At 45.3% G+C, this 72,089-nt stretch overlaps 1 pseudogene; it reads left to right on the forward strand.

Annotated features, from left to right (window-relative positions):
• Nucleotides 1-8,493: 8,493 nt before the first annotated feature.
• Nucleotides 8,494-56,627, forward strand: LOC136481822 (disease resistance protein RGA5-like; annotated as a pseudogene).
• The last annotated feature ends 15,462 nt before the right edge of the window (nt 56,628-72,089 follow it).

A 72,089-nucleotide genomic window follows, 5' to 3' on the forward strand; every position in this document is an offset into this window, starting at 1 on the left:
AACACGACGGTGCCTAGGGTTTGGTCCTCTGAGAGGACCGGATGTTGTGCCTGTAGGACCGGACGCTGGAGGCTAGCGCATCCGATCAAAGACAGAGATGTTCCAAAGAGGGAAATTCTTAACCGGACATGTCCGGTCTATGTGGACCGCACCCTGGCAGAGTCCGATCACACTAGCCATTGCTTGTCAGCGCTGGCGTCACGTAGCAGTTAGCTACTGACCGGACACATCCGGTCACCACTGAAAATGCTGAGTTGGACCTCAACTAGTATGTTTGAAAGTGGGGGCTATATATACATCTACTCGTCCAACATACCTCTCTTGCTCATTTGTTCAGCTGAGGGAACCATTTGGAGTTCAAGTGAGAGTAAGTGCCTAGTGAGGTGATTGAGATATGATAATCCAAGATTAAGGACCTCATTAGTGTCTAGGGAGTAGCAAGTGTGCATCCACCTTCCTCCTTAGCCTTGTTTGGGTCAAGTTAGAGTTTGTGCTTGTTACTCTTGGTGATCGGCATCACCTAGATGGCTTGGTGGTGATTGGGAGCTTCGTGATCATCCGGCGAAGCTTGTGGATGACCCAACTCATCTTGTGAGCGATTGTGAGCGATTCACCGTGCTGGAGTGGTGAAGAATCAACCCGTAGAGAGCACTTGATCCTTGCACAGATCAAGGGGGAGCGATACCCTTGCGCGGGTGCTCTAACGAGGACTAGTGGGGAGTGCCGACTCTCCGATACCTCGACAAAACATCGTCGTGTTCCTTCCCTCTCTTTACCTTGAGTATTTACTTTGAGCAATTCAATTCTTGTCTTTACATTCCAAGAATTGCCATGCTAGAGTAGGATTGGAACCTAGGTTGCTAAACTCTTTGTGCGATAGAACAATGGGATACACAATTCAGAACTAGGGGTGAAGTGGGCTAAGTATAGGACTTAATTATTGCAAGAATTTTTAGAAAAGCCCAATTCACCCCTCCTCTTTTGGGGATCTTGATCCTTTCAATTGGTATCAGAGCCGAGTGCTCTTTGATTTAGGCTTAACCGCCTAGAGCAAGATATCTCATGGGGATGGACCCCCTCCCTACTTTGAGGGAGATGATTTTCCTTATTGGAAAATTCACATGGAGGTGTATCTAGAGGCTATAGATGTTAGAGTGCTTAGAGCCGCCACACAAGGCTTCCCCAAACCTAAGGATCCCACCAACCTTGTTGGTGATGCGGCTAACTATGAAAAGTGGAATTCAAAGGCCAAAAACACCCTCTTTAGAGGTCTTTGCAAAGATGTCTTCAACCGTGTCTGGAACCACAAAGACTCCCATGCACTATGGTCGGACATTTGTACGCTCCATGAGAGAACTAAGAGTGAGCATGAGGAACGCTATCATATTGTTATCAAAAAGCTTAACTCATTTCAAATGTTTCCTAATGAATGTGCTAATGAGATGTATTCACGCTTGAATGTGCTTGTAGAGGAAGTCAATGGGCTTGGACTTACACAATTGCAACCATCCGATGTTGTAAGAAAAATATTGAGTGTTCATCCCATTGACAAGTATGGGCATATTGTGACCATGCTACATTAAGGTGATCTTTCCACATCTACACCAACACAAATATTGGGGAAGATCAATGTGCATGAGATGTACATGCACATCACTCCACAATATGGCTCTTCCTCTTCCAACAAGAAGAAAGATTTGGCTTTCAAGGCAAGCCAAGAGAAGAAGGGCAAGGCAAAAGTGGCTCTTGAAAGCTCAAGTGAAGATGAAGATGACACCAACATTGCTCTCATGGTGGGGAAGACCACCAAGATACTCAAAAAGCTAAACAAGAATGGTGTCAAGTTTGATTCCAAGAAGAAGAAATTCTTCACTAGTAGCAAGAGGAAGTCCATCTCCGAAATGGATTGCTACAATTGTGGTGATCTTGGCCATCTAGCTCATCAATGTCCTAAGCCCAATAAAGACAAATACAAGAAGAAGTACAAAGACAACAAAGATGACTCAAGTGATGATGAGAAGAAGAAAGAAAATCCATACAAGAAGAGAGATGGCAAGAAGAATTAACACAGCAAGAAGAAGAATGGCAAAGCTTACATTGTTGGTGATTGGCTCATGGATATTGAATCATCAAGTGGCTCATCCGGTGAAGATAATGATGATGAGAAGGAGAAGGTGTCCGCTCTTGTGATTGGGACTTCACTACCTCCACCACCACCACCGCCATCATCCTCTACACACCTATGCCTTATGGCCAAGGGTGATCGAAAGGTACAAAGTGATGATGATAGTAGTGGCAATGAAAGTGGTAGTGATAGTGATGATGAATTCGAAGCACCTTCTTATGATGAACTAGTTGCCTTGCTTAACAAGTACTCTAAAATCATAAGAAAGAAAAAAGCTAAAAATGAAAAGCTAGAACTTGAGAATGAATCACACTTAGCAAAGTATGACATAGCCAAAAAAGCTAGTATTGAGCTTAGAGATGAAAATAAAGTTGTGTCGTCCACCGTCAAGGAGCTCAAAGCCAATCTAAAAGAGCTTAAAGAAAAACATGATAAACTTGAGGGGATACACAAGGAGCTCAACACTAAATATAGCTTGCTAAAAGAAGAATATTCCACTCTCAAGGTCAATCATGATAACCTTGTCATTTCAAATGAGCTCTTATCCAATGAAACACATGATGCTACTAACCATGTTGTTAAGATTGATATAGCTACATCATGTGATGATTTGATTGATGAGAACATTAAGCAAGGATCTAGTAGCAAAGGCAAGCAAGTGGTTGTGGCCGATCATTATGATGATTTTGTCAAGATCAAGAATGAGAATGAGAAGCTAAAGAAAGATCTTGAAAAGCAATCAACCAACAAAACAATTGTCATTGAGAAGCAAGGTGAAGATTATGATATGGCTCTTGACATTGAGATGCTTAGAGAGGAGAACAAGAGACTCAAAATTGAGAAGACTCATCTCACCATTGGCTTGTACAAGTTCACAAAAGGGCATAATCTTCAAAGTGGGCTACTTATGAACACCGTGATGAAGAATGACAAGTGTGGTATTGGTTTCAAGGCAAACAAAGAGAAGAAAGCCATAGCTCAATATCAATCTCAACATCAACATCTTGTGAGCGGTTGTGGATGATTCACCATGCCGAAGTGGCGAAGAATCAGCCCCTAGAGAGCACTTGATCCTTGCACGGATCAAGGGGAGCGATACCCTTGCGCGGGTGCTCCAACGAGGACTAGTGGAGAGTGCTGACTCTCCGATACCTCAGCAAAATGTCGCCATGTTACTTCCCTCTCTTTACTTTGAGCATTTACTTTGAGCAATTCAATTCTTGTCTTGTCTTTACATTCCTAGAATTGCCATGCTAGAGTAGGAGTGGAACCTAGGTTGCTAAACTCTCTGTGCGATAGAACAATAGGATACACAATTAGGCACTAGGGGTGAAGTGGGCAAAGTATAGAACTTAATTATTGCAAAAAAATTTAGAAAAGCCCAATTCACCCCCTCTCTTGGGTATCTTGATCCTTTCAGCAACCAAACATTGGCCCAGAAGCGCTGAATAACAAGTTCGGCGGTGTTTCGACAACGCTCGGCAACACGAAAGCAGCTCTGACGCAGTTGCCGTCCAAATGTCGGAGACGAACCGAAGCACCTTGCCAGCCCCGAAGTGTTGTGCAGCCATGAACACAAGGGCAACACCTATGGACGTGCAGATCTGGGCCCACCCCAAGCTAGGGCTGCCGGCCGCCACTGCCACAGGCAAGCACGCCACCCGCAACCACCGTAAGGAGGGGCTGGCGCTGGCCCGGCCACCACGGCCGTTGCTAGGCCCCGCCGGCGCTCGGGAGCGAGCACCCGACCACTGTCACATGGCTCGGGCCCGGCCACCCCAAGCCATTGCCGCACCTCGGGGCATAGATTCGGTCGCCCCCAAGCCACCGCGAAGGACGTGCAAGCGTGCAAGCCGGTCGCCATCGTAGACGCCCGACCGCCTGGCAGTGTGCGGGCACGAGCGAGCCAGTGTCACACACCAAAATTCCTATTTTAGGTTGTGAATAGGTTAAACTAAATAAATAATAATTTTAAAGTTTTTCTAGAATTTCTAAGATTTAAAACGGCTTTCAGCAGTTTAAAAAGTGCAAAAATGTGATTTTTAAATATCTTTTATAATTTAACTCGACAGGGCTTTGCATTCATGTCGGTTGCATTTGGTGTTTATGTGTGAAAATGATTCAAAATACGTTAGGACAACGATTTTCTCTCTTTGGGATTTTTTCCAACCTTTTCTAGAATTAAATTCCTTTTTCCTTGAGCTTAATCATTTTCTTGATCTTTCTAATAATCTTTTCATGAGCTTCAAACTCATTCTTTTAATCCATAATGGTCATATCTACCTCTGGGAATTTTCTCAGAATTTTCTCTAGTTTCGGTGATTTTTCGTGGCTTAAATATGATTTCTGATATTTCCTAGAATTATATTAAAACAGGAAATAAATCCTGAAATTAAGGAATTCTGAAACTTTTCTAAACCCAAGACATATATTTGTCGGTGTTCTCCTCGGCGCATGCTTTCCAGAAGTACAATCCTTTTCTCCAGCTATCACTCCTATTGTCCCAGGTCTAAAGCCAAAGTTCCGAAAAGCTAGGTTTCCGGTGAACTCTCTAGCGAGCTTTTCCGGCTAAACCCTCGCGTTCCGGCGTCAACCACCACCACAAGGTAGATTTCATCATTCTCTATGCCGTGGTATACTTGTTTTTGCAAATCTATCACCGTTTCATCACGTCCCTGTCCTTTCTTCTTCTCTGGTGAGTTTCCACCATGACCGGCTTTCTTGCTCCTTCGTTTTCCGACTAGGTTTGCCTAGGCCGGGCCCGCTTGGGCCTAGCGCCCGCAACCCCATGCCCGATACGTATTAGCACTTTGTTATCCTTTGGAAGCAGGGAACCAAGGAGACGTAACAACTCGTTGAAGCTAGCGTCAGACCATTCGAAATGAGCCTTCAACATCAGCATCTACAGATTGAAACGCAACACCGTCCATTCCTTCGGACAATCCTTATAGATCGGATCATTTGCCGCCTTCTTCATCTCTTTGAAGTTGTCTAGCCACCTGGGGTTCTCATGCAGCAGGTCATCACTGTCGAGGTGGTTAATGAAATCCTCAAAGAACTTCGCGTCCTCGGGGTCCTCCAAAACCGCCTCACCATTATCCTCCTCCTCATCATCATCACCCCCGTCATTGACCGTGTCTTGGACAAAATTATCCATCATGATAAAATCATCGTTGCCAACAACGCCGTGCCTCCCTGACGAGGCTCCTCCTCCATGGTATGCATGCTCTAACGATGATGTTCCTCCGGATGCACCACTAGCATCTCCTTCGCTGTGAAACTTCCAAACTGTGTATCCCTGGACGAGACCTCACCAGATCAAGTGAGATTTGACATCACCGCCATCTAGCATCCAGACACGCCCATTCTTGCAGTGAGAGCACCAGACATATGCTTCCCTGCCGATTCACACTCAAAGCATGCTTTCGAGCAGTGTCAACAAACTTTGTCACTTCTTGTATGAAAGGGTGTGATATCCTCGATATCTGGTACATCCATTCTGACCTTTCCATGATGGCAGTTAACCTTGTACATAGCAGAAAAATAATATATTAAGATGCATGAAAATGAGATGGTGCATGCATGTATATATATATCTTCTCTTTCAGGAAATAAACTGCATCCAAATGTATAGAGCTTCATCACAATCTTTGAATGCAGCCATCTATAATTAAAATTGCAGATTATACATACAACTAACATTAATTAAAATCTATAATTAACTTATGTACACTGGATTTCATCACATATTACATACAACTACCATTAATTAAAATCTATAATTAACACAAAAAAACACACTTGAAGACATAATTAACTTGCATTATGCATGTAAAGAGCTTGTCTTCTTTGTCACACACAAACATAAATATAGAAGCATTACAAACAAAACCATAAAAATAAAGAACAAAATCTAGTTTTTCTCTCCTCCACCATAGATCTAGACTAGATCACAAAAAGCTTGAAAAAGAGCGCAAAAAAGGATGTGAGAGCGCAAACCATCCTCCTACGGTCTCCTCCTTGAAGAATCCAAGAGCAAAACTCCCCCCTCCGCCTAAAAAGTGGTGTTTTTCAGAGTTCTAGAGCTCAAACCCCGTCCAAATTAATGAGAAGGCACATGGAGAAAGAAGATGGAGACGGATACGTTAACGCGACCGCCTCCGTTAATGGTCTGTTAATGGAAGCGGCTGTCTAACGACGTCCGTCTCGGTTAATAGATTAACAGAGGCAGTTGTCTTACAGTGTCCACCTCCGTTCATAGACCTTAACTGAGGCGGTTCGCTTAAGTCATCTGTCTCTGTTAAACATTATCGGAGGCGGTCGCTTATCCTTGGGTGGGCAAGCACTAATGGAGGCTGACACTCTAGTGTGTCCATCTCCGTTAATTCTTGGGCACTGTCTCACAAAAAAAATTATGCAGTAGTGATTGTTTTAACAAAAGCCATAGCACAATTGAGACCGGTCTGTAACTCTGTATTAGTACTTTGAATTCATATACGGTGTTTATCTTCATTCACGCTCTGGGCCAGTAAAAATAAAAACAATCGCGAAGGCTGGTAACCTCGGACAAGGGCACCGCGCGTGTGTTTGTAGTGCAACCAGAATTTCGCTTGCAAGTGGAGATGGCCGACAAAGAAAAATTGGTCTATCGAAAAAAGACGAGAATGAGACAGGGAAAGTGGACATCGTGTCTTTAGGAATAAATAAAGAAAAAATAAAGTGTAGGAGACTTCGTGGAAAAGGAATCCCACTATTTGCGCCACCATGAGCTACGAATTGATGCGACATTCCTCCCTCACGGTACTCAAACCAACAAATTCAGAGTGTTCGGCTGCTATTATAAGCCGATGCTGCTGGCTGTTGGCACAGCGCTTTTGTGAGAGCCCGAAGCAGCAGCAGCAGAAAGCACTGTTCAAAACCGGCAGTCGAATTTTACAGGACAGGTGTAGTGTACGTACAGTAACTTGTGCCTGGGTGGTCGGGCAGAGGCTATCATGTGCGTCCAGAGTCTCCGTTCTGTCTCAATCTCTCCTGGCGCAGGGCATGTGGGTCCACACCTTTGATCCCTCTCCGGCTCTCGCTAGGGATGAAAGCGGGAACGGGAAATTCCCGTACCGACCGACACCGAATACCGGAATTCCCGACCGGATATCATTTTCTCGGGAAAAAACGGATTCGGGAAGAAATCCGGGAAAATTCGACGAATCCGGTATCGAAATCGGTTAGAGTGATTTCCCGACCGAATTAGCGGATCCCGTATTTATCCGGGAAACCTCCCGCGGGAAATTCCCGTTTTTCCCTTGGAGCAGCAAGGTTTGGCCCAGGAAGCAAGGTTTGGCCCAGGAAGAGAGGAGGCAAGGAGCATGCGGCCCATCATTCCATGCTTGGCCTAGGAATTCACGCATGGAGCACAGGAGCAGCAAGGTTTGGCCCTTTGTTCATTTTTCTTTTCCATTTTCTTTTTATTTGACAGAGCCGTGCATATCCTCAGGATCTACAGCACCGGTCAGGGGTTTGCCTCATCCGTCATCAGAGGACCGAAAGCGAGCGTCGCAACACGCAGCGCAGTCTCAGTCTAGACGTTCAATAGATGTCAGCTCTTCGTTTTCTTCTCAGTGTTCTCACGTGTGGCCGGAGCCGTTCAGGCTCCTCTAGAGCTGACACCCTCCAGCGGGTCGAGATCAGCTTGAGCGCGCGAAGGGGTCAACCGCCGAGCCGCGAGATGGACAGGCAGAGAGACTGAGGGAGCAGCTCGTTCCACTCCGTCACGTCAGCGTCTCACCGGACACCTGTGCGAGCCATTACGCCGTTGACAGGATATTCTGACAAGCTCACTGTTTGCTATTGTTTGCATATAGATTATGCATGGTTGCTATTGTTGCATCGAGCTCACTGTTTCCAGTCGTTACATATATCGATGTTTCCGTTTTGTGTTACCGCTTCCCGATCGTAATTGACGCGTTCCCGTTCGAAATATTCCGTTCCCGATATCCCGTAATACTGGATTCGTTTTCCCGTCCGGCCTTCCCGTTCCCGTTCCCGTTCCCGTTCCCGGCCAAAAAATACCGGAGCAGGAATGGTTAAGACATTTTCCCGACCGTTTTCATCCATAGCTCTCGCCACCTCCACCGATGAAAGTGTCCCACGGGCAAGCACTGATCTCTTGCGCCGTTGCCTAGCTGTGCTCCCTGCTGCTGGATCTCGGCGGTCGACAATTATTTGGACGACAACGCGGGGACACCTTGACTTGACTTTGACTAGCTCATCTGTGTGAGAGTGAGGCACGGCCAACCCGCGTTGCTTGCATTTCACCACCACACCACCCCCACACAAGGTAGCTAGCATTTCACTGAGAGCGAGTGCTCAGCCTCTGCGAGTACAGATGGCCGAAGTGATGGCGAACGCTGCCACGAGTGTGATGGGCTCCGTCATCGGCAAGCTGGCCGCCATGCTCACCGAGAAGTACCAGCTCGCCAGAAACGTCAAGCGCGGGATCCGCTTCCTGAGAGACGAGCTGAGCACTATGGAAGCCGTGCTACTGAGGCTCGAAGTCAAGGACGACAACCAGATCGATCCACTCGCTAAAGACTGGAGGATCAAGGTACGTGAGCTGTCCTACGACATTGAGGACTGCATCGACCGTTTCATGCTCAACCACAGCCATGGAGGTTCCAAGGCCATGCAAAAGGTGAAGACGCTGTTCGAGGACGGTGGAATAGCAGAGGAGATCCGAGAGCTCAAGAGCCTTGTGAGCGAGCAGAGCGATCGGGGCAAACGCTACTACGACATCAATCAGTGTCTCCTCGCCTCTTCATCTCAGCCAGTGCTCTTGGATCCTCGAGCACCTGCACTCTTTCAGGAGGCCAGGGATCTTGTTGGAATCGATGGTCCTCGTGAGGAGATCAACAGCTTATTGAGATGTGAAGACAAGGAGCACAAGGTGGTGTCCATCTATGGGATAGGTGGACAGGGGAAGACCACTCTCGCCATGGAGGTGTACCACAAAATCACTGAAGCCGCTTTTGATAGCCGGGCTTTTGTGTCTGTATCACAAACTCCAGATATGAAGAAACTTCTTAGAGATATATTGTCTCAAATAAGCAAGAGCCATTTTGACCAGTCACAGATGTTAGAGACAGTTGAGCAGCTCATCCGCACAGTGAAAGAATGCTTAAAGGACAAGAGGTAATCAATATTATTTCTTTTTCTAACTGTTAACCAGTTCATCTAGCTAGAATAATGTCGTGCAATATTTGTTCATCAAATGAGCTCACCTAATTATTAGGCCATTCATGAAATTTTCTGGGAATTTTAAAAAATGATTCATTTTTTCCTGGCCTAATGAACTTGACAGCATAAAATTACCTCAGATACTTCAATGGCTCAGCATATCTATCAAATGTCATCATTAAAGATGTTGCAACAATGAACAAACTCAAGTCAACTGTGCATCATTTTTGTAAAAATTTTACTTTACACCATCTAATCCATACTCAGTAAAATTACTTCTTGGAAAATATGACCAGAATTCTAAATATCCATAAATATCTCATTTTGGAACTCAGCTTTTGAACTGAATGCGTCATGTCTTTTGAGTGGTCTCTAGGTGTTCTAATGCGGCACTTACCATTTTGGAGGTTATAACATATTTTTTAAATAATGGTAGTTTACAGAGTGTATTTCTCATGTGTAATAATTACTAATAAAAAAGTGTGCCACTGCAATCCATCTTACATTTCTCCGACATCTTTAACTTCACTGGAATACGCTTCATGGTTTGCCTTACATAATTAATAACATGATTCCACAACCAATGTATGCAGGTACTTCATCTTGATTGATGATATCTAGAGTGTATCAGCATGGGAGCTTGTACGATCTGCCTTACCTATCAATGACAATGGAAGCAGAATTATCACTACAACACGCATTGAAGCAGTAGCCAAATCTTGTTGTACTGGTATTGCTGCACAAATGTATCAAGCAAAGCCCCTTAGTCATGAGGACTCCCAAAGATTATTCTTTAAGAGGCTATTTTTGTCCGGTGATGATTGCCACCCAGATTTGAGGAAAGTATCCGATGATATTTTAAAGAAATGTTGCGGCTTACCACTAGCCATAATCAGTATAGCTGGTTTATTAGCAAACAGGAGCAAAGCAGTGGAAGTCTAGGTCAATGTATTGAGGTATATTGCTGCTGCAGTTGACAAAGATTCTCCCATTGATAAGCTGAAAAAAATTTTGCTGCTGAGTTACGTTGACCTTCCTCACCATCTAAAGAGCTGTTTGTTATATCTGAGTGCGTTTCCAGAGGATTATCCCATTGATTGCCGACAGTTGATATTGCTATGGGTAGCCGAAGGACTGATTCCTGGACAGGACAGGGAAAGTATGGAGCAGCTAGGGAGAAGTTACTTGAATGAGCTCATCAATAGAAGTTTGGTGCAGCCTACCAAGGTTGGGGGACACGGCGCAACAGTGAAACAGTGCAGAGTTCATGATGTCATACTTGAGTTCATTGTATCAAAGGCCGTGGAGGACAACTTTGTTACAATATGGAATGGTAATGGTTTTTCTAAAAATTATTCTTCGAACAAGATTCACCATCTATCCATCCAAAAAGACATTTCTTCCCGGGCAGAAGAGATTGCAAAGACAATAAAAAATGGAGCTAAGATCCGATCCATCAATATCTTTGGCTCAAATTCAGTTCTGGTTAATAAGCATGCCATAGAGTTCTTAAACAGCCAAGTCTTGCGAGTGCTGAATATTGAAGTTGTATTTTGTGAATGCCCTCTTGGACATGTCAAAAGTTTAGGTCAGTTGAAGTACTTGAGGTTACTCACCAAAATGTCGGCCAGCAAGCTTCGAGAAGATATAAAAAAGCTGCATCGTCTAGAGACACTAGACGTGAGAAGCTTGCTTCCACAAGATATAGAAAAGCTGCAACATCTTGAGATACTAGACGTGAGAAGGGCCAAGCTTGAAAACCTACCAACATGTATTATCCAGTTGCATAAGTTGGTGCGCTGTGGGGGTACGACCCCGGATACCCACGGCAAACCACATGGGCTGCACTCCCAGGGGCAGCCCAGCCCACAAGACGAAGCCTTGCGGGGTACGACTCTGCTCGGCGCCTCTCGCAAGACACCGGGAAGATATCCTGAAGATGCTACAAGATCTGTTAGGATACGTATGATCCCATGATTCCTGTAATCTGTTATTACTTTCTGGATATCATCATATCTAACCGACTTGTAACCCTGCCCCCCGGACTATATAAGACGGGCAGGGACCCCCTCCAAACTCACACAATATCATACGATAGCCAATACAAACCAACAGACCACAGGAGTAGGGTATTACGTCATACTGACGGCCTGAACCTATCTAACTCGTGTGTCTCTGTTGCCTTCTTGTTCTTGATTACACGCCTCTGTCGATCAATCTACCTTCGTGGGATACCCCTCGGAGGACTGTCGACGATATTTTGTCGACAGTTGGCGCGCCAGGTAGGGGTGTGCGTGCTGTTTCCTTATCGAACAAGATGGCTTTTTCCGCAGGCTCTTCGTCCCTTCCACAGCCTGGCCAGATCTTCACGGTCAGATTGATCTCCTAGATCATCAACGCTGACGGAGTCAGAGAGCTCATCGAACTGGTGCAAATCGATTTTGCGCCGATCACCCCAGCACTTGCGACTGCAGATCCGATCTCGGAACCGCCTCCGAGGTCGCCTTCATCAACAACTCGCCGCCCGCTTCCTCGCTACTAGGGGAGGCAAATCAACAATGATGATCTGATCGCATCTATTGATCAGGTTGGTTAGAAGCTCGCCAATTGCCTCTCTATTGCCGAACCGGCTCTGGACACTCTCGTTCAGCGCCGACCACCCTCCGATATAGATCTATCGGAGGCAGCTCAGGAAACTCTAGGGGTTACGGCCCTACCCTTCGGGTTCACCAACATCGCCGCCACCTACCGAGATGCCCTAAGGGGCAAATTCACCGACCAGGTTGGAGATGTCCATCCTCTCGCCGACCAGATCGCCAACCAGCTTTCGCCGACTATCAACATGCTGCACGTCGACTGACGCCCTAAAACATCCCTCCAAACCATCTTGGAGGAAAATCCGGACTCCGAGTCCCAGGGCTCTACGGAGACTCTCGCTGAAACCACCACTGAGCAACTTCCTCTCCCTCCTTTCCAGGGTGGCGCGATCTTCAATGTCAGCATCGACAGCCCCCCTTGGAACGGCAAAACTGAGAAGGAACGCACCGCTCGTGAGAACAGGAACGTCAACCGCACGTAGCGCCGAGCAAACAAGATTGCCCTTGCGATGGCCGAGTAGCAGCTTGACTCGCAAGGAAGGCCACTCCAGCACAACCTTGATGATGAGTTTGTCCATGTTGACAGCCACGGCATCTACAAGACTCCAAGCGCCAATCTGGCAGTGGCTGCCAACGAGCTTGCTTGGCTCCCGTAGACACCAGAGGTCACCAAGGTCGCCGTCATGCTTAAAGCGGTGCACTGTCAGGTCAACGAGATCCACCAGGATCAGAGACCTTCATACTCCACAACCTCGATTCGTCGATTAGCCGTGCAAAGATCCGATCGCCGCCCAAGTCATTTCACCGACCAGCACCACGACAAACAGGCAACCCCTCCAGGGCGGAGCTAGGGGCAACCGCATTGAACATCACCACCAGCATGACCAGGAAGTCGACCAGGACGTTCGGGTGCTCGCCGTCACTACGGAAGACGCCGCCGCCAACCCCAGCTATCGCCCATGGTCCGAGGTCCCCATCACCTTCAGCAGGGCCGACCAGTGGGCTGACATCCCCTACATAGGGTGTTTCCCCCTCATCCTCGATGCAACCTATAACAGAACCGACCAATTTATAAGAGCACAAGTACAAAAGCAATCACCGGAGTGATCAAACCGTCATACTTGAACCCATATAAACCCTGTAGTCAACTGAAACCACGAAGAATTTCAAACCAACTTGCATACAACCAAGATCGTAGTGATTCAACATAACAAGCCACATGTTACATCCATTTCACAAGTACCTCATACATCGGAGTTCACATAGTTATTACAACACGAGTTCATAAATAGCGAAAGCAAAGTAGTTTGAGACCATCACACACACTTAGTTCAAATACAAGCCAGTTCCATAGTCATATCCAGCAAAAGCAACATGATAAGATAGCATAGACGATCATGCCCCATGATCTAGTCTTCATCCCCCGTAGGGTGGAGACAATACTTGCAGTAGCCGTTATAGAGCACGTCATCGGCAACAAGGGGGAATAAACCCTGAGTACGAGAATGTACTTAGCAAGACTTACCCGTCATAAACCAAAAATAAATGACACCATGGAGTATGCAATGCTTTATCAGTGGATCTCGCTTGACAACCATTTTGCATAAAAGCTTTAATGATATGAGAGCATAATTCAAATTATTAGTAAGCAGCAAGTTATCCATATTAACCTATCAACTAGATTAGCACCTGTACTAGAGCAAGCAATTGATTAAACTCCAAACATTAGTAACCATATCCAGTATAGTGTTGTAACATCATCATCATTATAACCATCAAGTTCAATTAAGTTATTCTACGTTGCCGCTGCTCAGTCAAGTTCTCACTATCAGGGAGAGACGACGATTCGAATCGATTCGTATCCAGCTGGAGGGGTATTCCTAACACAAACCCTGCTTCCCACGTCAGGGTCGCAATCAAGTCACCTTTGATACAACTCAGGAGTCGCGGGTTTGGAAAGCGCCGCATCCTCAAGGGTGACACTCTGCCAGGAAGTGCAGGAATTTTAAGCACCTGACCCCTTGGACTCACACCAATGTCCCCAGCACATCCTTACTGCCTCCAGAATGCGCGCAACTCCTAGGTTTCTGGCCTGAATCGAGCTACTAGGCTTCGCGGTCGGAACAACTTATCTGGCCAGCTAAGTGTTAGGCTGCATTCAACATGACATGAGGACGTACAGCGAATCGGTCCTTAAACGACACAGATGGGGATAGATCCACACCCAAGACCTCCTTGCCTTGTTGCTTCTCTATCAACATCCCGCCCGGTCTCCATTCATTATTAACACATGGTTATTTCCACGATAGAAAATATAGCCAACCGTGACCAGACATCATCCTAACTTGCAGGTGATAGGAAATCACCCAATTTTTACCGGTCTAAGCAAGGCTAAGCTTTGATTTGCTCCTGGACCTAAATAGGATTCAGGGTACGTTTACTAGACAAGGAATAGATATATATGCAACAAGTGTTTGCATCCAATTCCTATCACTTAATGCATCAACAAATAAAGATACTCAAAGTAACCATTTTCAAAACATAGGAGACTTAAAATGCTCCGGGGCTTGCCTTTCAGGAAAGAGGATGGGCAGTGATCAGGGCACTCGGGCAACTCCTCCTCAGCGGCTGCTTCATCGGTTGCCTAAACCTCGGGCTCCTCCGGCTGCTCCTCCTCCTGGCTCGCTCCCTCGAACTCCAGAAGCATCACTCCCTCCGGCACACCTATTGCATGTATACACAAGATAAATATCATGGATGCACATGAACGAAGTTAGGGATGTTCGGGGAATGCACATGCTTACTGCAGTACACATATTCCAACTTAAGCTCTATTCAAATCACTTTAACTTAACAAGTTTAGACAACCTAATATACAATTGCTCATCTTTAGTTAAGGACCTAGCACCTGCACCTAAGCATTTTCTCAAGTTAGCCTATCACCTAAACAATCAACAAGAACAATGCTACAAAGCATTCACACAAGCATTCATATTTCAGCAAAACTAGGACTATACAGTAGCATAGTAAACTGACCATAACTGAAGATTTACAAATCCAAATGATATGCAACAAGACAATTTGGAAAGCTTATGAAATTGCCTAAAATTCATTTTCCGACCTCAAGGCATGATTCCAACTTTTACTATGTCGAAATCACTTAACAACAGAAATCTGTCTTCACAAGACAGAGAGCAGCCAAAACTAGACTCAAACTGAGAACAGCCATATCTCCTAAACTACTTGGCCAAACGCCACCAAATTTTAACACAAGCTAGTTTAGTAAGTTAACTACAACTTTGGTATTCACATAATTCCCAGCAAACGCCATTATCAAAGCCTAATTCACCAAGTGCTAGAAATTGTCCAGAATTATAAAAATGCTAAAATTAAATATTTACTTATGTACCAAACATCATTTCTGACCAAACCAAGTGCATCACAAGTTCACACATGATATAAGATCACCAGAAAGTATGGTGTTCACCACCAATTCATTTCTTTTAATGCCTTTCTTAATTTATTTAGTTATTTAAATGAAATAATGAACATATATGAAAACTACACAGTTTAATCTACAAAAATTACACTTCATACTACATGCTCCAAGTAGGCTACTATAAAAATTGCACCCAAAGTTACCAATAGAAACATCATACAGAAAAATAACAAGGCAGCAATGCTGATTTTGCCCTAAATTCGAAACCCTATTGAAAAGTGTCAAACAACAGATTATATATTTTTCCTAGCTTCATATTAGAGTCATACTACTGTACAAAAATTTGCATATCAATATGTTACATATTTTTATCCCTATAATTTTCCTTAAAAATGCCATTTATTACTACATAAATAGAAAGACCCTATTCCAAACAAGTTTACAGCAAGTTTATTATTTTTTCTAGCTAGAGCATGTCAATACAAAACCAACAAAATTGGAATCACAATTTTATGAGTTTTTGAGCTCAAGATATCTATTTTACAAGTTTACTTCCATTCAAAAAGTACTTATTTAAATACATTTTAATCACCTAGAAAAATACCAGAACATGTACATTTAATATTTTTATAAAAAACTAAACTTCATAAGGAACACAACAAAATTTGGTTCACCAAAATTAGACCTCTAGAACTCCACTTATAATTTTTTAAAGTTGCATACAAATCTGAAAATAAATGCACTACCTTTCTATTCTACAACCACTGACAGGCGGGACCTAGAGAGTCAACAGACCCCACCGGACAGAGACAGCAGAGCGGGGGACGCCGTTGACTGCGACGAATCTCGACGACGGTGAGGTCGCCGGCGATGAGGAGGGTACCACCGTGTCCGCCTCGACCTCCCACATCGAGTGACCTCCAAAACCTAAACTCTACCGGCCTCTAGGTGCGTCGGCCATGGCGCGGCGGTGCGCGGCCGTGTTCTGGCTCGGCCAGACCGGTATTGTCGGTAGCGTCTTCACCTGAGCATCCACACGTGATGGAGAAGATGAGACAAGAGCTAGGGAGGAAGGAGAGGTGCAGTGATGTGCTGGCCACGGCGGACCGTGAGCGCGGCGGCGCTCTGGTGAGATTTGGCCGGGGCGGAGTCGGCAATGTCGCTCACCTAGGGCTCGGCTGGCTCAGTGAGAACGTCGACAAGGTCCGTGAGGTGCTAGCGGAGCTGTGGGTGGGATGGTGTTGGCTGTAGTACAGCGGCGAGCTCGCGCAAGCTCGGCGGAGCAAATGGCGACGGCGATGGCTTTCTCAGCGGCTCAGGCGCGAGCGGGTGGAGCTAATGGAGCAGGGGCGTAGCCGGGGTGAGCGCGGCGTATACCTGAGGCTGGACAGTGAGCGTCTAGGTCAGATGGAGGCTAGCACATGGCGTCAACGCATCGAGCATGCCCTGACGCCGGTCGGCTCAAGTGAATCTGAATTTTTCAGATTTGAACTCCATCAGGGGGACTGACAGGGCGAGTTCATCGTTCATTATCTCCTATTCCGTGAAGCATTAGCGCAAACAATCTAAACCAAAGTTGTAGCTCTATATACCATCTTCAATTTCTATTAAAGGATCAAGTTCTAATTCACAATCAATACAGAGTAAAATCATCCCAAAGTTGAGCCAGCGAAACTGGAAATCTGAAAAGACTTAGAAAAATTCTAAGTGTGGAAAAACACTGATATATTGATTTTTGTGAGCTCAAAATGACTAAGCTATGCACTGAATTAGCTCATGACCCAAAAATAAAAGTTGTTGCTCTACTAGCGTACTACAACTTTGCTTAAACGTTCACTACCATGCAAAGCTTCTAAGTAGCACTTTTTAAAAGGTCAAACAAATTGGTTCTAGGGTTTCCAATTTGGTCAAACCTCACTTAGGGGCATAATTAGTCAATTTAGTTAACATGAACAGTGCTCCACTATGTACCCTAAGTGTAGTTAAGGTGTTTTAGGTGATAATTAACCACACTACACATTGATCACACCAAAATCAAGCATCACATGCATTGAAACAAGGAAAAACAAGTGAATTGCTACTTTTGTTTCAGAGCCATGTTTCATATGTTTCATGTGTTTGTTGCATAGTACTAACTAACCATGTTTCACTAAAGTATGTGACATGTTTCAAGAGTGAGTTACACATGTTGCACTTGAGTGTTGCACACTATCCATTTCATAAAACAAACACACATGGAATATAAACATATGTTGCAATGTTTCAAAAGCATGTTCCAAACAATCTAAGCTCATGAATGGATGAATGATGCTCATGTTTATGAAATGCAAGTGAAAATGTGGAAGCCAAACACCTGGGGTGTTACACAACCATCCAGAAAGTGCTTTTCAGAAAAGTGCTCGTCGACGGTGGAAGCGCTCTGAATCTCCTCCTCGTCTGAGCCCAAAAGGAGTTAGGACTCAAGATAATAGATCTCACACCCTCAGACTCCTCCTTCTAGGGTGTGGTACCTGGTAGGGCATCCAAACCGCTTGGAGATATCACCCTACCAGTACAGTTCGACACGGCAAGCAACTACCGCGTCGAGCACATCAACTTCTATGTTGTCGAGTAGCGTGAACCGTCGCTGAGCAGTTGTGAGTAGTTGCTGAGCAGAGTGAACCGTCGCCGAGCAGTTGTGAACCATCGTCGAGTAGCATGAGCCGTCGTGAGCAGTATGAACCATCACCGAGCGGTGTAACCCAAGTATGGCTTGCCATAAGGGTGTAAGGAGCTCAAGTTCAGAATCAAAAATTTCTTCACAGTGGACCAAGTGTGCCCACTTAGAGTCCGACCACGAGAAAGGGAGATAGTCTTCTTCAGCTTCAAGAGGCGTGGAGTCTTCTAGAATAAAGCAAGCACAATCACCGCAAGGTGAAGTGTGCCCACTTAATCCCTGAGCCTGATAGTAGATGACGTAGTCATGTGGTGCCAGGGTCCAAAGTAGAAGAATAGTAAAAGACCAGCCGAGCAGGTAGCCAGTCCCCGGACGTAGCCCCGAGGTGAGAAAAAGCACATTCACCGCAAGGTGAAGTGTGCCCACTTAGTCCCCGAGCCTGATAGTAGGTGATGTGGTCACGTGGTGCCAGGGTCAGAAATAGCAGTCAACTGAAGAATAATCCCCAATGCGGTGAGGAACCGAGACGTAATGTTGACGCAGTCCCCGGGCCATAAAAGGAAATCTTGGAGAAAACAAATCACAGAGAAAATATCGGAGTAATGGCTGTACAGTAATAATAACTGAGCCATAACGGTTGGCGGAGAAGTCGGCAAATATTCGGCGAGCCGCAACAAATTGTGGAGATAAATCAACGATACGGGCCACGGTTGCGCAAAAGCCTGGGTAACGGCCCACCTTGCTGTTGCAGAGAATTCGGAGAGGCGCGAATCATGGGAACGGTTTCCCAAAAACCCTCGAATGCGAAAAGGTGGGGGGAGTGCTTTATAACTGCGCCGCCGCACCCCACGCTCCCACCTTTGCCATTTCATCTTCCTCCTCAGCCCTCGCACTTCTAGATTCGCATCCACACACACTTCCGCCACCAGTCCCTATCTAGATCTAAGAGATGGCGCCAAAGAGGGGAGCTGTGAACCCAAAGAAGGTGAGCGCCGGAGCTAGCCACGACGAAGAGTGGGTGCCGTCATGCACGGGGGAGGCAGAGCTCAACAGATTGGTGAAGGCGGGCGCACTTCCCGACCGCGTCACTGTCAGATGTCGGCCGGCCCTCGGTGAGCCCTTCCCAATGCCTCATACCAATGAAGCTGTTGTATTTGAGGACTACTTTTGGCGTGGATTGGGATTTCCTGTTCATCCATTCTTGAGGGATTTGTTGGAGTTCTGAGAGTCAGTCTATGCAACCTCCACCCAAACACCATATTGCACATATCTATCTTCATCCATTTCTGTGAGGCATATCTCGGAATCCTTCCCCACTTCAACCCGCCACCTGTTCTGGCTGAAGAAGAGAGGCGACGGTCGTTCCAAGGTGGTCGGCGGAGTGTATCTTCAGCTGCACAATGGAATGGCGGGCGAGTACCTTACTGTGCCGCTAAGCACGTCGCTGAAGGGGTGGAACGCTAGGTGGTTCTACATGAAGTAGAGCCACCCTGTCGTCCGCTACGACACCGACCACATCCCAGAGAGCAAGACGAGCTGGTCGAAGATGCCAAGCAGCGCTGATATGGAGCAAGTGAGGGAGCTCCTTGGCTTAATAAGGGGCATGAAGACCAACGGTGGATTGGTGGCAGCGAGCTTTATAGTATGCCGCGTCCAGCCCTTCAAGGAGAGCGCTCACGCAGCCTTTGATTTCAAGGGGGAGACCAATGGTACCCAGGAGAGGATGGAGATGCTGTTGAGGGACATTGTGCAGGAGCGGGCTGCAGAGCTATTCGCCCCATTTGCCTCGTTCAACTTGCCAGGGCAGATGAGACCCTTCCATTGCACAAATCTGCCTCCTCAGGTAAATATCTCAATTGTGTGTTCCTAAAGCTTTTTATCTTTTGTTGTTGCCGAGCAGTGGACTGATTCACTCATGTGAAGATCCATTCACAGCAAAGAGCGGTGTACTTCTCGGGCATGCCGAGGGCGAATGGCCGTAGGGAGTAGATGCACGGCCACCGACACAGCCTGAGGAGGGAGCCGTCAGCATCTCGTCGGAGAGTCCATCCCCAGTGTCAAAGAAAGCCTGGGGGATGAGGGCAGCGGCAGACGAGCCGGCCCGAAAGAAGAGAAAGACAGTGAGTGCCACTCCCCTCAATCCGGGTGGCATTTTGCTTGGCGATGACCGAACCACTCAGACACGGAGCGCGGCAGTGTCCGAGTGGTCGAATGACGATGAAGTGCCAGTGGCTCCTCCACCGAGCACTAAGGCACCTCCGCGCAACACACGTGTGGAGGTACGATCGAAGATAGGGGAAGAAGTCCTCGAGCAGGCGGCGAACGGGGTCCTAGAGCTGTAGGTGATAGGAGTCCCCGAGCAGCAGGTGGTGGGAGTCCCCGAGCAGCAGGCGACGGGAGTCCCCGAGCGGCGGGCGAAGGAGAGGCCGACAGCGGAGACTACGGGGCCTCCACCCTAGGGTGCGCAAGTTGACCCCATGGCCGCGCTTAGGGGCTCGTGCCGGTAGCGCCGGTTTAGGAAATTGTATCGGCAGGACAAACTGTAAGTATCCTTGCCTTGGAGTTACTTCGTTGTCGTAACCTTAGCTTATTTGGCGCTTGATGAGCTGATCTAATGCAGTGCGAGGCTTGCGGAGGATCTGACTCTGCCTGCCTAGACTGTCGAGCAGCGGAGGCAATGCTGGCGGCTCCCGTTCCGGAGTCCCCGGGTGCTCGGTAGCCGGCGGAGGAGTCAAACGCCGCTGCTGGTGAACTTGGCGGTGGTGAACAGTTGGCGCCAACGGCGGACGGGTCGGTGACGATGCCCGGGGCAACTGCAGAAACTGTTGGGTCTTCAGTGGCAAATGCAGGAGATACCGGTGCCGCGCCTGAGTCTGGGGCTCCCGAGGAGCAAACGGCGCCCCTCGAGGCGTTGCAGGGTGTGGTTGAACCCACTGTCTGGCCATAGAGCCCCCCGGTAGTGCCTCCAGCCGTAGTGGATGAGGACCTGGTGGAAGAGATCAAACGTGAGGAGTCTCGACCCTAGGCTCTTTGAATCCTTCGGAGACGTGGCGACGAGGTGGTGATTGTCAAGGAGGAGGACACCACCTGGGAGATGAGGAGACTGAAGTCCACCCTTGCCAGAGTGATGAAACAAATCGAGGTCAGTACTGCATCTGGAGTGCTCGTCTTTGACGTTGGAGATCAGAGTTCTTCATTGTCATTGTGCGTTTTAGGGGATAACTCAGACTACCGAGCAGCGCCACCAGCTGATCAAGAGGATGGAGCCCCTCACCAAGGAGAATGAAAAACTCAAGGAGGCGATGAAGCTTATGGAGAAGAACATCCAGAGGGCCCAGCACGAGCAAGACCTTGCTGAGTCCAATGCGCGGGACCTGGAATACTAGAAGGGCGTCCTATCCGAGCAGCTGGTGGCCACGTCCGAGCAACTACGGGGCCAATTCGAGCAGCTGGCGAGTGCTTCCATGCAACTAGAGCAGAAGTCCGAGCAACTCAGAAGCATATCCGAGCAGAAAGCAGGTATGGCATATCGGTGAAAGTGCTTTGTATCGCTGAACAACCATATTTTGGTGATGACTGTCGTGCTTGTAGAGCAAGATGCGGAGCTCAGCCAGCTACGCCAAGCTATCGAGCAACTTTGAGAGGAGAAAACGAAGGAGTCAGGGCAAGCAGACAAACTGGCCGAGGAGCTGAAAGGTGAGTACTTCCTAGTCGGAGTTACTATTGAAGTAGTTTCCTTGCTTGATGGAACCTTGTAATGCTTGCAGACTACCGGTAGAGGGTCAAGGCATAGTTTGATGTGTTGGTACGGGAGGCCAGGACTCATAGGGACAAGTTCGATGCCATAGTCATCGGAGTTAAACCGGTGCTCGACTGCGTCGACCTGGAGGCGGCTCCTCAGCCCGACAGTAGGCTGCCGCGTTCGGTCACCATCATCCAGAGGTGCAAGGTGGTGTGGGAGAACTTCAAGGGCTTCAACCGCGACGCCATTGTTACCACCATTACTCACGCCCTTGCAGTGGTTCGGTCCCATTATCCAGCCGTTGACCTTCATGCGATAGGGGCCGGATTCGCCGAAGGGATGGGTGAGGCGGAGCACCAGCAATGGATGAAGTGGAGGACACAACGAAGAAATTGGCCGGCGACATCGACCTGTTCGACGAGACAGACAGCGATGGCGAAGCTCGGTGATCTGCTCGGAGAGTATGTTGTAATAACTGAATAAAGTAGTTAAAACGCACAGGGGCACAAACAGACATTTATGTGTATGTATAAATGTTGACATGTGCATGTTTATGCAGTTTGTAATGTTGTGGTGAAAAACTTGTTATAGTATTAACCCTAACGCAATTATACGTAGTATAAGTTGCATCCGAGCAGTTAGTTCGTTACTGAAATCTTTGGCCTTAGCTAGCCCATAGTCCATAACATCAAGCGTGGAGCCCGTGCACGTGTAGGAGGAATAGGCGTGATGAAGGAACCGTAGCCGACCACCCATAACGTAGAGCGCCGAGCCCGTAGCACGTGTAGGGAGAGATCGGAGACTGGGTCTTCTCCATAGAGAACAGAGTAGAACGTGTGCTGCTCGGTGGTTGGTGAAGTAACTTGGAGATAAATGTAGTATAAGTGGCATCCGAGCAGTTAGGTCTTCGCTGAGCTCTCAGCCTTGGCTAGCCCATAGTCCATAACGTCGAGTGCGGAACCCGTGCACATGTAGGAGGAACAAGTGTGACCAAGGAACCGCAGTCGACCACCCATAACGCAGAGCGCTGAGCTCGTAGCATGTTTAGCGAGAAATCGGAGACTGGGCCTTTTCCATAGAGCACAAAACAGAATGTGTGTTGTTTGGTGGTCGGCGAAACATTTCAGAGATATGGAGAAACATGGTCGGCGATTTGGAGAAACCTGTTCGGCAAAATACATTGGAGAATTGGAGAAATGCGCCGGAGTGTTTGGAGATCACGTATTGGAGTTCGTTAAGGAGTAGCTTAAAGCTGGCAACCGTAAGTGGAGATTAAACCGTAATGGAGAAATAATGGAGACAAATTATGGTGACCAAAACTTTATTCATCATGGAGTGAAGAATACATATCTGGAGCGTTTCAAGGATAGAAACATATAAGGTGCTCGATGTGCCATGAATTGGGGACATCGAGTCCGTCCAAGTCACATAGCCGGTAAGACCCTGGTCGAGTAACCACTTTAATGACGTATGGCCCTTCCCAAGGGGAGGAGAGCTTGTGCATCCCTTCGGTTTTCTGTTTTCTACGGAGAACGAGGTCGCCGACAGCAAATGAACGACCTTTGATGTTGCGATTGTAGTATCTTCGCAAGCCTTCTCGATATTAGGCTATGCGGACGTAGGTCATCAGGCGTTCCTCCTCAGCCATGTTGATGTCCTCTGTCTGAACAGCTACGGCTTGCTCTTCATCATAATTTTCCACCCTAGGTGCTCGGAAGGCAATGTCCGCTAGAAGTATGGCCTCAGAACCGTAGACCAAGAAATATGGAGACACACCGGTGCTGCGACTAGCTTGAGTGTGCAGTCCCCAGACCACAGCTGGGAACTCTTTGATTCATCTGCCCGGATGCTTTTCTTCTTTCTGGTATAGCCTCTTTTTGAGGGCATCAAGGATCATGCTATTCGCTCGTTCGACTTGGCCATTGGCTCTAGGATGGGGAACAGAGACGTATTTGACGGAGATGCATCGGTCTTCGCAGAAGTCCCAAAAATGATGGCCAGTAAACATAGTTCTAAGGTCGGTGATAATGTTGTTCAGGAGACCGAATCTATAGATGATATCTTCGAAGAGCTCGATTGCTTTCTTTGCAGTAGCCGAGATGAGCGGTTTATACTCGATCCACTTGGAGAACAGGTCAATGATGACGTAAATGTACCAGAAACCACCTGGCGCTGGCTTGAAAGGCCCAATCATGTCCAGTCCCCAGCATGCAAATTGCTAGGAAGCTGGAATGGTTTGCAGTTCTTGTGCCGGCACGTGTATTTGCTTGGCGAAAAATTGGCATCCTTCACAATGTCGGACGAGGTCTTCTGCATTGGAGATGGCCGTGGGCCAGTAAAAACTAGCTCGAAAAGCTTTGCCGACCAGGTTTCTCAAGGCCGCGTGGTTGCCGCAGGAACCAGAGTGAATTTTGAGAAGCAGCTTCACTCCCTCTTCTTGGGTGATGCATTTCTGCAGTATCCATTCCTTGGCACTTTTCCTCATCAAGTTGCAGTCCACCAGCATGTAATGCTTGCTTCGACGGATTAGGTGTTCAGTTTCAGTCTTGTCGGTAGGTACTTCAGTGCTGGTGAGGTACTTGATGAACTATTCCCTCCAATCAACGGCCGGCAAAGGTACTGTAAGTACCAGCTGCTCGGCGGAGGGAATTTCCTGAACTTCCTTATCTTCCTTAATGGATGGCCCAAAAGATCTTGAACGAAGACCCCTGGCGGAATCACGGTGCGAGAGGAGCCTAACTTGGATAGGTGGTCGGCGAGCTGATTTTGATCTCGTACCACGTGGTGGTACTCGATACCGTAGAATTTCCCTTCAAGCTTCCTGATTTCAATGCAATATGCATCCATCTTTTCACTAGAGCAGGACCAGTCTTTGTTGAGCTAGTTTATGACCAGCGTGGAGTCCCCGTATACCATGAGGCATTTGACGCCGAGCTCAATAGCTATACAGAGTCCGTGGAGACATGCTTCATATTTGGCGGCGTTGTTGGAGGCCAGAAAGTGTATCCGGAGAACGTATAGAAGCTTATCCTTGGTCGGCGTAATGAATAGAATGCCCACACTAGCACCGTTGATGTTGAGGGCACCGTCGAAGTACATCACCCAGTGCTTGGGGCAAGTAGCGGCGATAGGCTCTTGGATCTCGGTCCACTCAGCGACAAAATCAGCGAGCGCCTGAGACTTGATGGTAGGCCTGCTTCTGAATTTGATGGAGTAAGTGCCAAGCTCTACAGCCCACTTGATGATACGGCCGTTGGCCTCTTTGTTGCAGAGAATGTCCCCCAGAGGGAACTCGGTGAACACGGTGATCTTATAATATTCAAAGTAGTGGTGGAGCTTGCGCGACTGAAAGGTCCTTGTGTGGTTTTGGTAATTGAGTGACAACCTAGGTGGACTAATTGTGTTCATGTGAGATACACAGGTGATTAGTCCACAGGTACATGTGTGTGAGCAACATATGCCATGAAGGTGAAAATGGCTTGGAGATGTTGCAAAGCTCACACATGTGATGATGAAGGAGCTCATCGCAAATGAGACATGACATTGAGTCGTGTGATCAAGGTGGAGAAGATCAAGACAAGACTTGGCTTGATGGACCGGTTGCAAGCATGAAGGGCAAGTTGGAGGCTTTGGAGCGATGGACCACTGGCGGTGAAGCTTAAGTAAGACTTGGCGCCGATGGACGAAGGCAACGGTGAAAAGCAAGTGAGGTCAAGATCAATGAACCAACAAGATCACATGAAGATATGAAGTGGATCATATCATTGTTGATCGTGTTGGTGCATGTGTTGCATCAACATTGGAGGAGATGGAGTGGAATGCGCAAGGCAAAGGTATAACCTAGGGCATTTCATTTCACCGGTCATAGGTGTGTAGAGAAGTTGATGACCGGGATTAGGATAGATGGCCGTACTATCAAGAGGGGCAAACTTTTTGCATATCGGTCATCTAGTGCCACTCGAGTGATCTAACTTTGCATCGTCACTAGGATTGAGTGGCGTGCCAAGTTGAGTGGCTAATCCTTTGGAAAATGATTGTGAAAATGCTAACACACACACACATGGTGGTGTACATTTGGTGGTGTTGGCACATTTACAAAGGAGATGAAGTTGGAGTTGATGTGAATCAACTCGGCGATGAAACGGAGGCGAGAAGGGTTAGAAACTCCACCGGTGGACAGTCCGACGGTGCCACCGGCGCCCTATACAGAAAAGACAGGGTCTCATAGAGTGGACCGGACGCTGGTCATGTGGTGACCAGACGCTGGGGTCCTGTGTCCGGTCAGTGGTGGCAGAGAGCGTGCAGGCGTCGGTCTTTCGACCGGATGCTGGCAGGGTGCATCCGGTCAAGCTGACATAAGGTGATGTAGGCGACGCAGAGAAGGTGGAGAAGGACCGGATGCTGATGCTGCATCTGATCATGACTGACCGGAGGCGTCCGGTCGCGACTGGGACCTTACTGGAAACGACCGGACGCAAGGGTTGCTGCGTCCGATCACTTTGAGCAACTGCGTCTGGTCATCACTTGACCATTGAGATCAAGTGACTGAGGTTGAATGGAGGCAACACATGGTGAGCATCCGTTGATCGGACGCTGAGGTCCTGTGTCCGGTCGATACGACCGAAGCGTCCGGTCGTCCCGAGTTTTGCCCAGTGAAGGGGTAACGGCTAGTTTAGCCCGTGGGGCTATAAATAGAAGGGTGTCTCGGCCATAGCTGGTGCTGAGCACCTTGGGGGACTTTGTGTCCATGCTTGAGAGTGCTTGGGAGCCCTCCATCTCACATATGCTTGATAGTGATCATCCGATTGTGTGAGAGAGCGATTCTAGTGCGATTGCATCATGAGGTTGCATCGAGTGGCACTAGGTGATCAAGTTGCAAGCCGATGGTGCTTGTTACTCTGGGAGGTTGCCACCTACTAGATGGCTTAGTGGTGGTCTCCGTCAAAGCCCGCAAGAAGCTTGTGCGGTGCTCAGGAGAAGAGCTTTGTGAGGGGCATTGTGCTCGCCCCGTAGGAGCTACGAAGAGCAACTCTAGTTGAGCGTGTCATTGAGCTACCCTCACTTTCGGGGTAGGTTCTTGCGGTGCCCGACGTGCAGGCTTGGCGGGTGATGCCAATTAGCCACCGAACCACCAAGTGAGCGGTCGACACAACGGGGACTAGCGTGTTGGCAAACACATGAACCTCGGGAGAAAAATCACCATGTCAACCTTGTTCTTCCCGTTGGTTTGCATCCTCGTTACACAAGCTTGTAACTACTTTTGCATACATTGTGCTTGTGTAGTTGCTCTTGTAATTTGTTAGCTTGTGTAGCTTACTAGTTACCTTCTTGCTTGTGTAGCATAGAAGTAGCTCCCTTGCGTGGCTAATTTGGTTTGTGTAACCTTGTTAGTCACATTGCTTAGTTTGTGTAGCTAAGTAATTGCGCTCTCTAATTTGGCATTGGTTGCCTTTGTTATTGAGCATTGCTAGTGAGCTTAGGTGGCTTGGTGCTTTTGCTTACTAGATTGTGTAGGAGCTCCCATGTTGCTTGAAGTACTAGTGGCATAGGTTTGTGTGACCTTACTTCTAGAATTGGTTAGGTGAGCTCTAGCTAGCCCGGCACCTTTGTTGCTTAATTAGTATCTTTGGAAGGTGATAGAGAACATAAATAAAGGGGTGTAGTCTCGGCTACACCGATAGTTTTAATTCCGCACTTGTTTCGGTTAGCCGACGCAATTAACTTTAGAAAGGACTATTCACCCCCCCTCTAGTCCACCATCTCGACCTCACAAGTGGTATCAGAGCCTGGACTCTCATTTGTGGTCTTCACCGACCCGAGAGGATGGCGTCAAATGGGCTAGATGTTTATGAGACACACATTTTTTATGGCACAAACTTTGCACTTTGGAAAAATCACATGCTTGATCATTTTCATGCAAAGGGACCTAAATTTTGGTGGGTTGTCACTAGCGGTCTCACCCATGTCTTGGATCATAGAAATCTCACCAAAGCTCAAAGAGTTCTCTATGAATTTGATGCACATGCTTGTTGTTATCTAATGAATGCTTTGAGCTTTGATTTGATGAAACAAGTAAACATCAAGGGAACCGCTTGTGAGATATGGGAGTCCATCAAGGAAATCTTCGGTGATTCCTCCACATGGGATGATGGCAAATTTAAGGAGGATGAGCATAAGAAGGAGGTGCATGAGTGTGTCGAGCAGGATCACAATTTGGTGATTGTGAAAGATTGCACCACCTCATGGTCAAGTGATGATGATGATGATGATTGATCCACTACAAGTTCACTTGACAAGGATTATGATGATGCCACAAGTGTTGCAAGTGATGATGCTACCCCATGCACACTTGATGGTGATGATGGTTCATGCTCAAGCCATGATGAAGATGCTACTACAAGCTCTCCAACTACATCACCACATTGCTTCATGTCACACGGTGACACCAAGGTATCAAATGATAAAGTGGATGATCATGTTGATTCATATGATGAGCTTGTTAGTAGACTTGCTAGCATGACCATGTCTTTAGAAAATGAGAAAGCTAAAACATTGAAATTGGAAAACAAAAACTCATTTCTAAAGAACTCTTGTGAAGAACATAAGAAATTACTTGATGATTTTAAATCTTCACATGATGAGCTAAAATTGAATCATGAGACACTACTTGCATCTCATGATGAATTATTAGAACAACATGCTTCTCTCATTAAAGTGTTTACAAAGAAACTTAAAAATAATGAGAGCTCATCACATGGATCAAATGATAAATTGCAAAATATTGCTAACCCTTGTGATGTAGACAAGAAGCATGTATCCGCCTCTTGTGATGATTTATTAGATATGCCATGCTCTTCACAATTAGATGCTTGTTCTACTTCTATGTCTTGTGAGACTAACCTTTTGAAGGAGAACAATGAGCTCAATGAACAAGTGAAGAAATTGAGCAACAAGTTAGAGAGGTGCTACAACTCTCAAGTCACCTTTGAGCATATGTTGAAGACTCAAAGAAACTTTGGTGACAAGAGTGGCGTCGGCTTCAAAACTAGCAAAGTCAATCATCAAGAAAGCCGCAATGACATAAGTGGCATTGGCTTCAACAAGAGCAAGATCAAGGGTAAAAGATGGGGCAAGAGAAGATATGAAAGAGAGATGAAGAAGCAAGAACAAGAGAAGCTCTCTCATTTCATGTGCTTCAAGTGTCATGAAGTGGGACATCTTGCAAATGGTTGCCCCAATGAATAGAAGCTCAAGAAGATGAGGGAAGAAGAGAGGCTAAAGCATGTGAAGTGCTTCAAGTGCCGCACTTGGGGTCACCTTACCTCAATGTGCCCAGCCAAGCAATTGGTGAAGCAACTAGAAGAGCCTCAACCAAAGCCACAAATTGAGGAAGAGAAGACACCCCAAGAGCAAATCAAGATCAACCATGAAGATGGTGGTGATTTGATGATAAAGAAGAAGAAAACTAGAAGGGGTGGAAAAGTAAGAGAAAGAGCAATGCATCCAAGGATGAATCAAGATGCAAAGCAAGTGAGCAAGAACAAAGAAGAGAAAATGGAGAAGATTGCTCACATGAGATGCTATAGTTGTGACACATTGGGCCACCTAGCTTCGGGTTGTCCAAACAAGCTTGAGAAGAAGGCTCAAGCAAATAAGAAGAAGCAAGGCAATGAGAAGCACAACATGAGCAAGAAAAAAAAGGCTCAAGCAAAGAGAAAGTGCTACTCATGCCAGGAAAGGGGACACATGGCATATTCATGTCCCCTAGGTAACACTCCTAAGCCTATTTCAATTGATGATAATTCTATGCTTAGGAAGGATGGCAATGGTACCTCATTGGTTGCAATTGCAAAACATCCCGCTATTCACACTAAGGCTACGCCTAAGTATGTTGTTCCTAACTTGAGAGGACCCAAACTTGTTTGGGTACCATCAAAAAGTGGATGATTGTTTGTAGGTACCATTGGCATTGGAGACTTGATTCAATTGATTTCATATTGACCATCAAATGTTAAGTCAAGATATGAAGCCTAGTGCATACCCAAACCCAATGCCATGAAAATTGAATGAAGTCCAAGTACGATCAACATACAAGTGCTATAATTCAAGTTGTTGGTGATTCATTGGATATATTTGATGACTTGCAAATAATTGAGTTGAAGCTTGCTAGTTGGATGATCATGAGCTAACCAAGAAATTTCATGAAAATTGGATAAGAAATGCTTCGGTTTTGGAGTGGTTCTTGTCAGCTATAGTGCAGCAGTTTTTAGCATGTAGCAGTGGTGGAAGAATTGAAATCTGGTAGTAATCTAAAAGTCAAATGAAGCTCAAATTTTTACAGCTGCTAGAGAACTTAGTGAAGCACATCTCCACCAAATTTAGTGATATTTGGATTTGTACTTTAGGAGATATGCTTATTTCTTTGAAGGGTACAAAATCTGCCAGAAAAGTGACAAATGTTGGATTGATCTAGAGTCACTTTGATTGAAAGGTCCTCAAGTTGGAAACATGTTTGCAAGTGTTTGAGGTACCTAAGTTTGGTTTTAAGATGATCTAGAAGCATGATAAGCAAAGAGTACAAGGCTATTTGACTGTGGAGTGTACTTTGCACACTTTTGGTACTCAAGATAAAAATCAAGATCAAACTCGAGTTGAGGATGAAGTTTAAGTTCTAGATATGATTGGAGATCATTTGGTAGAAATAAAAGGACTTAAACAAGTAGAAAGGAAAGGACTTAAAGAAGAAATCAAGGTTACTCATCAAGTTGAGTCCTTCACTTGGATCAATAAATCAATTTATCTCAAGTAAGTGTCTAGAATGGTTCTTGGAGAGAGGTTACTTCTCCCTAGTGTAGGGGATTGCCGCCTATGTGTAGGTAAACCAAGTGTGGTACTTGGAAGGCTAACATGGAAGTAGTGATCCGAGGAACATTTGAGATGCTTAGTTGAAGCAATCAAAAGGGTTGATCAAGAAAAGCAAGCAACACCCAAAAGAGAGCTAATCATATTATTTCAAGTGGTATTCCAAATAGTTCTCTCATGCAAGCATTGATCAAAAGATGAAGCAAGCCAACCACAACAAGAAAGTGCACTTGAACATAAGTGGTATTCATTTCATATGGGTGAAGAATGGAATTCAAAATAGTATCTATTGGTCTTCACCAAGCTTATAATTGGACTTCACATTGCTATTGGAGTAATGAATTGGAATCTATGTGACTATCCTCTACTCCAACATAGCAAAGGTATCATTGTAATGTGCATGATCATTTCATCCCTTACTAGTACGCAGTTAGTGTATATAGTTCATACTTCATAGGATCATGCATAACAAATGAAACGTTGAATTTCGAAGCCTACCACTAGTGCTTGAATGATTAAATGATCTAGTGGTTAGTATATGAATTTGTTCATGAGCTAAGTAAACCCAAGTACTTGATTTAATTTGGATTGCCAACAAGTGACAAGTACAACATTGGCATGATAACCCTTATAAGAGGTGTGAAGAAGCTTGTCATTGGTTCAAACCGGACTTGGAAGCTTAGGCAAATCAATTTAGTTCAAGTCAACCATAGAAGCTCATGATAGTGATAAGAGTACAAGCACAAGACAACAATGCAAATGGATATTGTTGACACAAAATGTGACGCACTGTGCCTCACACACAGCAAGCCGGAAAGCGTGGCTTCAATCGGGTTCCCGGGTGCTTCGTGACCTAGAAGCGTGCCAGTCAGTTTGACCTGAAAGAACTAACAAGGGATAAAACAGTTAAATGCCAGACCGGAACATGTCAGGTGAGACCAGACAGTTCCATATATACGGCCCTGAAGCCACTTACAACGACATACAGCTATAGGAAGCTGTCTGCCAACAAGTTTATAAATCATTCGGCTAATCGTAAGATGAACACACGTAAAGATCCGATTGCCGAATGCATGTGCATGGGAAGACATGTTTGAACAAGTGAAATTAATTATGAATTAATGCATAACCAAGCTCAGCAATCCAACCGAGTTGGGATCCATGAAGAAGGAACGTGCAAATAAACACGATTAAACTAATCTAAAACCTGCATCTGCCGCACGACACCTAGTTCCGTCAAAGCTTAAACGTAATTATCATGCATGAACCCACAACATGTAACAATCTAGATTAAAATAATTCAGCCATTATGAGCATGTTATCTATTTGCAGAGGTAATATGACAGTAATGATCATTGAAGCACGAATAAAACCACAAGAGAGGGCCGAATAATATCAATCTAGATTGGGCAGAAAGTGTGTTACAAATATATGAAACATTTAAAACATGCAACACAGGGTAACTTAATGAATCTATTTAGATTTTGCCGTATCTAATAGAGCCGATAACTGTCTTGCTTTCACTAAGCATATTGAGCAAATGCCTGCCGCACGGTATCTACTCAATAACAAAGCATAAGCAAAGACTTCTTGATTGTCAAGCAAAGATCCGCCGCACGATCATTGAAAACAAACAAGACTACTTGCATCACGTCTAAATCCACCGCATGATACTAAACATGATAACAAGGTTGTTGGAACTTACGGAGGTCGATGGATCGATGACTCCTCTCGAAGAACTCGACGACACGACAAAAGGACTCGAAAGTTGGCACGGGGCCGGTTGTATTGATTTGGTTGTGAACCCCTATTACAATGGTCGAGGGTCAATATTTATACCCTAGACAAAACACGAGTCCTAGAAGACTACGATTTACAAAGGAACTTCTAAACAAACTTGGAAACTTACGATTCCTTACCCTAAACTCTCAGAGTCCTTTATTATTACAACTTTCATCTTTTCGATCGGCCTCGCCTGCCATCTTCTGCTTTCCCGAATGGAGTCATCGCCTTCTGGAGTAACCGACCGCACAAGCATTTAGCCGACCGCTTGTTTTGTTTGCCGAATACCCTTCTTCCCGCATGCGGGTCCACCTGTCATCCTCCAGAATCGACCAAAATCCAGTGTTAACACATGCCCCCTGAATTTCGGGATAAAAGTTGTTTTTATTCTGAAATTGACCACAAGCTCCTTCTTCTTCCTAGGTCAGCACCGTTCAACACCGCAGCCTCTGCCCAAAAATTCAAGTTTTCAGCGCAACCTCGGACCTACTTCGAACACATCCAGAACTACACGAATGCATCTGGCACCGTCTCTGACAAAGAGTTGAAAGCTTTCATGAATATGTGGCTATGCAGATTCATCTTTTGTGGAAAATTCAATGAACCAACCCTGAATCACATGGTGATGGCTGAAGACTTAGCTACAGGCACTCAGATCCCACTAGGCAAATATCTCTTAGGGTCTGTTTATCATATGATGCATCAGATTACTCTTTAGATGCGCCAAGGTGGAGAAATCTCTTGTGTGAATGGTCCCTGGTGGCTAATTCAAATGTGGCTCCAGCTATATATGCATCAGATAACCTCTGTGAGCCTCCTCAATCTAAGTTTTCCTTCAGTTAACTATGCTGAAGGTAGTACATCAAAGGTTAAGGCTTGTTAGACTTATGGGGAAGCAGCATCATCTATCAACATTGACATAGACATTGGTCATTTCTTCAAGCTATTTTTCAAAGGATTCGGCAATGTACTCTGGTTCCCTTACAGGGAAAATGAAAATTTGACTTTGCCCTGCAAGTTTAGCTATGAAATTGGTTGTTCAGGTCAAGAATCCACGGAGATCTTCAACTCCTTTATCAAACCTTGCACTCTGCCAGCCGAATTTCATCATGGGAGGTTAGTGCAATCCACCTATGAATTCTACTATCCAAATATGGTGGCCAGACAATTAGGATGTGGCCAGCTGCCCCCAAAATTCCTCTTCTCAACAATCATAAAGCCAAGGGAAGTAATAACAGAAAGAATGGAAGCCAAGAAAATCTTTGAATTAGGATGGGAATTGCCAACATACGAACCATCTCCATTTGGGCTAATAGATGTTGCTCATCCCTTCTTTGTCTCTTGGTGGCAAGAATGGCATGCCCATATCTTCAATATATCAGTTCATTCTTTACGCAAAAACTTGCAGCCCGATTTTACTTCTGATAGCGAGGTAATTTCATTATGCTCATTATCATTTACTTTATTGAGGATAGATGAAATCTTAGATGAACTGGCAAGGGAAACTTCTCCTGATCAAGCTCCAAACCTGTCCCTTCTGAACCTTCAGCCAAGTTCTCCAGCAAGCCAGGGTATAACCCATCCTGATGACCAATCAGCTCAGCAGGTAACGCCTTGTCTTACACTATATTTTAGCAAAATTACCCAATCGGTTAACACCTCCTTTCTTCTCTTTTCTTTAGAAGAACATCACTAAACCGACCACCAGTTACTCCTTCTCTATTGAGGACTACATCATTGAGAAAGGTGAAGAGATTACTTCTCATCAAACCTTATCGCTGGAAAATCAGGCTTGGCTAAAAGAGGTGATCATTCTGCTGAACAAAGATACCATTAGTCTAGTTCAGGATGCAGACTAGATAAAAGACCTCCTTGAACTCATTGATCAAGATATCCCCTCTGCTCTCAAGGCCCCCCTAAAATCTGCAGCCCACCTTGATGACCACTTTGCTATGGTGAGAAGGGCAACCAAGAACATATCTTTGAGGGCTGCTCTGCAGAAGGATAGATCTTTGAAGAAGCTGGAGATTAAAGATCTTCACTCTCATATCCAGACTACAAGAAATTCCTTGACAACCTTGGAGCCTGAACTCCACCAAAGCAAATGGCGAACAGTGGCGACCGTGGCAAGCGTCCTGCCGACGGGGATGCTGAAGGAAACAGAGCATCGCGCTGCCGGCGCCGTGGGTACGATTCGGCTTTTTGCCCCCTTGCAATTTTCTTGTTCATCTCTTAGTTTTGATTTTTTTTCTTCCTCATTCATCAGGATAAGGGTCATCAGTTCCAGCCAATATCATCTCCTTCCTCCGGCGACAGCAGCTCAACCGGGAACTCCATCATCCGGCTCTTCCAGCTCTTCAAGCTCCTATCATTCCAATCCTTGGGGCCCGGCGGAACCAGCAGATGCACACCATCCGTATTCTCACGAGGAGGCGCTCAAGTTTCGCCAGGAGAGGGACGAAGCCCGGGAGGAGCTAGGCGCTGTCTCCAAGAAATTCGGCATCGAGCAAGCCGAATGGGAGGACCAGCGGAAGCAACTCTGCGACGCCATCACCGGTTTGATATCTTCATTTGGTTTTAGCATCCTGGCTTCCCTTGCTCGCTGACCCATTTTCCTTTTCTGCCCAGCTCTTTCTGCGGAGAATGACCGCCTGAAGGCGGCGGTGAACAAGATCGCCGACAAAGTGAATGCCCAGGGGGAGACATCCGAGGCACGCCTCGATGCCGTGGACGGCCGTGTTGATCAGGCCGTCATCCAAGGTGTACACCTTGGTGTTTCTCTCGGGCTGGCGGCAATGACTTCCTGAACCAACGAAGATTACTCCTTCCAGCCAATCGGCTTCGCTGGAGGACGCCCGGACGAGATCGACAACATCGATGAGCGTCTGGAGGTCTACGATGATCATGCCGTCGCCCTTGCCGAATCCACACATCCCCAGTCCGTCCTCAACAAGTTATTTGAGGAGTAGTTTGTATTAGGATGGACTTCTATAAATAAACTTGCCTTTTGGAAGAACACTTATTTCTTTGATTCCTTTTGGTAGAATTCTGCCTGCGACTGTCGGAAAAATGCTGAAAACAACCCAGTCTTGTATAAACATTCTTGTGCTAGAGGCGATGCAAACTGCATCGGCTATTTTGTGCTAAAGGTGATATGAACAATATCGGCTATTCTTAGTTTTTATTTCTTTTAGGCTAAAGGCGATTTTTCCTTTATCGGCTTTTCTGATCTACATTCGTGAACCAACCTCAACACTGGGGTAATACTTCTTAAGAAATCTTCCATTGATAGCTCTGGTAAACTCCTCTCCAAATAAAGTCTTCAAAATATATGCATTGCCAGGTACACATTCTACTATTCGGAAAGGACCTTCCCAATTTGGAGACCATTTGCCGAATGCTCTATCCTTTGTTCCAACTGGCAATATAGTTTTCCAAACCAAGTCTCCTTCTGCGAACTGCCTCAGCCTAACCCTTTTGTTATAATACTTGGCAACGCGTATTTTATTTTTCTCAATATTTTCCAATGCCTTGAGACGAATCAAATGTAAATCTTCCAATTCATCCATCATCAGATCCTTATAATCTTCTTCTACCAATTCTTTCTGTAACACAACTCGCCTTGAACCCGACCGCAATTCCCATGGTAATACAGCATGATGCCCATAAACCAGTTCATAGGGAGACGTTTGAGTGGACCCATGACAAGCCATTCGGTAAGCCCACAATGCTTCATTAAGAACCAAGTGCCATCTCCTTGGTTTTTCATCAATTTTCTTCTGGATGATTTTAATCATAACCTTATTTGATGCTTCTGCCTGACCATTAGCTTGTGCATAATAAGGAGAAGAATTATATAACTTAATCCCCATATCTTTGGCAAAATCACAGAATTCTGAAGAAGTAAACTGAGTTCCTTGATCAGTTGTTATGGTTTGAGGAATCCCGAATCTGTGAATTATATGTTCCTTAACAAAACTGATCATATTCTCTGATGTTACCTTCTTCAAAGGGATAGCTTCAACCCACTTGGTGAAATAATCCATGGCCACGAGTACAAATTTGTGTCCCTTACTAGAAGGAGGATTGATCTGACCAATTAAATCTATACCCCATCCTCTGAACGGCCAAGGCTTGATTATGGGATTCATAGCAGATGCTGGAACCTTTTGAATATTGCCGAATCTTTGACAATTGTGACACCCTTTGTAATATTCAAAACAATCCTCCAACATAGTCGGCCAAAAATAACCAGTTCTCCTAATCATCAACTTCATCCGATAAGCTGACTGGTGTGCACCACACAATCCTTCGTGAACCTCATACATCACTTTCTTGGCCTCTTCTTGACTTAAACATTTGAGCAATACTCCATCGATGGATTTGTAATATAACTGATTATCAAGGAATACAAATTTGAGAGCTTTGTATCTGAGTTTTCGGGAAACTTTTTGAGATGGATCTTTCAGATATTTGGTAATTTCGAATCTCCAATCACCATCTACTTGGTCAGTATTTAAAACACCTTCTTCTATAGCAAAAACTTCCCGACTCTTTCGATATCCAGAAGCAGCTTGAGCTAACTTATTTGCTTCTTCATTATACTCTCTAGGGATATGATGCAAGGTTACTACCAGAAAATTCTTCAAAAGTTCTCTACACTCCTCATAATATTCCCTTAACACATTGTTCTTGCATTCATACTGACCACTCAGTTGATTAATCACCAACTCAGAATCCCCAAAGATTTCAACAGCAATAGCCTTTACTTCTATAAGAAGCTGAAGCCCTCTAAGCAACGCTTCGTACTCTGCCTGATTATTAGTAACATGAAATTCAATAGAAACCGCATACTCAAAAATTTTTCCTTGTGGGGAAATCAAGAGAATACCAGCTCCACCACCTTTGTTACAAGATGATCCATTGAAGAACAAGGCCCAAGGCACAATGCTTATCGCCTCAACAGAAAGATCCCGATGTTGGGTAATAAAATCGGCAATAATTTGACCCTTTACCGCCTTTGCTGATTCGTACCTTAAATTAAATTCTGACAATGCTAAAATCCATTTGCCAATTCTTCCATTCAAAATTGGCATTGATAGCATATGTTTGATTACATCAAAACTAGAAACTATCACGCATTCGGCATTCAACAAATAGTGCCAAAATTTGGTACATGAGTAATACACACACAAGCAAAGTTTTTCTGTAGCCGAATACCTTGTTTCCGGGTCTAGCAACTTTCGGCTAAAATAAGCTATGATTCTTTCTTTTCCTTCAAATTCTTGCATAAGGGCCGATCCTATCGTTAGGCTATCGGCCGCCACATACAACTTAAAAGGCTTGTCAAGTTGTGGAGGTACCAGCACAGGTGGTGCTTTCATATATTGCTTGATCTCATCAAAAGCCTTTTGTTGTATGTCACCCCATACGAATTTTTGATCCTTCTTGAGCTTTAATAAAGGAGAAAAGGGTAAAACTCTCGCTGATAAATTGGATATGAATCTTCTTACAAAGTTGATTTTGCCCAACAATGATTGTAATTCTGTGAGATTGGTTGGCGGCACAACTTTGTCTATTGCTTCCATGCTCTTTTTCCCAACTTCAATTCCTCCTTTATGAACTAAAAATCCCAAAAACTCACCAGCCGAAACTCCAAAGGCACATTTGTTTGGATTTATCTTCAAGCCATGCTTTCTTGTGCACTCCAGAGTCTTTCTTAAATCGGCTAAATGTCCTTCATGATTTCTAGACTTGACCACTACATCATCGATGTAAATCTCTACAATCTTGCCGATCAGCTCGTGAAAAATATAATTCATAGCTCTTTGATAAGTTGCACTGGCATTCTTTAACCCAAATGTCATGACTATCCACTCAAACAAACCAATATGACCAGGACATCTGAAGGCTATTTTTGAAATATCTTCCACCGCCATAAAATTTGATTATAGCCAGCATTACCATCCATAAAACTAATGACTTCATAACCTGCTGCTGCATCTACTAGTAAATCGGCAACTGGCATTGGGTAACCATCCATGGGAGTGGCCTTATTAAGATTTCTGAAATCTATGCAAACCCTCATTTTTCCATTTTTCTTGTATACCGGTACTATATTTGAAATCCACTCTGCATACTTGCAGGGCCGAATGAAGTTTGCTTCTATTAATCTTTCAACCTCTTTCTTCACATTGGCTAATACCTCCTCTTTGTATATCTTCCGTGGAGGTTGTTTGTAAGGACGAAATCCAGGTTTAATGGGTAATCGATGCTCAACAATGGAACGATCCAATCCAGGCATTTCCGTATAATCCCAAGCAAAACAATCTTTAAACTCTTTCAATAGGTATATCAACTTTGATTTATATTCTGGGTCTAACTTTGCACTAATATACATCGGCCTTGGCTTAGAACCATCACTAACATCAATTTCTTCCAACTTATCAGCCGACATAAAACCACGTCCCAACTTTCCTTTGTTGCCATCGACAGGATTTCCCATTAAAAATTACTATGAGAGCCGACTGCTTGGATCGGCTGTTGACCCTCGCTGAAAACATTTACAGGACCTTCTTTCCACAGTTTTCCAGAAAAACAATCGACGCCTTCATATTCCCAGTAGGTAGATTCTGTGGCAGCAACACTTACCGAATCGTCAGCGTGTACAACTTCAACATCATCTCCAATCCATTGAATGAGAATTTGATGCATGGTCGAAGGAATGCAGCAATTAGCATGGATCCAATTTCTTCCCAAGAGTAGACTATATGCCCCCTTGCCATCAATGACAAAAAAAGGTAGTAATCAGAGTTTTAGACCCAATAGTTAGCTCGACATGGATAGCACCTCGGGTATCAGAAGGGTTGCCAACAAAGTCCCTAAGCACCATGTCAGTTTTCAACAATTCTTCATTAGTCATCCCAAGCTTTCTAAAGGTAGTATAAGGCATGATATTGATAGCAGCCCCTCCATCAACAAACATCTTAGTTAAAGGCTTGCCATTGACATATCCCTTTAAATAGAGTGGTCTCAAGTGACGATTCTTGATTGGTTTGTCAAAAACAGACTGCTGTGTTAATACAAGCTGGGCCATCAAATCCTGACATTCACTTTCATCAAAATCAGAGTACACTTCTTCTTGGACATCTTGGCTTTCGGGAGCTATAAACTCTAATGGGAGGAAGAAAGCCATGCAAGCATCAGCCGAAGGACCACATCCATCAGGCTTCTTTTTAGGACGCCATATTTGCTTTGCTTCGGTAACTTCCTGTTCCAACTCCCTATTCCTCAGTCGTTGAACTCTTCTTTTCTGACTTTTCCTCAGGCCTGAAGGACACCACTGTCCTTTTTGCCATACGTATCTATAGGAATCAGCTTCTCCATCCTGCACTCTTTCATGAATCCAACCTTGACCTGCAAATCTTTTTCTTTGCCGATTCTCAAAATCATCTATTTTTAAGCGCTGATCATCTTCAGGAACCTTCTTTCCAAGTCTTTCGTAGACGGGACGGCGGTTGACTCGAGATTGCCTATACTCGGAGTACTGAGCACTACACTTCGGACAATTATTTCTTGCAGGCAACCTCAAGCCTTCATTCCAACAATGCCTAAAGAATGAACAACCCCAATGAGACTGCTCCTGTTCTGTCATGTATTCTTCTTGCTCCCTTCGGTATACTTTTTCCTCATACCTCCGGCATTCTTCAATAAACCATTGCTTCTTATAGTATTCCTTCTCTTGTTCTCTCTGCCACTTATTTAGCAAAATACGTGATGTAACTCTGGGTTTGGAAGTTTGACCTTTATCGGTTCGGCTATTCTGAAACCGAACTCGTTGCTGCAGCTCTCTACTGGTGACTTGCCGATCCGGGTCAACAGCACCACTTTCCTTTGCTCTATCAGAAGTCAACACCTTCATCTTGCCTTTACCTTTGAGATCATTGGCAGAGACCATATTCACAGAGAAAGAAATCATATTTTGTGGAAAAGGCTGATCATCAATTTTCATCTTGCCATCAAACTTCAAATGTCCTTCTTGGATAGCTTTCTGGATTCGGATTCTGAACACCCGGCAATCATTGATAGAGTGAGAATTAGTGTTATGGAAGCCACAATACTTTTTGTCTTTCACTCCTTCAGGACGTAGCATGGGATGTCCTTCTGGCAGTTTGATGCGTCCTTCCTTTATCAACAATGCAAAAAGCCTGTCTGCCTTAGTAACATCAAAATCATAGGTTCCCTTTTGTTGTTTCAACCAGCGTTGACTAACTTGAGTGGGTTCCTTTGCCCAATTCAACTCAGCTGCAGCTATCTCATCTTCATCAATATACTCAGTTGCTTCTTCCAGAAAACCTTGATACACCTCATTAGTGGCATTGTTCTTCTGAAAGCGATTATCTCTCCTGAATCCTTGGGCTTGATTACTCATAGCTGCTAAACGCTGCGCAAGTTGGCCAAGATCATCAAACCCCATGCCGAACAACTTCTCCCAGATATTCGGCAACATTCCTGCTATAGCTATTCCAGGTAGTTGATCATCTGGTAAATTCAGAGAATAACACATATTCTTGGTTTCCCTAAATCTGCGAAGATATTCCAATGGTGTCTCATTTGTTCTCATCCTCAGACTCATGAGATCAACCAACTTTTTCTCATTAGTACCCGTGTAGAAATATGAATGAAACTTCTGCTCTAGCTCTGCCCACGTAACAATGGAATGAGCTGGTAAAGACGTGAACCACGTGAAAGCTGGTCCTGTAAGAGACAAAGGAAAATATCAAATCATCCAAGCTTCATCTGAAGCAGCTTCTCCAAGCTGCATCAAGTACCGACTGACGTGCTCTATAGTACTAGTATCATCTTGACCAGAAAACCTGGTCAAATCTGTTGGAGGCTTCACCCTTGGAGGTAACGCCACTCTGTTGTACCACTCTGGATAAGGAGACTTGTATGAATAGGATTGATTTTTTGGCTTCAAACCGAACTGATTCTGCATCATGTCAGCCATCCTGTGCATCAAAACATCAATGCCTGAATCCTGATTTCCTTGTACTTGCACTCCAGAAGGCAATCCTGAAACACTCCTATACCCTGGATTTGGCACAGCATTGATAGCACTGTAATCAGTAAATTCTTGATACCCATCTCCATACATATTCTTCTGCAATCTGTTTGATGCTGGAGAAACTCTATAAGCTGAAGGTGGCACTTCCCCTGTGGTACCAAATGTCACCTGGCCATAGGTGGGATGTGATTGCTTTTCAGCGTGAGTCAATCCACCTATATTTGAAGGCGACGCTACTTCTTTTCCAACAGGCTTCTCTTGATGCTTTGGAACATTGAAAAGCGTCGGTCCACTGAGTGGTCCAACATTTTCTTCAAAGTATTTATCAACCATTGGACCAAAAGTACTGATCATGATTGCCCGAAAGGTATTCAGAAAAGCTGTGTGATGGTTTGTCATGGTTTCTCCCATAGCTTTATAGACCAGGGCTGCCATCTTCTGAGCATCCTCCTCTTCAATGTAATCAGTTTGATGCGGAAGAAGAACCCTTGCCATTGATTGCTTTTGAAACACTTTATTGCTCTTGTTTTTGGAAAAAGACATCAAACACTTCCGTTGGTATTGCTCACATGCTTGTAGCACTAAATCCCTGTAATTATTTGGCAATTCTGCCATGCTCACATCCAGAACATGATCATTGTTGATCTCAGACGCCATCTTAAACTAACAGATGGTCCCACCGAGCGTGCCAAAAAGTGTGTTGACACAAAATGTGACGCACTGTGCCTCACACACAGCAAGCCGGAAAGCGTGGCTTCAATCGGGTTCCCGGGAGCTTCGTGACCCGGAAGCGTGCCAGTCAGTTTGACCTGAAAGAACTAACAAGGGATAAAACAGTTAAATGCCAGACCAGAACATGTCAGGTGAGACCAGACAGTTCCATATATACAGCCCTGAAGCCACTTACAACGACATACAGCTATAGGAAGCTGTCTGCCAACAAGTTTATAAATCATTCGGCTAATCGTAAGATGAACACACGTAAAGATCCGATTGCCGAATGCATGTGCATGGGAAGACATGTTTGAACAAGTGAAATTAATTATGAATTAATGCATAACCAAGCTCAGCAATCCAACTGAGTTGGGATCCATGAAGAAGGAACGTGCAAATAAACACGATTAAACTAATCTAAAACCTGCATCTGCCGCACGACACCTAGTTCCGTCAAAGCTTAAACGTAATTATCATGCATGAACCCACAACATGTAACAATCTAGATTAAAATAATTCAGCCATTATGAGCATGTTATCTATTTACAGAGGTAATATGACAGTAATGATCATTGAAGCACGAATAAAACCACAAGAGAGGGCCGAATAATATCAATCTAGATTAGGCAGAAAGTGTGTTACAAATATATGAAACATTTAAAACATGCAACATAGGGTAACTTAATGAATCTATTTAGATTTTGCCGTATCTAATAGAGCCGATAACTGTCTTACTTTCACTAAGCATATTGAGCAAATGCCTACCGCACGGTATCTACTCAATAACAAAGCATAAGCAAAGACTTCTTGATTGTCAAGCAAAGATCCGCCGCACGATCATTGAAAACAAACAAGACTACTTGCATCACGTCTAAATCCACCGCATGATACTAAACATGATAACAAGGTTGTCGGAACTTACGGAGGTCGACGGATCGATGACTCCTCTCGAAGAACTCGACGACACGACAAAAGGACTCGAAAGTTGGCACGGGGCCGGTTGTATTGATTTGGTTGTGAACCCATATTACAATGGTCGAGGGTCAATATTTATACCCTAGACAAAACACGAGTCCTAGAAGACTACGATTTACAAAGGAACTTCTAAACAAACTTGGAAACTTACGATTCCTTACCCTAAACTCTCAGAGTCCTTTATTATTACAACTTTCATCTTTTCGATCGGCCTCGCCTGCCATCTTTTGCTTTCCCGAATGGAGTCACCGCCTTCTGGAGTAACCGACCGCACAAGCATTTAGCCGACCGCTTGTTTTGTTTGCCGAATACCCTTCTTCCCGCATGCGGGTCCACCTGTCATCCTCCAGAATCGACCAAAATCCAGTGTTAACACATATCTAGTTTATTTGTTTCAAATGGTATCTAGACTCAAGTATTTCATCAAGAATTCACAAGTGATGTCTAGATCAACTCACAAGTGATATCCTATAAGTGGTACTTGTGAAGATAGCAAATGTTCAAGAAATGGTCAAAATTGACAAATCCAACAAGTGGTTCCATGCTAGAAAATTCTTTCAAGTGGTATCATATCTACACGTGGTATCAATCATGCAAGACGATGGTTCCACAAGTGATCCTCAACTTTAAGTGATCATCAAATGAAGAATGCATCCCTCACCTACAAGAGCTCAAGTGTATCAAATGGATGACCCGTGCTATCACATAGGGGGAGGTGTCCCACAAATTGATCTCAAGATCAAAAATCTTATGTGTGGTATCTCAAGAAGCCCTACACAAGATACAAGTGGTACAAGTTACAAGTGGTATCTACAAGTGGTGTCATTCCAACAATCAAGTGATGTCCATAAAAAATGCAAGATTCAAGCCTCAACCATCTACCCCAAACATATACCTTTGCATCAATGAGAAGCTCACCTTTTATGGAAATTGATGATAAAGGGGGAGAGATTGTACAAAGATATGAAAGCTTTAAGATTGAGATTGTACAAGGGGGAGAGATAAGATATAAAAGCTCAAAGAAGTAGAGGTTGGACATGGACATGGACAAAGAGGGAGCAACATTGAAGAAAAGAGATGGATCAAAATTCTTGGACAAGAAAAGCACACAAGTAGGGGGAGCAAGCTCATGAACTTTGATTGATTGCATTTGATATGTGCATATTCATGTGCTTGCTTGCATTGCATAAGTTTTTAAATTCAATATGCATGCTTGTGTGGTGTATGCTAGTTGTAGAACTTGAATAATGATTTGATAACTAGCATGCATAGGACAATAGCTAGACACTTAGTATGTTTTTCAAGTAATGCAAGTACCTTGCTTTTAATGTTGATCTCACGAGGTATCCAGTGCTTTTTATTTTTCCAAGTGTTATCTAGCTAACCATGGTGCTAAGGATGAACTTAAAGGTGCAACTCCGATTGGTATCTCACTTTAAAGGTTTATTCTATACACCTTAGCATCATTCGGTAGTAATTACTCTCCCACAATTTCAATCTATGCATATGTGCGAGCTTCAAAACAAACACTCTAGCACATATGTATGGGGAGTTAATACTACCATCTCGGGTTTATGGTACTTGTCCAAAAATCATTTTTACATGGTAAAATTGCTTGGGCAAGCAACATGAATCCAAAAGAGCCTAATTTCCATATCTTTCTAGAGTTGTCATCAATTACCAAAAAGGGGGAGATTGAAAGGTCCTTGTGTGGTTTTGGTAATTGAGTGACAACCTAGGTGGACTAATTATATTTATATGAGATACACAGGTGATTAGTCCATAGGTACATGTGTGTGAGCAACATATGCCATGAAGGTGAAAATGGCTTGGAGATGTTGCAAAGCTCACACATGTGATGATGAAGGAGCTCATCGCAAATGAGACATGACATTGAGTCATGTGATCAAGGTGGAGAAGATCAAGACAAGACTTGGCTTGATGGACCGGTTGCAAGCGTGAAGGGCAAGTTGGAGGCTTTGGAGCGATGGACCGCTGGCGGTGAAGCTTAAGCAAGACTTGGCGCCGATGGACGAAGGCAACGGTGAAAAGCAAGTGAGGTCAAGATCGACGAACCAACAAGATCACGTGATGATATGAAGTGGATCATATCATTGTTGATCAAGTTGGTGCATGTGTTGCATCGACATTGGAGGAGATGGAATGGAATGGAATGCGCAAGGTAAAGGTATAACCTAGGGAATTTCATTTCACTAGTCATAGGTGTGTGTAACACCCTAAAATTTGAATTTTTAGAAATAGAGCTGAAATGATTTATTTGTGAATTTTTGTGCACATGAAAACATAGGAAAATAATTTTTTTATTAATTTAAAATTTATCATAAGGTAGAAACGTGTTTGTTGCATTCATGCCAGTCGCACCTCGTGTTTATATGTGCAAAATGTTTGTTTTTTTATACGTTTAGTAGACGAATATCTATCTCTAGGAAATTTTCAGCTTCTTTCTGGAATTTAATTCCTACCTTTATGTTCCAACTTCCCAACAATCTTTTTATGAGCTCCAAATACTTTATTTGGGTTCATCATGTTCCAAAGTGTCTCTGAGAATTTTCTCCAAATTTTCGGAGGTCTTGGAGTATTTTTCATGACTTAAATATTAATTCTAAACTTTTCTAGAATTATTTTATCCATGACATTAATTAATTGCGAAAATAATAAATCTCTCATTTTTCCCAACGCTCAAAGCCCATGTGCAATAATCCTAATACATCTCAAAGGCTCATGCATTTATTTACTAATGGGCTTTAATATTTATTTAGGCCCATTAGTGTAGGCGGATGGTGCAACGTCAATTAGTACTATATCGCTAGTTGACGGGGACGTGGGGAGTTTTTCTCCCTATATATATCTACCAATCCCTTGGGCAAAGCACACCAAAACTACTATATAGGGAGCCTCTAGTTTGGGAAATCCCTCGTGTAGTGAATTATATTTTTCCCTCCTTCCCTCGCCGTCGTCGTCGCCATCGCCGTCGCCGCCGCGCTGCCCGTTCGTAGTTGTTCGTTGGTAAGCATCCCCACGTTTTCCTTCCTCTTTGTTAATTACACCATGCCCGTTGATTACCTTTGTTGCATGTTGCTTTTCCATGTGTGATATACGTCTACATGCCAACCATGATCTATACCGCATAATACACAAGAAATCACGCCACCATCTCTGCCTTGCTGCCGGCCATGCCTGCATGTTCATCACGTCCAGGCCATTCTTTGGTTCATCTCAATCTCTTGTGGCATATAGCACTGATCCCACCTCCGCCGTTGCAGCTCCTGTGCCAAGCCGAAGGAGCGGAGCCGCCGGCCGTGCGTTGCCTGGCACCATGGGGACGCCCCAGCGGGGCGAGTGCGGGCTCTTCCTCCGGTCGGCCAGCAGGCCAAGCTCCTGGCCATGGCCCTTTTTCTTCCATGCGAGCTCCCTGTGCAGCAGCAGCCATGACCATGGAGGCCACGATCTGCACGTGATAATGTAGAAGGCAAGGTAATTACGAAACTGCCATTAGTTCGTAATTCTTCCATCATTTATTCGTTTTAATTCCGTTTTACTTCATTCAAATTTCGTTAGGTTCGTAATTTCATAACCTACATGTTCATACTACTGTTAGATGTGTTTTCAACTTTTAAAATACGAGGTTAGATTTAATCTATTATTTTAATAAAGTAAATCTTGTTTATTTCATATCTTCTGCATTTTAGCTCCGTTTTGACCCATTCAAGTTGCGTTAGATTCATTACGACGAGATCTACACGTTAGTAACAATGTTTATCATGTCACTAATACTGGAATTTCATGGTTTAAATCATATCTTGAATAATAATTATGCCACTGGATTTTATAGATAAAATATGATTTGTTTTACCTTAGTTTTATAATCCGAATCTAAATTTGATTTAATTCAATTTATATAAGCTTTTATATAGTTAAAATAAATAAACCTGTAGTTTTCTTTTCCACGTATAAAGCAGATCTATCGGTAGATGTATCTTCTACACCGTAGCTCTGATTAGCGTGCTTTTCGCGTTTGTGTGTTCGTAGCAGGACGTAGATTCGTTTTATAAACTTTTCATCTTGATTTTATGTTTGGTGTACTGTTCTAATTTAGATCTATTGTTTGCTTCATGTATGATTGTATGGATGCTTGTGTGGTGCTTTGTGATTACGTTTAGTCGGTGAGATATACGTGGTGATCAAGAACAAGAAGAAGAACGTTGAAGATTAAAGCTTACCGAAGGATCGGTGTTTTAAGGCAAGTATAGCATGGGATCTTCCTTGTTTCCTATTCACTTTTAATCACTTAATTCATGTTACATGTGTCTACCTTGACTACCACTAAGGATATCCTAGACTTTTGTACTTGTGCCTTGATACCTATGAGGTATTGCATTGGGTAGTATAATGCTAGTGCTCAACTACAACCATGATCTTGTAACTTAACTAATGAAATATGCAATAAAGATTAAAAGATGCTTTTTAGCAACATGGAACAAGGGGGTTAGAGCATTGGGTTGTTTAATGGTGCTCTAGATTCCTCTCCCTAAGGACTTATTTGTAAGTGATTTATCCGGGACTTACAGTACAGCTGTGAGGGCTACATGGCTCTGGCTTTAGCTCGGTATGAGGACCTTTTCTAGCTTGATAGTGGTTAACTTTATTAGCGTAAGAATGGCTTGACGAATCGGGTATAGGACAGCCTCTACTCTTATGTGTATAACCGTGATGGAATTGTGCCATTCGATAGGGGGGTTCCTATATCTGTTTGCCGAGTGAATCTAATAGCCCTAACTTGTTAGACGAACCTTTGAAAGGCTTCATAGTGAACCCTACCGACCTTCCTTGGAAGTGGGTCAAGAGATTAGCTACCTCGGGCAAAAGGGTAAATCACGACGCACAGTGAAAGTGTACAACCTCTACAGAGTGTAAAACTGATATATCAGTCGTGCTCACAGTCACGAGCGGCCTTAGAACATTTATGGAATAAATGGTGAACACTAATGATATGGATGATGAAGATGCTCACTAATGGTTAATTGTTCATGCTATTCATTATTCATGTTTACCTGATCATGTGTGTTTATGGGCTTGTGACAAACTTGTTGACACCCAATTGCTAAAAGATTATTCATTAAAAGCTAATCGCAGTTAAACCAGTGTCAGCCTTTTGAGCCTCATGAACCCCATGTCATATTTGTTGAGTACGACACGTACTTACGCTTGCTTTATTTTATACATATTTGGAAAAATCCTGGATGGGTACCAGATTGCTAGAGTTTGGAGGAATTAGGCTTGTGATCAACCAGTCAGTTGTCCCTGTGGATTTGGAGTCTTCGTTTGAAGATCAGAGTTGTCTTTCCATTGTCTATACTCTGAGGTTCTATTCTTTATACTAATACGCTATGTATTTAAGCATTGTCTTTTGATATTACCCTTATTTGTAGCTATATGCGAGATTTGACTTCCTGGGCTCGCATATGGTGTGTATCTGGTTTTGTTCTTAAAACCGGGTGCTACAGTGTGTAGAGAAGTTGATGACCAGGATTAGGATAGATGGCCGTACTATCAAGAGGGGCAAACTTGTTTGCATATCGGTCATCTAGTGCAACTCGAGTGATCTAACTTTGCCTCGTCGCTAGGATTGAGTGGCGTGGCAAGTTGAGTGGCTAATCCTTTGGAAAATGATTGTGAAAATGCTAACACACACACATGGTGGTGTACGCTTAGTGGTGTTGGCACATTTACAATGGAGATGAAGTTAGAGTTGATGTGAATCAACTCGGCGATGAAACAGAGGCAAGAAAGGTTAGAAACTCTACCGGCGGAGTGTCCGCCCATAGAGTGCGGACAGTCCAACGATGCCACCGGCACCCTATACAGAAAAGACAGGGTCTCACAGAGTGGACCAGACGCTGGTCATGTGGTGACCGGACGCTGGGGTCCTGCGTCCGGTCAGTGGCGGTAGAGAGCGTGTAGGCGTCGGTCTTTCGACCGGACGCTGGTAGGGTACGTCCGGTCAGGCTGACGTATGGTGGCATAGGCGACGTAGACAAGGTGGAGAAGAACCAGACGCTAATGCTGTGTCTGATCATGACCGACCGGACACGTCCGGTCGCGACTGGTACCTTACTGGAAATGATCGAAAGCTGGGGTTGCTGCGTCCGGTCACTTTGAGCAGCTGCATCCGGTCATCACTTGATCGTTGAGATCAAGTGACTGAGGTTGAATGGAGGCAACACGTGGTGAGCATCCATTGACCGGACATTGAGGTCCTGCGTCCGGTCGATACGACCGGAGCGTCCGGTTGTCCTGAGTTTTGCCCAGTGAAGGGGTAACGGCTAGTTTAGCCCATGGGGCTATAAATAGAAGGGTGTCTCAGCCATGGCTGGTGCTAAGCACCTTGGGGGACTTTGTGTCCATGCTTGAGAGTGCTTGGGAGCCCTCCATCTCACATATGCTTGATAGTGATCATCCGATTGTGTGAGAGAGTGATTCTAGTGCGATTGCATCATGAGGTTGCATCGAGTGGCACTAGGTGATCGAGTTGCAAGCCGGTGATGCTTGTTACTATTGGAGGTTGCCACCTCCTAGATGGCTTGGTGGTGGTCTCCGTCGAAGCCCGCAAGAAGCTTGTGCGGTGCTCCGGAGAAGAGCTTTGTGAGGGGCATTGTGCTCGCCCCGCGGGAGCTACGAAGAGCAACTCTAGTTGAGCGTGTCATGGAGCTACCCTCACTTTCGGGGTAGGTTCTTGTGGTGCCCGATGTGCGGGCTTGGCGGGTGATGCCAATTAGCCACCGAACCACCAAGTGAGCGGTCGACACAACGGGGACTAGCGTGTTGGCAAACACGTGAACCTCGGGAGAAAAATCACCGTGTCAACCTTGTTCTTCCCGTTGGTTTGCATCCTCGTTACACAAGCTTGTAACTACTTTTGCATACATTGTGCTTGTGTAGTTGATTTTGTAATTAGTTAGCTTATGTAGCTTACTAGTTACCTTCTTGCTTGTGTAGCATAGAAGTAGCTCCCTTGCGTGGCTAATTTGGTTTGTATAACCTTGTTAGTCACATTGCTTAGTTTATGTAGCTAAGTAATTGCGCTCTCTAATTTGGCATTGGTTGCCTTGTTATTGAGCATTGCTAGTGAGCTTAGGTGGCTTGGTGCTTTTGCTTACTAGCTTGTGTAGGAGCTCCCATGTTGCTTGAAGTACTAGTGGCATAGGTTTGTGTGACCTTGCTTCTAGAATTGGTTAAGTGAGCTCTAGCTAGCCTGGCACCTTTGTTGCTTAATTAGTATCTTTGGAAGGTAAAAGAGAACATAAATAAAGGGGTGTAGTCTTGGCTAAAACGATAGTTTTAATTCCGTACTTGTTTCGGTTAGCCGACGCGATTAATTTTAGAAAGGACTCTTCACCCCCCCTCTAGTCCGCCATCTTGACCTCACAGCGACGTAATCAGAATGGCGTATAGCAGCTTTTGGACCTGAGGATAACGAGTTTTGGGCTCATTAAGGACCTCGCTGATGAAGTAGACCGGACGTTGCACCTTATAGACGTGCCCGGCCTCCTCGTGTTCGATGACAACGGCTGTGCTGACGACACGAGAAGTAGCGGCGATGTAGATCAGTAGAGTTTCATCTAGTCGAGGCACCATCATGATTGGTGGCTTTGTCAGAAACAACTTGAGCTGCTCGAAAGCGGTATCTGCCTCCTCTAACCAGGAAAAGCGCTCGGAGGCCATGAGGAGTTTGAAGAACGGTAGTCCCTTTTCGCCGAGGTGCGATATAAAGCGGCTTAGAGCAGCCATGTAGCCTATAAGCTTCTATATATCCTTGACGCATGTTGGCCATTTCATGTTGGTGATGGCGGAGACCTTGTCGGGATTGGGTTCTATGCCACGTGCACTACGATGTAGCCTAGGAGTATACCGGATGGAACTCCAAAGATGCACTTTGAAGGGTTCAGCTTTCATCGGTACCTTTTCAGGTTGGTGAACGTTTTCTCGAGGTCGGTGATAAGATTGTCGGCGATCTTAGACTTGATGACCACATCGTCGATGTAAGCTTCGATGTTGCGACTGATCTATTGATCGAGGCACATCTGGATTGCCCTTTGATAGGTCGCCCTAGCCTTCTTGAGTCCGAAGGACATGGTGGTGTAGCAATACGCACTGAAGGGCGTAATGAACGACGTCTTGATCTAGTCTTCTTCCTTCAGGGAGATCTGGTGATAGCCAGAGTAACAGTCGAGGAAGGAGAGCAGTTCGCAGCCGGCGATGGAGTCTACAACCTCGTCTATCCAAGGCAGACCGAAGGGGTCTTTAGAGAAGTGTTTGTTAAGATCAATGTAATCAACGCACATTCTCTATTCTTTATTCTTTTTTTGAATGAGAACAGTGTTTGCTAACCACTCAGGATGATACACTTCTTTTATGAATCCGGCAGCTAGGAGCCATTTTATTTCTACCCTAATAGCCTCCTTCTTGTCTGGCATGAATCGGCGGAGTTTCTGCTTGATCGGTTTGGCGGTCGGCGAGACATTCAAGGAGTGCTCGATCTTCTCCCATGATACCCCCGGCATGTCTGTAGGTTTTTGAGCAAACACGTCGACATTGGCATGTAGGAAGGAGACGAGCGTGCTTTCCTATTTGGGGTCGAGGTGAGCCCCAATCTTCACGGTCTTGGAGGGGTCGTCGAGGCCGAGGCTGACCTCCTTGATTTCCTTGGACTTGGTGGAGGTGTGAGGAGGCTCTAGCTCTGGGATCTCCATGTCATCAGCGGGCACCATCTTTGCTTCGGTGACCACGCTAGCCATCTGGATGGAGAGGTCGGTGGCTTCGGTGAGGGCGAGACACTCTGTCTCGCAGGCGTAGGCGATGGAGAGGTTGGCTCGTAGGGCCAAGACTCCTACAGGCGAAGGCATCTTCAGCACCAGGTATGTGTAGTGCAGTATAGCCATGAACTTGGCCAGAGCTGGCTGACCAAGTATGGTGTGACAGGCGGTGTTGAAGTTGGTGACATAGAAGTTGATGTGCTCGACGTGGTAATTTCTTGCCGTGCCGAACTGTACTGGTAGGGTGATCTCTCCAAGCGGTTTGGATGCCCTACCAGGTACCACACCCCAGAAGGAGGAGTCTGAGGGTGAGAGATCTGTTATCCCGAGGCCCAACTCCTTTAGGGCTCCAGCAAAGAGGAGATTCAGAGTGCTCCCACCGTCAACAAGCACTTTTCTGAAAAGCACTTTTCTGAACAGTTGCGTCGAGGACAAGGGGGAAACACCCTATGTAGGGGATGCCTACCCACTGGTCGGCCATACTAAAGGTGATGGGGACCTCGGACCATGGGCAATAGCTGGGGTTGGCGGCGGCGTCTTTCGTAGTGACGGCGAGCACCCGCCGGGCGGCGAGCTTCCATTCACTTTTGCTCTCGGTGGAGGTGAGGCCCCCGAAGATAGTGGCAACCACCTTGTTGTGATCCTAGAAGGCATTGTTATTGCCCCCAGGTGGTCGGCGGTCGCCTGCTTCGTCATTGGTGTTGTCGGTCGGCTTTTTGTCCTAGAACTCCTTAGCCAAGCCGAGGCAGTCCTTCATCTTATGCTTGGCATTCTTGTGGAGAGGGCACGGGCCGTCAAGGATCTTCTTGTACTACTCGTCATAGTTGCGCTTGGCGCAAGGTTCATTAACGGCAGCGATGATGTGGTCTGGCTGGCGGCAGCGATTTTAACTAGACTTGGATCCTTCTGGCCGATCACGGGCGCTGTCCCTATGGTAACTGTGGTCGTCGTAGCGGCGGTTGTTGTGGCATCAATCGTCGGGGCAGTTGTCATAGCGGCGGGTTGGGCGATGAGTGCCTGCATCCTCGTTGAATCACACCTCCGCTTCCTCGGTGTCGGCGTACTGGTTGGCGGTAGTGATCATCTCGCCAATCCCCATTGGCGACTTGTGATTGAACTTGGAGCGAAGATCACGGTGATGGAGTCCTTGGACGAAGGCGGTGATGACCTCAGCTTCCATGATGTTAGGAATAGAATTCCTCATCTCGGAAAAGCATCTAATGTAGCTACGAAGGAGCTCGGATGGTTTCTGGTAGATGCAGTTCAGATCATGCTTGGTGCCCAGCCGAACACACGTAGCCATATAATTATCGATGAAGACCTTCTTCAGCTCCTCCCAGGATCTGATGGAGTCTAGGGCAAGGCTCGTCAGCCAGCTCATCGCAGCTGGCGTGAGCATGACGGCAAGATAATTCGCCATGATGCTGGTGTCTCCCCCAATGGTACGCACAGTAGTGGCATAAGCTTTCAACCACTATGTGGGGTTCATCCGTCCCTCGTAGGACTCGACTCCGGTGATTTTGAAACCCCGGGGCCACTAGAGTGTTCGGAGTGCTCTTGTAAAAGCTCTGGGTCCCTTGGGATCGTCGTCGTCATGGTCTGCGGCGTCGCTAGCATTGAGTGGCTGGAGAGCTGAGTTCGGATTACCGAACCCCTACTTGTACTCCTGACAGCGGCGTACTTCTTCTTCATGACGGTCGAAACGACTCTTGTCGATACGTCATCGTGCATCTCGAAGATTGTTGAGGTGAACTCGGACGTCCTGGTCGACTTCCTGGTTGTGTTGGCGGTGATGTTCAATGCGGTTGCCCCTAGCTCCGCCCTGGAGGGGTTGCCTGTCGTCACGGTGCTGGTCGGCGAAACGACTTGGGCGGCGATCGGATCTTTGCGCGGCTAATCGACGAATCGAGGTTGTGGAGTATGAAGGTCTCTGATCCTGGCGGATCTCGTTGACCTGACAGTGCGTCGCTTTAAGCATGGCGGCGACCTTGGCGACCTCTGGTGTCTGCGGGAGCCAGGCGAGCTCATTGGCAGCCACTGCCAGATTGGCGCTTGGAGTCTTGTAGAGGTCGTGGCCGTCAACACGGATAAACTCATCGTCAAGGTTGCGCTGGAGTGGCCTTCCTTACGAGTCAAGCTGCTGCTCGGCCATCGCAAGGGCAATCTCGTTTGCTCGGCACTGCGCGCGATTGACGTTCCGGTTCTCACGAGCGGCGCGTTCCTCCTCGGTTTCGCCATTTTGAGGGGGGCTGTCGACGCTGACATTGAAGATCACGCCACCCCAAAAGGGAGGGAGAAGAAGTTGCTCAGTGGTGGTTTCGGCGAGAGTCTCCGTAGAGCCCTGGGACTCGGAGTCCGGATTTTCCTCCAAGATGATTTGGAGGGATGTTTCAGGCGTCAGTCGACGTGCAACATGTTGACAGTCAGCAAAAGCTGGTCGGCGATCTGGTCGACGAGAGGATGGACATCTCCAACCTGGTCGGCGAATTTGACCCTAAGGGCATCTCGGTAGGTGGCGGCGATGTTGGTGAACCCGAAGGGTATGGTCGTAACCCCTAGAGTTTCCCGACCAGCCTCCGATAGATCTAGATCGGAGGGTGGTCGGCGCTGAATGAGAGTGTCCAGAGCCGATTCGGCGATGGAGAGACAATCAACGAGCTTCTGACCAACCTGATCGATAGATGCGATCAGATCATCGTTGTTGATTTGCCTCCACTGGTAGCGAGGAAGCGGACGGCGAGTTGTCGATGAAGGCGACCTCAGAGGCGGTTCTGAGATTGGATCTGCAGTCGCAGGTGCTGGGGTGATCGGCGCAGAATCGATCTGCATCGGTTCGATAAGCTCTCCGACTACGTCAGCGTTGATGATCTAGGAGATCGATCCGACCGTGAAGATCTGGTCGGGCTGTGGGAGGGACGAAGAGCCTGTGGAAAAAGCCATCTTGTTCGACAAGGAAACAGCGCGCACACCCCTACCTGGCGCGCCAACTGTCGATAGAATATCGTCGGCAGCCCTCCGAGGGGTATCCCACGAAGGTAGATTGATCGGCAGAGAGGCATGTAATCAAGAACAAGAAGGCAATAGAGACACACGAGATAGACAGGTTCAGGCCGTCAGCATGACGTAATACCCTACTCCTATGGTCTGTTGGTTTGTATTGGCTATCGTATGATATTGCGTGAGTTTAGAGGGGGTCTCTGCCCGCCTTATATAGTCCGGGGGGGGCAGGGTTACAAGTCGGTTAGATCTAAGAGATAATCGGAAAGTAATAACAGATTACAAGAATCATGGGATCATACGTATCCTAATAGATCTCGTAGCATCTTCAGGATATCTTCCCGGTGTCTTGCGAGAGGCGCCGAGCAGAGTCGTGCCCCGCAAGGCTTCGTCTAGTGGGCTGTGTTGTCCCTGGGGGCGTAGCCCATGTAGTCTGCCGTGGGTATCCGGGGTCGTACTCCCATTTTTGTCCATGCATCGGTGCACCTACCCGATGGAATCGGAAGTTTGCAGGCGTTGGAAGAGCTATCATATATCAATTTGGGTATTCAATCTGTAAAGTTTATTCAAGGACTCGGTGATCTGGCTAATCTGAGAATACTGAAATTCATTGGCCGTACCTTAGGAAGGATCACAAGGAAGCATGTATCTCTATGCTCTCCAGGCTGTTCAGTCACCTACGAGAACTACGTGTGTGGCAGAGTCATCCTGACGCCACATGTTGATTAATCGATTCGTGTGTCCCTACTCCACCACCGCTTCAAATGCTTCTTCTTGGTACACATAACTTAAATAGGGTGGGCCCTCAAATTAGCTCACTGGTCAACCTGTCTCGCCTCTCTATTCGTGTCCATGGTGAAGCAGGCAAGGAAGGAATAAATATCCTAGCAAGTTTACCCATGCTGCTCTCTCTTACTATTGTCTTATTCGGGCCTTGTTTAGATGCCACCCAAATTTTAAGTTTTTTCACTCTCTCTCCATCACATCAATTTTTAGCCGCTTGCATGGAGTATTAAATGTAGGTAAAAAAAATAACTAATTACACAGTTTAGTTGGAAATCACGAGATGAATCTTTTGAGCCTAGTTGGTCCATGATTGGACAATATTTGTCAAATAAGACGAAAGTGGTACTATTCATCGGGTTGAAATTTTTTCGCAATCTAAACGAGGCCTCAATGACAAAGATGGAGATTCAGGCATCGTCTACCCAAGGAACGCAATCAACCCACGAGGATTTCAGCGTTTGCTCAAGTTTCATTTCCGCTGTGATTGGTGTGACGCGGCATTGGAGTTTGAGCCGGGAGCCATGCCAAAGCTCCAAAGGCTCAAGCTGGAACTGATGGCACGGTGCCAGTTCAAGTTTGGGGAAGGTGGCCTCGTCCTTGGGCTGCAGAATCTGGGACTAGGCCTCAAACATGTGGCTATATATATTAACTGCGACGCTGCTGTTGCAGACGAGGTGGAGGCTTTGGAGGATGACATCAGGGGCGCAGCAGCCGTCCATCCCAACCGTCCCATACTCCAGATCCAAAGATTTCGTCAAAAATATTGGATGGCTCAGGGGTGCAGCAGGCGTCCATCCGACCATGCCATAGTAGAAGCCTAATGAAGACCATTGTGAGTATGACCACAAACTATCATATGTTTTTCCGTTTTCAGGTACGTACGGAGTATGTAGGAATTGAACAAGGCAAATTCGACCTCTCGGATGGCAGGCGGTACCGCTGGTTAAACTGGTGGTTAAAATCATAGTCTTTCAGGGAGCTTAAACTGGTGGTTCCAATTGCTATGTGGCTTTTGGTTCTGACAATGCCTAGATAGGTTTGCTTGCGTAGTTTTGTCTGGTACGACACTTCATTTTATTTTAGTAATTCTAGTCTTCTTTTTTATGCATTGAGTTCATCCGTCACATGGTTCATTATTGTATTTGTTTCCAAATTAAGATCGATCAGTATTTGTAATGTAACTCCCAAATTTTTTGTGTCATGTGGAACGTTATTTTAAGCTTGAGTAGAATACATCAGTGACTCTTCTGTTAATTATTAGTGACATGTGTTACGGTGCTGGAGGGCAAACTGTGTTTCCTCCCCTTTGATCATTAATGAACCGTTGAGACTAACTAGAAGTGCTTTAATGTTAAGAAGGGTCTTGTGCACTTGGAACTGCTATTACTTATCCGTGTCTCCTAGAGCCGCCAACCACTGCTGCTGCTTACCCCGGCCCGCTGCAGACAGCCAATGGGAAGACAAAAAAGGTTTGAGACTTCGTAGTACAGCTATAGAGCTTTGTGTTCATTTATTGTAACAACCTGATGTAATTGGAAGTCTGCAGGCGCTGGAAGAGCTATCAATGATCGATTTGGGTATGCAATCTGTAAAGTTTATCCAAGGACTCGGTGATCTGACCATTCTGAGGGTACTTCAAATTAAATGGCCGTACTCTACTGAAGTACGTGATATGAAGGATCACAAGGAAGCATGTATCTCAACGCCCTCTAGGCTGTTCAGGCACCTGCGAGAACTACGTGTGTGCCAGAGTGATCCTGATGCCACATGTTCATTCATGGCTTCGTGTGTCCCTACTCCACCACCGCTTCAAATGCTTCTTCTTGATACACATAACTTAAATAGGGTGGGCCCTCAAATCAGCTCACTAGTCAACCTGACCCGCCTCCGCATTTTTTATCCGTGGTGAAGCGGACAAGGAAAGAATAAATATTCAGGCATCGTCTACCCAAGGAACGCAATCAACCCACAAGGGCCTCGTTTAGTTGCCCTGAATCAGCGCCGCCAAAGTTAATGTAGATTCCTGTAGCGTACTATAGCGTTTTGTTTGTATTTGGTAATAATTGTCCAATCGTTAATTAATTAGGCTCAAAACGTTCGTCTCGCAAAGTACAACCAAACTGTGTAATTAGTTTTTGATTTCGTCAATATTTAGTACTCCATGCATGTACCACAAGTTTGATGTGACGGGAAATCTTCTTTTTGCATAGTGCCAAAGTTTGCATTTTGGAGTGAACGGATTTCCGCGTTTAGTTCACCCCCAAATTCCAAAAAGTTGCTACAGTACCTGTCACATCGAATGTTTGCGGCCCATGCATGGAGTATTAAATGTAGACGAAAAGAAAAACTAATTACACAGTTTGGTGGGAAATTACGAGACGAACGTTTTAAGCCTAATTAGTCAATGTTTGGACACTATTTGCCAAATAAAAACGAAGATGCTACAGTAGACCCAAAATCCAAATTTCGCGAACTAAACAAGGGCCAAGTTTCATTTCCGCTGTTATTGGTGTGACGCGGCATTGGAGTTTGAGCCGGGAGCCATGCCAAACCTCGAAAGGCTCAAACTGCACCTGGGCCTTGTTTAGATTGAAGATTTTTTCAACCCGATGAATAGTAGCACTTTCGTCTTATTTGGTAAATATTGTCCAATCGTGGACCAACTAAGCTCAAAAGATTCATCTCGTGATTTCCAACTAAACTGTGTAATTAGTTATTTTTTTATCTATATTTAATACTCCATGCAAGCGTCCAAAAATTGATGTGATGGAGAGAAAGTGAAAAAACTTGGAATTTTGATGTAAACTAAACAAGGCCCTGATTGGCAGGCCTCAAACATGTCGACGTCGATGTTGACTGCTCTGCTGTTGTTGCTGATGAGGTGGAGGCTTTGGAGAATGACATCACGGACGCAGCAGGCGTCCATCCCAGTAGTCCCATGCTCCAGGTAAGAAGACTTGATCAAGATATGATATATTTAGTTCCATGGCTCAGGGGTGCAGCAGGCGTCCATCTGACCATCCATCCCATACTAGAAGCCCGATGACCAAGTGAATGCTATTTCGAGTTGTTATCCACTTATCCTCACGCACTGCACGGCACCTCAGATTGTACTTATCTCAGTTCGTCAGGGGTACTGTGTCTTTTAGTTCTAATAATGCTTAGACATTTGCAAGGATTTATCTTGTGTTTACTTGGTTTCGTTTTAGAAAAGTCTGTTTTTTCTTTTATGTGTTAAGATTATTCTTCGGGGTCATTATTGCATTTCTTTCTCATGGTAGCTCACTAGTTGCTTTAAACTAGTAAAGCAAAATGCATCAGTGACCCTCAATTTGTCCCGCCTTGTATATGGTCTCTTAATATATATTGAAAAACTTGCAAACAATGACTTTGACCTTGATATGTGGGCCTTAAAGATATCTAGTCCGGATTGTTAGAAATAATCTGCTACTTCCTCTGTACCAGCAGGGGATGGCATAAAAGTCAGTCCTGCTGTCACATCTATTTACTGTAGTAGCATGGCAATATGACATGTCTGTGTACTAGGATTAGATAGGAGTAGTTGGGGGGTTGGAGTACTTCTCAACCACCCTTGTACCTGGTAAGCTATGCAGCTTAGATACGGATACGTATCAGATACGCGGATACACCATTTTTGAAAAAGCAATGACACGGGGATACGACTGGTATACTTTAATAATATATTTAGTAACTAAATAACAAACCGATTGCAAGTTTCATGAGTTCAACAAATAGATATCTAGGGTTCAACTTAAATTACAGAACAAACTAATGCAGCGATTTAATTTAAAAAGGTGAAATAAAGAGCATAGAGACCTTACGAGAAAATTCAAGAATAGGAAGCAAATGTTGGTTTAATTGTACAGTAGGACACGAGCAACTCCCGATGACTCCGCGATCCATCAACATCCCTATTATAGTATGCAATGCGATGCAGAGATGATGTAACAGTTAATTAACAAGGCAACAACAACTCTTAAAAAGAGTACATACTTTGAGTCTTACTAATGACTAACGTACTAAAACAAGCTAGCTCCAATGACTAACGTACTAATCTACGTATCAACATCGTCGAGAAATGTGTCATTACCCAACAAGTGTTTTAGTTATACAATTCCAAGGTGTTTCTTTATTTTATTTATTGGATTTACTATATATTCAAACTAGGGCTCATTTGCTATCTTAGCGATTTAATTACTCTGCAGCTACAAAAAATTACAGAGAACACTTGATAACACTTCTAACCTACTGTAAAATTTTTAGAGCTAACACTATCACCGATTTATCACGGATATTCCTACAAGTTTATGTCTCAACAATATGAAGCATGTTAAAATAATTAGAGCAACCCTAAAAACATACAGAACCTATGCGAACGAAATACATTATCAGATAGATCATGATTTTAGAAACTTAACAAAATTGGTTTGGCATTTTTATGATTTTTCTACACTTTTTGGCGGATTTATGAAGTTTCTGCAAATAAGAAAAAGGAAAAAGGGCCACACTAAGCTCGGCCTTGGCCCAGCGCGAAACGCGCGTACGCGGCCCAGCAGAGGTTGGCGGCCCACTGAGCACGCGCGGCAGCGGCCCACAGCCAGCTGTGGCCCACACGACCAGGGCCCCAGAAGGTGGCGCGACACCAGGCCTAGGCGGGGCGCGCATTTTGTAGAAAAGTGATGCACACACGCCTATGCAACGCGTGTAGCAAGTTGTGTGGCCCGATCTTCTCGTAGGATCCGCGAACTTGATAACTTGTCGCTACGTGACCTGGTGAAGAGGCAGTGCACCGCGAGGCTGTCCACGCGATGAACTACCGTGACAATCACCCTTCCACGTACCGACGAAACAGCCCATGCAATTACGCCCTATAGACGTGAAGGCACGAACTGGGTGAACCGCAGTTCGGCGTTCTACAACTCCCTCAGGAATCGAAAGAAGAAGTGTTTCAAGCCCCCGCACTTCTACCTAATCAACCCGCAGTACATCATACACTATTTGACACTATTCATATGAGTCATGGATTTGTATTGGGAACCCTGGAAAAGTTTCTATTCTCACCCTCGTCCTTCTTCTTCCTCCTCACGAGCAGAGCAGGGGCAGGGGAACCGGTCGGTGGCCGATTCGGCACGGTGGGTGGCCGGCGACGTTGGAGGCGGTGCGCTAGGGCAGCGAGGGTGTCTACCACTCCCGTGGGCGTTGGTGACATGGCCAGGGGCAGCCCGAGGCACCCTGGCCACGCACGCACATGGGGCGACCGCTGGGCGGCGGTGGCGCGGCCCGGCAAGGTCGGCCGAATGACACATGGGGGCAGCGGGGGGCGGCCACGCTGCACCGGTGGGTGGCTGCGGCCTCGCTGGAGGCGTCCCGAGGTGGTCCAGCCACGAGCGCTGGCGGCCGGCTGGGGCGCAACAATGGCAGCGGACGAGCAGCATGGAGGCGGCGTGGAGCTACGGCCGTCTCGGCCGCAGGCGCGGGCGGTAGCAGCCCGGCCGGGTGTGGCCTGGCCACTCGTAGGGGCGGCAGCCATGGCGCTCTGCAATGGCGAGCCGACGAGGAGGAGGAGGACGCGGGCTGGGGCGGTGGCGGCCGTGGTTCGGCATTGGCCATGGTGGCCAGGCGGCTTGGCGCGAGGTGGCTGGGAGCAGTGGAAACGGCTGTGGCCGGTAGCAGCAGGAGCTCGTCGCGGCGGCCATGGTGTGCTCTCGGCTCGGCAGAGGCAAGGAGAGGGAAGGAGAGCACGCGGGAGAGAGCACAGAGAGGGCAAGCGCGAGGGCAGCAGCGGCATGGTCCACACCTCATTTACGCCCGCGTCGGACAGGGGCGAGGTAGGTGAGATGAGCGGCTGAGAGCGAGCGCTGAACGCTGGTTCATGAACGAGCACCAGATTGTAATTCGCAGTGCGTTCTTTGCAAAGTTCGAACAATTTATGCGAGAGCATCGCAACAACTAACGCGGTTATAACCTACACTATGCTCACCTTGGGACAACCAAAAGTGCTCCAACATATAAAAATTGCTTAATCATTTTTGTTGGAATTTAAATGTCAAAATGGCATCGTCGATTATCGTTACAGACTTAGAAAGGACGGGAGTCCCGCTTGAACTAAACAACCATCAACACCTTTGATTGAATTTTTAAAAGGTCGGAACTTTGTCAATTTCAACTAGACAACATGTCATGACCTAGTCCATACTTCGTACTGACTCGTGGTAACAATATATTAAAGCACTATTTTAAGTATTTTCCACATTAAAATTCTTCAAAAATGGCACTTTCTAATTACAAGCTATGTCACATTTTTATTTACAGAAATAGTTTTTCATGTCGATCATCTAAAACAACTTATCCTATTTTTCTTATTAGAATTTCATAAGCATGTTTACACATTAATTGAACTAACGCGCAATATCCGGTTCGCTTTTCTTGTCATAGAAATGAGATCTACAATTTAATTATCCTTTCTTGTGAGTTTTAAAATTTTTAACACCCGAAAACTTGTTTTGTTAATTTCTTTTAGGCCTTAATCTAAGTACTAAGCAAGATCATAACACCAGAGGTGTTACAATAGCAGTAGACATCAGAAGTTCAGTTCACAACACCCAAGCAGAGTTTTGGCCAACGCTGGTGCTTGTTCGGTGTGTGTGCTGTTCTCACTCCCTCTTCAACCTCTAGCCTAGTGTGAGTGTGCGAGAGTGTCGGTGAGTGGATTGCTCACCCGTGCGAGAGATCTCTGGCCAACAAGTGGTGTCAGAGTCGAGGTGGCTATTCGCCTTCGACGATGGAGGGCGATGGCAGTCAGGGCGGTGGCGAGAAGTTGCCACGGCAGTCCCGGTCGCCGATGCATGATGAGGTGGTCATCCAGAGGGCCATGTAGGATGTTGGCAGAGCCAACCGGCCAGTCCTCACTCGCACTAACTATGGCGAGTGGTCGGTGACCATAAAGGTCAAGCTCAAAGCCCGACGGCTCTAGAAGGCGGTTGATCAGGGCACCGAGGATGAAGAGGAGGACTGCTCGGTGCTAGAGGCAATCCTAGCTGCCATGCCTCCAGAGTACCGGGAGTTGTTGGGGTCGAATGACTCCACCAAGGAAGCTTGGGACGCCCTCAAGGCCATGCGGGTCGGGTTCGACCGTGCAAAGAAGGCGAAGGCGCACCAACTGCAGCGGGAGTACGACAACCTAGCGTTCTGCGATGGGGAGGCGGTGGAGGACTTCGCCCTCTGGCTGTAGTCCCTCATCAGCCAACTGGCGGCGCACGGCATCGTTGTCGATGATGAGGAGGCAGTCTCCAAGTACCTGCACGTCGTACCTCCCAAATACACCCAGATCGCTCTCTCCATCGAGACGATGCTGGACCTATCAACCCTCAAAATTAAGGATCTGACATGGCATCTGCGGGCGGTGGACGACTGCACAAGGGTGACTGCAACATCGGTCGGCGGTAAGCTGCTGATGACCGAGGAGGAGTGGACTACTCGGATGCAGGAGAAGTGGTCCAGGGAAGCCTCCTCCAGTCACAGCGATGAGGGCAAGTGCCGCGGCAAGGCCCCGCAGCAGAGGAAGAAGAAGGACGGCAAGCCCCTGGGCTAGGACACTTGTCGCCGGTGTGGGAAGACTAGCCACTGGGCCAAGGAGTGTCCGAATCAAAAGAAGGAGAAGAAGACTGAGGCTCACCTGGCTCAGGTGGACAACGACGAGCCAACTCTCTTGATGGTGACATTCTGTGCGCTGCATGACATCGAGGCAGAGGAGAAAGTAGACATGGTGGCAGCTGTGGAGCAGGGGACTGCATCTTGGGCCATCGACCTCGATGAGCCGCGTGCCCAAGTCCATCTCGGACGAGTGGGCGGCGAGGTGGAGCAGAGGTGGTACCTAGACTCCGGCGCCAGCAACCATATGACCAGCTCCAAGGCGGCTTTCTTCGAGCTCGACGGCGGCGTGACGGGGTTAGTGCAGTTCGGCGACAGCTCGAAGGTGGAGATTCGAGGCCATGGCACTATCATCTTTCGGTGTTAGAACGGCGAGCACCGTGCGCTGATGGATGTGTACTACATCCCACAGCTACGCTCGAGCATCGTTAGCATCAGAGAGCTGGACGAGCACGGGTGCGAGGGGTAGATCGACAATGGGATCTTGAAGATCTGCGATCGAGAGTGGTGTCTTCTTGCTAACGTAAAACGTTCCCATAATCGATTGTACCTGCTTGATTTCAAGGTGGAGCAGCCGGCATGCCTGGCGGCGCGGCACACCGAGGAGCCATGGCTATGACATGCCCTATTTGGACATCTCAGCTTCGATGTGCTCGGTCGGCTAGAGAAGATGGTCCAAGGGCTGCCCCACATCGAGCACACAGGTGAGCTGTGTGACAGCTGCCTAGCCGAGAAGCAAAGGAGGCTGTTGTTTCCAAAGGCGGCCATGTATCGCGTGGCGGACGCCGTCGAGCTCGTCCATGGCGACCTCTGTTGGCCAATCACGCCAGCCACGCACGGCGGGCGGCGGTATTTCCTTCTGCTCGTGAATGATTGTAGTCGCTACATGTGGCTGCAACTCTTTGGATGTTGGTCCGGAGCATTTTGGTGCTCTCGGGAACTCTTTGGAGAGCTCCAGACCCTGGTCGTCATTGGTCCGAACCGAGCACTGTGCAAGTCCGGACGTTGCGTCTGGAGTAGGCCTGAGCGCGCGCAAAATAGCCATTCCATTCCAATGGCTAGTTTCAAGCAGCTAGCGACATGTGGCGTGATCTGGTGGTCCGGACCCAGGATTAGGCTTTGTGCGCTTTGCATCACTAGTTTGTGTAGGAGCTCCCCGGTTTGCTTGAAGTACTAGTTCCATAGGTTTGTGTGACCTTGCAAGATAGAATTGTTTAGGTGAGCTCTACCTATCCTGGCACCTTTGTTGCTTAATTAGGATCTTTGTAAGGTGTTTGTGAACTTAGATAGAGGGGTGTAGTCTTGGCTAGACCGATAGTTTTAATTCCGCATTTGTTTCGGTTAGCCGGCGCAATTAGTTTTTAGAAAGGACTATTCATCCCCCCTCTAGTCCGCCATCTCGACCCTACAACACGGCACATAGCTCGTTTTCAATTGGTTGATTTTATATGTGCCAAAGTCCAAATTGTAGATAACTAACCCCAAATATCACCAAAGTGGTGTCAATTATCAAAAGTGGTATTTTAACCTTAAAAGTCAATGTGCGTGTCTCCTACAAGTATTCCAAACTTGTATGCACACTTTTAGGGGGAGGTTACTCTACAAGTTGGAAGCTTTGAGACTAACACCTTCTTCAAGTTTATCTTGTGTGTAGTAGTCTCATTGCAAGGAAAATGGAGTCCCCATAGATAATCATCATGCTTTCAATTGCCTTCATTTGGTATCCATCCAATTGGATCTCTACATGTGGTATTTCTAAACCGATATCATTATGTTGATTTTCAATTTGGTATCTTTATATGCTTTCTCCATGCATTATATAGATTAAACTCCCTTGTGCATTAATTTGCCGGTTATGCACATACTTTGCCATCCGCCATATGCATGCATACACTTAGGGGGAGTTTAGTCTATATAATGTGATAGTCAAGTTTTGTGATCAATTCCATGCCATATATAATGGATCACAAATTTTGACCCTCCCTTGTGCTACTAATGTCTTCCTTTTCGATGTTTGATTCCAAAGGGGGAGAAGTTGTAGGACCAAAAGCAAGCCCGACCCATAATAATACTAAAATCCACAAATTCAAAATTTTTGGAAGATTTCGAATGGTACCAAGATACAAGTGGTAACATTCAATTGGTGTCAAGCCACAAGTGGTTTTGATTATGAGATGTTGAGAAGATCTAAGGGGGATAACCCTAAATGGGAATGGTCCAAGAAAGGGAGGAAAGTGGATTATGGAGTTAGGGGGAGGCTTAAGTCCATAATACCACAAGGGGACATTGGCAAGGGCAAGATAAGTTGTAAAAGTTCCTTTCATTTGGTATCTTTTGGCATCATATAAACTTTCCTTTGCATTGCATCCTAGCAAGTAGATAGGTTTTTCATTTAGTATTCATTATTATTTGCTTGCTTTGGTCGTGTTGTCATCAAGCACAAAAAAGGGGAAGATTGTAAGGAAAATGGACCCTTGGCCCATTTAGTTTGGATTTTGGTGTTTGATGATCAACATGACCAAGTTGGACTAATATGTTTGCAAGTGTTTATTTTGTAGTCCAATAGGTTGCATGGCAGACTTGGATTTATTTGGAGCGAGAAGAGTTTGATCAACATCGAAAAGAGAACCTTAGAAGATGTGTTGACAACCTAGAAGAGAAAAGAAGAATCCAAGAAGAAAGAAGGAAGAAGCCCGAACAAATGAAGATGAAGATACGTGAAGAATGGAGCAACGGGCTGCTGCATCAGCAGCACCGGACATGTCTGGTGTTGCACCAGACACCCCACCGGACGGGGCATCCCAAGAGCGTGCAGCGCGGGCTTTAGCAACCAAAGGCCACTAGTGTGACCGGTGTGCACCGGTTATGGTGCACTAGACATGGCATCCAGAGAGGTTGCAATCAGGTTGGAGCAGTCCACAGAGCACTAGTCATCACTGGTGTCGCACCGGACACCAGGCACCGATAGGTCCGGTACACCAGTCGTACACTGTGCTCCAACGATCGGCTATCAGAAGCCTAATGACTAGTTTTGGAAAGGGCACCGGACATGTCTGGTGTGCCACACTGGACATGTCTGGTGCCTACGTAGAAAGTTGTTGAGGGGTGGAAGAGCCGAGGGAAGGTGCTAGGGTATTCATACACCATATTGGAGCTCTCCATATGCATAGGGCTTAATAGATCACTTGGTGATTAGCGTAGGTGCTTTGTGATGTGCTTAGGTTAGCTAGACCACGCTCATATGCGCTTGCTCTAGGTTTAGACATAGTGTTTAGTGAGGTTTGCACACCTCTTGCCACTCGGTGCTTGCGCGCACCATTGTTGTACTCGACAGGGCTTGTAGTCTTGCGAGACCACAACAACCCCTTTTGTGGTGTGGCCGCCACCATGTACCGAAGGGAACAAGGCCCATGGCATTTCGGCCAAAAGCTTGATAATGAAGACGGTGGGATGCGGTCTAGGAGAGGCTTGCTAAAAGGCACACCGGATACCCACTTGCGTGTGGGGAAGGCCCGGGGATATCCATAGAGATACCCGATCAGGAGCTTGGCCCTTGCGAGGTGCTCCAACGAGGACTAGGGAAAGTTTTCATGCTTTTTGATACCTAGGTAAAAATACTAGAGTCATCGACGGGAGTTTGCATCTATACCTCACTTAAGCTTCCACATTTACATTGTGTAACTTGGTTGTGTGCTTTACCTTTCCTAGCTTAGTTGATAGGCTTGTTGATAAGATTGGAACCTAGGTTGCATAACTCTTTTGCGGTAGAGATAGCAACACACCTAGCAAAACCAAAGTTGCAAATTTAGATAGCATACTTTATTGCAAAGGTTTTGCTAAGGTTGAAACTAGAGGCCATAGTTAGAAAATAGATTTTAAGTTGCCTAATTCACCCCCCTCTTAGGCATCACGGTCCTGACACAAGATCTCTCCCACAACCGGCCACGCCTCTATTTATAGAGAGGTGAGAAGAACTAGCCGTTTGGGAGGGCTGATGGGCTCTCTACGTGGCTAGCGGTCCAACCGCCAGAGGCCCACGTGGTAGCCCCAGCCCACCAACGGCTCTCTTCAAACGGTCAAAAGGCCCAATAGCCACCTGGGCCTGGCGGTTCAACCACCACGACGGTCCATCGTGTCTTGAGACTCTAGCTTGCCCTTCACCATTGCCTCGGTCCATCGGCGCTAAGCCCTCTACTCGCACTTCACCGCCTCAATAGTCTGTCGTGTCCCAAGTGTCTAGCTTGCCCTTCACCATCATAGATGCAAGTCTTCCTTCACGATTCCTAAGCTCCGCATCACTATCTTGTTCCCGGAGGATACGTTCCTATTTGGCTTCATCTTCAAGGCGCTTGCGATGAATTTCTTCTTCCCAGCGCTAGCGGTCAGCCTTGTAACGCTCGAGGGCCTCCTTGCGATGGGTGACACGATTACGTCAGGCTTGTCTATGCCTATTCTTCTTGAGTTGCACAGCTTTGTATGTCTCTGATTTTGCATCTAGGGCAGGAATATCATCGGAGATGTCCTCCAGTGGCTCGTCATCTGAGTTAACATCTGGATGCTGTGGAGGTTGTGGGAGCGTAAAGACTTCCTGACTATGGATATAGCAGATGGTGCTATTGGTGCCAGATTCAGCAGTCTAAGCCCTTGAAAGAATTTTAGTAGAGCCTTCCTCCTCGAGGGTGGGGAGTGTGGTGTCGACTTGGAACAGTAACTGCCTCATCATGCCAGCTAGTTGTGATGAATTCTCCATGAAGGAGGCAGAGAGAGAGAGATTTGTTTAAAGAGCAATGCGCTATTTCCTTCTTGACTTGAAATAGTTATAATGCCCCTATATTTATAGTCTCGATTGGACTTGCACACCAAGAAACCTACAAAGGAGTCCTTATACATTTGGACACCTTTTTCTTAAAGCAAAACATCCATCTTTCCTAAAAAATCACAATTCCTTTTCCCAAATAAATCTCTACTTAATATTCCTATTTTTCCCTAAATCTCCTAAATTTCCTAATTCACCTAAAACTCAGGATAACGTGGAGGCGGAGCCCACCCCCCCCCCCCCCCCTAGTTGTCGCGTCCTACTCTAGCGCGCGTGGGGCGCCCCCGGCCTGGGACGTCGCCGGGTCTTGGGCTCCGATCAGCCTGCTAAGCCCGCTAAGGGGGGCCCTACTTAGGACCGTGACACTTTACTACCATTCCAATTCCTTCGTGTTAGATTATCTTTTGTTAAAATAACCCCTTTTTTCAGGAACCACATGAAGATTTTGTTTTTAGGGGTATTTTCATTTGCCATATCTCCTGCGTGACTTTGATACCATTGCTGACAAGGAACTTATACATAGAATTCATAGAAAAGGACCCATTTTTATGTAAACCCCAAACAAACTTATCCAGCATATTGTTCAACGTGACATGCATAATATTAGCAACTAGGCTATGCCATTCTATTAATTTTATCCCCACCAAAGCCCTTATGAAAGACACATTTAGAGGATCAGATTGCAGAACCTCAGCTACCATTGCCTGCATTTTGCACACCATATTGTATAGGTTTGGATAACGGGTTTTAAAAGCCTGATGCCCCATGCATTTGTCTTTCCAAAACATGATTTGAGTTCCGTTATTTAATCTAAACCAACCCAGGTTTATGAACTGATCTTTGACACTCATAAGGCCTGCCCAAAAATGGCAATCCCCTGCTTTCTTTTCAACTTGGCTTAACATTTGATTTTTCTGGTATTTGTTTTTTATCAAATCCTGCCACATGCCTTCTTCATTACATAACTTAAGCAACCATTTACTCAGCAAACATTTGCTTTACAACTCGGCATGGATTTATAATTGGATAGTAACGTTAAGACCTAAGCATAGACATTTATAAATATGCAGCCACTGCCAGCATCACCACGGTGCAAGCATCTAACATGTGGCATATCACACCAACAAATACATATTACAAATTATGAGACAACCACATATCATCAATGTCCTAATATTACTTATAGCATGGTTTGGATGGCCACTATGGCCTTATGCTTCTGTTTAAACAAACCATTGAATACACTAAAACCATTGGTCACACCAATAGATTACATATACACATAAACAGCTGGCTGCAAATGGTAGAGGAAAAACAATGTGACCTTCATCTTTGTTGATTAGATATCTTTGACTGCCTTGTAAACAGAAAGGGCATTAGAGACAAGCTCTTATCAAACATGACAGACACTAAGATGGAAACTATTCAATTCCTATTCTGTTAGACCATGTTAATAACCTTAAGTGGATTTGTCGGCTCAAGACCCATAGTAAAACATCAATTTATGATGTATCAAACATATCAAAAGTGGAAGAGTTATGAAAGTGACAAGACCATCATGCCAAAAGTGAGAAAAGGTGCATAATGGAGTACATTGAAATACATTTGGTAATTGTTGTATAAAGCAACAAAAAACATGTCATGGCACTACCTTTCTAAACATAAATGACCTCATTTGATGCATGACATACAAAAGCCAAAGCAAGCACATGTCTCAATTCTCCATGAAGTTGTTTCTCTAAATTCAAAGATATCATTTGACAAAGACAGTCGGCCGCAAGCCTCTATAAATAAATAAAAATACATCATATGAAAATTCCTTTTGTAGTAGGCAAGCATCTCTACTTTCTTGTGGTCACATGAGCTGCCACCATAGGGATGGGCTCGGGGTCGAGGGGAGGGATGGGGATGGGATTGGTGGATAGGAGAGGGTAGATAGAAGGAATCATTCACGATTGAGGTGGAACAAGTCACAAAAGGGACAGAGGCGCACGGTTTTAGCACTCTTGCTAGCTTCAAATGTGGTTTTCTATTCTGTAATAATAATAATAATAATAATAATAATAATAATAATAATAATAATAATAATAATAATAATAATAATAATAATAATAATAATAACTAGTTTAATACCTAAAAATTCGTAACTAATTTCTTTTAATTCAAACAAATGTGGAAGTAGCAGGATTTTTTTAAATACTTTATATGTGTTTGTGATCTATTCAGATTGATTTGAAGAATTATTTCTTTTTTCTATTCCTTTATTGCATGTGGTCATTCTCATTACTTATTTAAAACAAATAACATTCAAATATCACCACATAGACCACCAACAGATAGAAATCCATTTTACACGAAAACCGGTACTAGTTTCATATTTTTTTGATTTAAATAAATTGTTTTTGAGATTAAACTATATTTTTATTTTTAAAAAATAGAAAACCATCTTTGAAACTGGTCAGATGACCGGATTTATTCGGTTTCATAGTCCAGGTTGAAAAATAGACTGTCGCTCACATGTACATTTATAAAACAAGAAGATCAAAGTAAAGTATAAAGGTAGGATGAAAACTGATAGAATACAAGTGGATATGATATGGCTATGAGTACTTGTATTTATTTTTTTATATTAAATTCAAAATGATAAGGATAGTGTCAAATGTATCGAATATTGATTTTCACCCTACATGTGTATCAAATATCTAACTCTGAGTATTTAGATTCAAATATGGCATGAATATTAGATATATGAATTATCCATTTAGTATCTAAACCCTTCAAAGACATGGATATCAGGAAATAACCATCCCATTTTCACCCTTAGAGCATCTCCAAGAGCTTCTAAAATTTACTCTCTAAATCGTCATTTGAGTAAAATAACTTTCTATATCTTTGTACCCTCCAATACCTTTTCTATATCTTGTGCGCACTCCAGAGAGCCACCCATGCTCCCGATCTTTGGCTAGCGAGAAATCCAGAATAGTGGATTTCTATATTTGCATGTTCAATTAAAGAGACTGTTAGAGGGTATTTTTTCCACTAAAATATCCATTTCTATAAATTGGAAATGATATAATAAAGAGTCTTTTGGAGTTGCTCTTAGTCAGAACCCTGCACAAGTAGCTAGTTTCTCACTATAACATTTGGTGTTTTCTATTTGAAAACAATTTCACAAGTAGTATTGTTGATTTATTGGATTATACTTGTCCTATGTCCATCTATCTGGAAAGACTCTCAATAGCGATCATCGACCAATTTTTTGGCTTAAATCTATTGATTTCTCCATCTACTTTTATAATCTAAATTAAATCTAAACGACCTAGATTATAATAACCCATAAATAGATTATAATAGTCCTGTTTATAATCTGAGTTATAATTATCCAAATATAATATAATCAATCATGCCGTATGTTATGCTCAAATTCTATTAAGGCCTTGTTTAGTTCCACCCCAAAATCCAAAAAGTTGCTACAGTACCTGTCACATCGAATGTTTGCGGCCCGTGCATGGAGCATTAAATGTAGACGAAAAGAAAAACTAATTGCACAGTTTGGTGGGAAATTGCGAGACGAACGTTTTAAGCCTAATTAGTCAATGTTTGGACACTATTTGCCAAATAAAAACGAAGATGCTACAGTAGTCCCAAAATCCAAATTTCGCGAACTAAACAAGGGCTAAGAAGTCGTTCGCACAGGCCATCCTACCCAGATTGGCCGGCTATGGCTCTTCTCTGTTGTAGTGTTGTGTGTCTTCTCCCATACGCAGACAAGCACAACTTTGGTTTGCGCGTTAGT

The sequence above is a fragment of the Miscanthus floridulus genome, chromosome 9, assembly GCF_019320115.1.
Source record: "Miscanthus floridulus cultivar M001 chromosome 9, ASM1932011v1, whole genome shotgun sequence".
Lineage (NCBI taxonomy): Eukaryota > Viridiplantae > Streptophyta > Magnoliopsida > Poales > Poaceae > Miscanthus > Miscanthus floridulus.